This window comes from Argiope bruennichi, chromosome 3 (assembly GCF_947563725.1).
Source record: "Argiope bruennichi chromosome 3, qqArgBrue1.1, whole genome shotgun sequence".
Classification (NCBI taxonomy): domain Eukaryota; kingdom Metazoa; phylum Arthropoda; class Arachnida; order Araneae; family Araneidae; genus Argiope; species Argiope bruennichi.
Genome location: NC_079153.1, coordinates 112,936,478 through 113,008,566, shown reverse-complemented (window position 1 = coordinate 113,008,566; position 72,089 = coordinate 112,936,478). Strand labels below are relative to the sequence as shown.

General features: G+C 29.6%; 2 protein-coding genes across 2 annotated transcripts; one reads left to right on the top strand and one right to left on the bottom strand.

Moving 5' to 3' along the window:
• Positions 1-12,726: 12,726 nt before the first annotated feature.
• On the bottom strand, positions 12,727-20,358 carry LOC129963614 (transmembrane protein 121B-like). Its single transcript, XM_056078087.1, has 3 exons — positions 20,214-20,358; positions 18,649-18,892; positions 12,727-14,110 (listed from the first exon to the last, which is right to left on the bottom strand). The coding sequence occupies exons 2-3, from the start codon at positions 18,877-18,879 to the stop codon at positions 13,286-13,288; spliced, it is 1,056 nt and encodes a 351-aa protein (XP_055934062.1). The 5' UTR covers positions 18,880-18,892; positions 20,214-20,358; the 3' UTR covers positions 12,727-13,285.
• Positions 20,359-20,920: 562 nt separating this feature from the next.
• On the top strand, positions 20,921-21,788 carry LOC129964251 (protein D1-like). The gene has a single exon (XM_056078993.1). It carries the CDS (start codon positions 20,980-20,982, stop codon positions 21,643-21,645), a length of 666 nt encoding a protein of 221 aa, XP_055934968.1. The 5' UTR covers positions 20,921-20,979; the 3' UTR covers positions 21,646-21,788.
• Positions 21,789-72,089: the final 50,301 nt, after the last annotated feature.

The window sequence follows — 72,089 nt, the reverse complement described above, 5'->3', positions numbered from 1 at the left end:
ACTTAAAATTTTTTTAATGCAGTTACTCCCAAAATTAAGTATTGCTGTATGCAAGAGTAAGTAAATCAACCTTAGTTTAAAAACATAAAACCTTTCGTCTAACATGAAAAAAAATTTCGATTTCTAAAAGTGAAAAATTCTAATAAGTTTTGATGTATTTTAAAATTATCTTGAAAATAATATTTATGCATTGAATACTATTACTAAATTGGGATGCAAAAATTATTAAAAATGCTTTTTTGGGGAGATCAAGTTGTCAGATCTTATATATAGTGTTCTTAGATAAAAGGTGCTCATTTAAGAAAAGTCTTTTGGAAATTAGAATTAAAAGTTAAATAGAGAAGCATTCATTTAGCATTTCAGCTAACTTTGGAGCTTAGAATTGCATAAAACAGTTTTTTACATTGCTTTAAAAAATATTTTAAGTACGATTTCATGGTTTTAATTAAGTCAATATTAAATAGATTTTCATATTCATATTTTTGATACAAGTAAAAATGAATTTTTAAGAAATGGACAAGTCAAAAATGTATTTTCATGTTGAAATGTTTCAAATCAGAGCTTCAGTTTTTTTTGAAATTCATGTGTAATAGCCAAATATTAGAAGTTATTCATTTCAATTCATGCAATGCTCATAAGATGATAGAAAAACATTGATTTCATCCAACTTCTTCTTTTTCAAAGTCTTTAAAAATAAAGGGATTTTAGATATTTTGCTCTATACTTTATGAATTTTGCACTTCCACTGAGAAAAGAGTAGTGCTTTAAATTGTTAGAATTGGTTTAAGATTTAAATGTTCGGCATATAATGTCTACTTTTTTATAGTCTTTTTTAGTATAAGAATACTATTTTAAAATTGTACTCCAAAATGGCTGATTTTCTTTGTGAGGAATAATCATCTAAATATTTGATTTCTAGTGAAGGAAATTTTTTAACCCTTACTCTGTATCAAAACTTTATTAGAATGTAACTCTAGGGGAGATGGAAAAACTTTTGAATTAAAAATAAATTTTTGCCTCTGGGTGTGATCTGATTGCTGTCAGAATTATGTTATTTTTGTATTTGCAAGATTTTTAAATACCCGGTTAAAGGTGTAGTTTGCAGAAAAGTTAGAAATATTTTCTTTTGCATGAATATTAAAGGGAGTTGACCAAAAATAAATATTTTGAGAAAGAGAAAAAAATATTAATTTTAGATCTCTACAATTAGAGATGGTTTGTTTCTTCTGCAGTTGTTATAGGAACATCTAAATTATCATGAACATCTGAAGATTTTAATATTGGTTCAGGGTATTCAGTTTAAGGAGTTTCTGCTTAGAATTCCATGGAGCAACAATGGGATTTTTATAACCAAATAGTAATTATAAAATGCAGATAAAATAATTGCTGTTTAAATAGAAAATCTATTACAAACATATTTGATCTGAACTGAAGCAAAATATTTGTATTCCTTGAGTATGTATATATATATATATATATATATATATCCAACAAACTGAAATGAAATAAATTAAGTGGCAAATTATTTAACTATGGTACTAATTTTGTTTTAATCAGCATAATATTACAAAAGGCTACTTCTGTAATGAATCCAACATACATCAGCAAGTGTGAGGCAAACATAAATCGTGGTAAAATAATATGTTAATTTGAATCTTATAATAGCTGAACACTGAAATTTCTTAACACAAAAATAAATTACTAAAATAGGTACACATTTGGATATGTAAGGGTTATTTTATAACAGATCTTGTAATTTAAAATTTTTGTCCTTCAGAATGTTAAAAGAATTCTTTATAATTTTGAAAATGTTATTTTCATCTATCAACACATGCTTTATGTATAAATTTTCGAAAAATAATATAAATCATATTAATTTGACATAAGTTTAGAATTCTGTCATATTAATTTTTATTTATCAGTCTTCATATCACAAAGGAAAAAAAACCTAGGCTTGAATTCTATTCTCAAAAGTTCTAACTAGACCTTAATTTCTTCATACATCATCAATGAAATAAATTAAGTGGCAAATGATTTAATTATGGTACTCATTTTGTTAAGTTTTATTAAAGTTTAAGTAAAGTCAAAAGTTTTATTGTGCTTTCGATAATTTTCATTTATAACGCAAATGATATATTGAGGTTGTAAATGCAAATATCAAAATGAATCACTTTTATGTGTTTGGGTAGATTTTACATTTATCTCCAAATTTTCCACTGATATCTGCAGAAATTACTGAGCAAAGCTTCGTTAATTAGCTGCAAAACACCTCAACTCGACAGGTACGACAATAATACCCATTTGCTACACGGCGCTAATCGCTTTTTTGATATTTTGACTTGCATAAATAGAATGTGTGTAGAGGTTTAAATCGTCTGCCATAAATGCATAGTCATTTAATAATGGCGTTTCAGGATATCATTATTATCTTTCGTAGTTTCTTGATAGGCATTCCAAAGCTGGAACGCCACCTATCGGTGATATAAAAAAACGAAAGATAGCTTAAAGAAATTCCCGATCTCACGCGTTAACTTCCCGCAAAAATAAAATATTATGGTTTGATTATTATACTATTTTCAGAATATTTTAATAAAAATAAAACGACTGAAACATAATAACCAAGATGGAAATTTATCGCGGTTCAATTACATTCTTTTATCGGCGAAAACTTGTTAAAGGTAACAAGTTTTATTTTGCACAAAATAAAATCCTAGATTAATCAATAAATAGCATTTTTTCCACCATAAAAAGATAAAAGCATTCTTGATAATTTACTTAAAACGAAAAATTGGAATATTTAAAAGTAGCAATAAATAGGAACCGGTATAAATGTCCAGTAGCCATGGAGACGATGCGATAGGTATTTTTTTATTACTTGTTACAGTCATATATGACAAGGAGACAAAAAATTATAGTGACTCGCTCATCGTTTACACTTTTTAAGGCACTGATGATGATAGAGGTGCGTGAAAAAAATCATATTATGCCCTGTACGCCTTGCCTTTCGATACTCTGATGATAAAGTATATGATACGGTTTTGACTAGTCATCAATGAGTTTACTGAATGTTGAGTTCATATGTAGATATCACGACCTTTCTGCCAAGCAAGTCGACTCGGGGGAAAGAATAAAATAAAAATATTATTACAGTTTGACTCTTAGGGAAAAAGCTGTGTGCTTGAATAGGGAAAAGTAGATGTTGAAAGCTTTAGTTCAGTTGGAAGTTATTTAATAGGCAAATTATAGTAAAACGGGAGGAAACTTAATACTATTTAATACATTATTTTAAAGTAATTAATAGCAATTAATTCGGCAGTTAATAAAAATAAGCAGTAATTTTAATAAATAAAATGTCACTAGTTTCAATTAAAATTACTATTTGCAAAGAAATTAAAAAAATAATACACGTCAGTCTTATCACATAATGCACATATAGTATCCATTATATAAATATTATCATGCTAAAAATGTTTGATTAACGTAATTTATTATTGAGTTTATTGAGGAAAAAATATTTTAATATTTGTAAATTGGAGACTACTTGAAAAGTTTGCTGCAGAAAGCTCTACAATGCAAATTGTTGAAACTAGAGCAATTTAGCACATACGTAGTTACTTCTTGTTCTTAAATTTTTTAATTGATTAAAAATTAATTTTAATTACCAAAATTTATTGAAATGTTTTCACTTTTCACCAATAATTTAGAAACACATTATCACATAAAGACTATTCTTAAACTATTTTAAAATTACAAAAATTTGTTTTTAAGAGATACAATTTTAGTTTCAAATTGGAGCAGCTTGGGCAATACTGACCCTTGTACCATAAAAAAAAATCAATCAATGTTACCACATAATTCATTAACAAATTTTATAAATTTCAATGGGGAGGGAACCCATTTTAAAGTAAATATTACAAAAACACATTCCACTATTATAGTAACTGCGTTTACACGCGTGCATTGTGATATTAAATATATTTTGTGAGTGAGGCGATATAAAATGCATTATTGGTGCTTTAATTGAAAGTAAATTTTTAAAAATAATATAAAGATACACGAATAAATTCTAAAGCATCATCATACTACGACAAGTCGGACAAAAAAAAAAAAAAAAAAAAAAAAAAAAAAAATCGAACACTCTCGAATTTGCTTACATTTTTCCTTCATTCTCATTGAAACATTAATAAGCATATCAATTTAAAAAAGAATAGATTCTTATATCAAATTACACAAAAAAATAATTAATGCAACAGATAAATCGAATTCAAGCACGCATATAGAAATTTAAAATGTTTTTAAACGTAACTTTATTAATTTTATTTTAATAAAAAAAAAATGAGTTAGAATTCAATCAGCTCAATAATGAGCTTTTGATATGAAGATCTTGTGATTTATTAGGCTAAAATTGTTCTGATGTGAAATACATGTCTAATCCATTTATCGATAAAATAGTTTTAGGCGGAAATTGACAGAATCAAATATAATATATTTAATGATCATTATTAGAGAAAAATTCCTAACTGATGAAATCGGTGCAATAAGTCGTGCTTAAAAATTCTACCGTTTTTTTTTTTTTTTTTTTTTTTTTTTAATTTTCAGAATGTACAATCAAGTAGTGTTTTTGAGATTTCTCTCAAAAATAGAAAAGGAGAAGCAGAGAGCATATCCAAGGGTTATGAGCTCCCATATGGAATAAAAATTTGCTAAATCTTCACAGTGGGCAGTTGGAGGATTGATTTTTGGCTTTCTTCTTTATTTTAAATACATACAGAGTGATTTAAAACTCAAATTAATAATTTTCAGGAATATAAAAAATTACACACATACATTAATTAGCTTGTATATTAATTAATTTTGTTACACTTTGTTCTTAATGCACCAAACAGAAAATTTCAATAAAGCAATTGATATTTTACAGTAACAAAAAAAAAAAAAAAAAAAAAAAAAAAAATGCCACACCACAGTGTCTTAGAAGTATAGGCACTGTGGTAAATTTTTAAAACAGCCATGCAAATTTTAAACTTGTGATGTCGCATGTTCGAAGTATTAAAGTTAAAGATTCGATTACAGCAGTCAGTGAAGATGCCTCAAGCAAAACAAATTCAATTGGAGGAGCTGAGTTACCGAAATTGGGGGTATTTTAAATAAGTCTTGAAGTCTATTTATCGAATTTTATCCAAAAATGGAGAATATAAAGGGAAAAATGACCACAAGAAGTCTACGAGTCACAAACAAATGCAATGACAGGAGGGTTCAAAAATTAGCATCCCTACAGGTAATGAGTTTATGCTAAATTTAAAGTGCTTCTGGTATCAAAATATTAAAAGAAACGATTCGCCGATGTATTCAAAAGACAAATACAATAGTTTATCGTAAAATGAAACGAAAACCAGCGCTGAAAGCACAACATAAAATCCAACGGATGCATTTGTCTTGAAAATATTTCTTGTATTTATCACAGTAATGTGCAGTAACATTCAGGGATGAAAAAATATCAATTTTGGATGGGCCAGATGGCTTGGCCTCCTATTGGCATGACTTGTGCCGAGAACCAAGGACTTTCTGTAGTCAACAGCAAGGTGGGAACTCATTGAGGGTTTGGGCTGTATTTTGCTTCAATAGTTAGGTAGGTTTGGGTTTCCTTGATGGTCACAAACAGTGTAAAAAAACTACATCGAGACATTGGAGAACAATTTACTACCATTTGCAGTTTTTAGGAGGCCAGCAATAGGAATTTCAACAACATAATGCGAGTATACATACCTTTATCTCCACAAATAATGAATTGGTTAGAATTGAAAAACATTAAAGTTATCGAATGGTCATCACTAAGCTCTGGCTTGCATCTGATAGAAAATATTAGGGACATTATGTACCATAATGTATTAAAACGGTAGGCAACACTCCTCTACTGAAGAGTTTAGAACTTCGATTAAAAGTACCTGGTTCGGTATTGTCGCAAAAATTATGCAGAACTTGGTTTCTTTAATGAACACATTTACAAATTAGTTAAGAAAAATGGAAATCCAACAGGATATTAAAATTATGTATTTTGTTTTGTTTTAACTTAACTGTTTGTAACTACAAAATATAAATTGAGTAATTAAAATCTTCTCCTTGATATATTAAGTACAAAGTTCAAGAAAATAAATGTGCACAAGCTTTTTGTAATTTGTCCAATATTTTTTAAAAAAGGTTACAAAAACAACAATGCCTAAACTTTTGTCTCGGGGTGTACCAACTACAAACGCACTGACTGCCAAATCCTTTCAAAATTACTTGAATGCATAAAAATATTCATAAAGAACCACATCAAAATTAACTGGGAAAAATTATGTATTTCACATTAATGCTTTGCTATCCAGATGCAAAAATTTTATTCTCGTATAATTAAATGCAGTTAATATTATTTGGTCAGTTACATGCACTTTAATGTATGAAATGCAACAAAGGAACAAACTGCTTTTACGCTGATTTATTTTTATTTAATTAATCAGTTAAAGGAAAGTAGATCTTTTTGGAATAATTTTCTTTTCTTAATCTTTTCAATTTATACAATCTAAAATGATAATAATGATGTGACAACAATTATAAAATTTCAATGTAACTTGTAAAAGGCGAAAATTATGTGTATCATTTCTCACATTTGATATTGTACAAAATGCAGCAAAAATACATTGACTAGAAAAATAAAACATTACACTAACACACATACATACATCTTGAGTACAATAATAGCAGATAACTAAATGGTACAAAGTGTCCAGAGTTATGAAATGTACTATAAAATAAAATTAAGATTTGTACATAAATTACAATTTTTCTCCAGAAACAAAAATAATATATTCAAATAAATGACATTTATAAATTTTTCTCCATAATATTTTAAAGAAATATAGAAATTATGAGAACACAATGATAAATAATTTAGAAATGCCTCCGACAAAAAATATCCCATTCTATAAAAATATGACAAAATGCAGAATCAAATAATTGGAATAATGGTTTGATCCAATGAAGAGTTAAAAAAGCATGCTTAATTGTGAAACCTCCTATCAATTCCAGTTTCTTGAAAAATATACTTTAATTTTTCATTACAAATTGTATCGTTACATCTTGTTATATATTTCCTGTTTAATTATGTACAACATTCATATTGTCCAATGATTGTATTCAAATAAAGTTTAATTTCATGATTTAATTAAATTTAAATAATGAAAACTATATTTATACCAAATATAATTTGGTAAAAGAAAAATAATTTGTTCTGAGACAGAAAATCATGATGCAAATAAATAATGCTGGTTCAAATAAAATGAGATGCCAATGGCATAGCAACAGAACAAAAGCAAAGGGTTGAATAGAATCTCAAAGACAGTATTAGGGGATGCCAAGTATATATATTAATACAATCATGTCTCCCTTTTTAAATTGAATGTGACACGAAGCTGAAAAATATACAATTCAATGCCTTTAACGATTCTATTGATCAATAAAGGTGATGGAAAAGAGAGTTCATGTTATGTCTCGGGTATCACTACACTAATGAAAGATGATTCTGAAAATTTTCATCAAAATGCATTCCAACAAACTAGTTCACGAATGATTTCAAATGTATATGAGTCATTGAATCCAATGCAAATATATATATACAATATATATTAAATAAAACAGAATCAAGTGGAAACGGGAATTATGGTTCGAGTGGCATTAATCTTTGAGGTAGAAATTTTGAAATTCTTCCTGTAGATGGGTGTATATATTAGTTAAAATCTGTATTATTTAGCGATGGTGTATTACTAAATAAAACAGAAGCAAAAAAAAAAAAAAAAAAAGCAAGTAACATTATCTTTAATACATGCTCAGGACATAAAAATCCAACCTTTAATACTAAGTATTAGAGAAAACAGCATTTAAAGTCAAATGAAGAATCTGAATGGGATGGTGTGTATATCACATAGTGCAATTTTTTTAATAGTGTGTTCATTTTAATTACAAAAATGATAGTATAATTCACAAGTTAGAGATATCACATTTAATTATCAGTATTAAAATAACTATGGCAAATTCTAGAAATTTAAATTTTGTGATGCTAATTTTATCAATACATTCAATGGCAAATGCTGATTGGTGAATCTCATAAATAAGCATGTTAAAGATTACGCCGATTCCTCTTACTCACTAAATAATCAAAAACACGCAGAATACTATTTTACTCATTAAAATAACATGCAGAATAATGAATGGAACTTTTGATGATGATCAGCAATTAAAATAACACAGTGAGAAGATTTTCACAAATATTTCTCAGAAACTTTCCATTTGATCAAACCAAATACACTCAAAGAACTCTTTACATAAGTAAAAGAACACATTTTAATTAAGATGCTGTTAATGGTACTTTTGAAAAAGTATCACAGTGAAAATGAAAATTAACTAAAAGAGGAAAGAAATACTGAAAATTGCAAACAGACTACAAATACAGACTATTAATCTACTATAAACAGACTTATCAAAATTTAATGAACATGATAAGCAAAATTTCTTCCACAATAATTCTCCAAAAAATAATTACAACCAATATAGGGAAAAAGCACTTTTATATTTTACTAGGAATTTCATAGATAAAGTAACTATTGACAACACTGAAAGTGAATCCCACAAACATACAAAAAAAAATTAGAGAATTTTTTTAAAAATTACAATTTGAATTTAAAAAATAAAACATCATTTTAAAAAATGTAATTCTAAACTCTTTTCAAAAATTATTTGTTTAAAATTGAAAAACAAAAAGCATTTTCTACTTTTTCAATTAATTAGATATTGAATTTTTGAAAATACAGCGATTGCATCAACATCTACAATTAATTAAAAATCATATATCATTTAAATAAATTTTTTATCATCTAAAGCATTAGTGTGATCAATTGAAATTATGAAAGCATGAAGTCAATAACCTGATTTAAATTATACTAAAACATTTCACACATCTTTTCATTTTTCAGCTAATAAAAATATGGAAGGCATCTAGATTTATTTAATAAGATTTGTCTTCTTTTTAAATTGAGCAATATAATCAATATCAAAATAGAAGTGTTCTAAAAACTTCACTTAAGTTTATAGAAACATATTTGATCTTATGTAACAGTTTCAGTTTCACAATTAGCTGCCAAGAATCCAAAAATATTACATGAACATATATACATATATATTATTGAAAGAATACAAGCATACAGATTAAGTACAAACGATTTTTAAATAATAACAAGAAAAATTATCTTTAATTTTAAATGTATATAATTTGAATATTACTTTAATTTTAAGGAATAAAATAAATTTATTGACACTTACATAAGGTACCATATTTATGAAAAATGAGAAGTATTTCATAAACTGCAAAAATAATCATCTTGCATACCTTAACAAAACAATAATAAGCATTCATACAAAATTTTCAACAAAAATGGGAAAAAAGTAATTATAAATTTGACCTTTGAATATCTTTGCAAGTCCAATAATATCCAAATATAATCACTAATTATTAATAAGTATGATTTTACTCAGTCCAATCAATTTTTTTAACTTTCAAAATAAGTATGCATACTAGCAATTAGTAAAAAGATTTTAAATTTTTTTATACATCAATAAACTAAATAATAAATTGATTTAAATTATTAAAAAAATTATAATTAATAATATTTTTCTAATGAGTATTTTCTTCTAATGCTATACAGATATACTTGGATTTCATGTAATGTTCAATTAGATAGAACAATGATTTAAATTAATCTATTCCAAATTTAAAATTAGTCTACTTTGTTTAAAGGCATAATAATGAAATAAAATATATTTCCTTCTGAGTGAATTTCAAGGAATTTCAAATAATAAATATGTTTTAAATGTTTAAGTTTTGCATTTTAAACAAAAATTCAATTGTAAAAGTATCATGAGAACCTACAACATTCCATCAATAGAAAACTAAATAAGATTCAGTATAAATAAAGCATTCTAGATGAATAAAAGAAGCAAGGTGAGAATTAGTTTTTTTTTTCTTTTTTAAATCTTTAATATATTTTAAGGAAATTGCAATGCATTTGGCACATATTACAGCCTATTCCTAAATTATCTATTCTACAGAATTTTCTGTATACATATAATATGCATAACTATCATGTTTTCTGTATATCAACTAGAAAATGTTTTCTACATGAGATTCACATACTTAAAAATACTAAATTGAAAACATAAAGAAAATACATACAGAAACTTCCGTTTAAAACTATTAGCTTAATCTTCGAGACTATAAAAAGCCATTTATATACCAAAAGCAATAACAATTTGAAAAATGAATTTACAGAAACATATAATCATTCTAATTATTTAGTGATTTCAATGAAAAACTATAGTAATTACTTTACTATCTAAATTAAAATAAATGAGAAGAGGAACAACATAAATATACAAAAAAAGTACTGAAACAAAACATAAAATAATACTATAATTATTATTACAATAAAATAATATTATAATAATGTATAAAAGAAAAAAAATGACTGATTGTAAAGAAATAGGGAAGAAGACATAAAAACCTCATAATAAAATAATGTTTCCCCAAAGCATTCTAAATTGAAAATTTGGCTTCATTCTTTTATAAACTCTAGTACTGTTATATTTTTAAATAAATATTTATTAATATTATTGTTTTATACAGCATTTGCCATATGCTTAAATCTGTTAATATTTATAGAAGACTCCTATTTAGTCTATTGACCTGCTTCTTAATGGGTGAATCTTGATTCCCAATGGAGTCCCACAGAAAAATACTGTAATTGTAAAAACACCCACAAGGAAAATTTAATCTATCTTTTGAATTCTTGAAAATATGTAAACAAAATGTACTATGAAAAGAATTTTTATTTACAATGTTTCATTAAAATTCATTAGATAATTATTTTGACTGAACTTTTTTTTAATTATTAGTAAATGCTTCCTTTACTAGCTTTGAGATCATGAAAATTTTTCCACCTTTGATATAGCCACAAATGGAAAAAGAATAGAAACTCTGGTCTAATGAAAGAAACTCTGATGATATCCATTATCAGAGTTAATGATGTATTTATCAGCTTTCTTTATCCTGGATGCAACTGCTTGATAAATGTTTAATGCTTATTATATCATGATTATAGTGAGTGGTATAAATAAGCATTAATTTATACCATAATTGGACACAGTTATGCAATTAGGACCCAATACCAAATAACAATTTCATATACAGATTTTTTGTGAAACACTCTGAACCAATTCTAATGAAAGAGTGTCAAACTAAAATAGCCAAAATTAACAAAGTATCATTTTATGTGGGCTGCAAAAACCTTCAATTTTTACAGAATCATACCTTTATGCTAAAACATAGTATGAATAAGAATAAGGACAACAGGAAAGTTAAGGTTTTGTTCATGACAACATTCCTTCTCTTTCACTTCAATCCAAACATATAAAATAGTAGTTGATTCCTGATAATATAATTACATTTAATTATTAATGAATCCTAGTTTCTGTTTGACCATATTTATTCTTATTAATATACTATCATTTTTCACAACATTCCCATAGTCTAATTAATTTGCATAATAGCAAATTAGTTAGAAACTCAACTTCAAAAATTACTTTTATAATACAAAATTTTTATTAGTTTTATAAAATATCATTCTGTAAGCTCTTATTTTAGGAAATGTTTTTAGAAAATTATTTTGTTTTTGTCATGAAATGTCAATGGCATATTTGCATAACTGTCAGATACATTTGCTGGTATATATTCATAACAGGTGAATATTATTATTCATATAAAATGAAACAATCATTTAATTACAAACATCCATGTACAATATTTAATACAAAAAAGGAGCATTTTATTATTATAAAATATAATAAATTGAAAAATATAAAATTTTAGAAGTTGACATAATTCTAAAATATTCTGTAATTGCAAAAGAATTTATTTTTAAAACATAAATCTTATCTATAAAGTTTTTCTTTTTTTTTTTGAGCAGATAAGTGATCTCTAAAATCGGTTTTTAATAATCTTTTCTCATATCAAATGCAATCTTTAAAATGACTAACAAGGGGTATTTTCAATCATTAATAAATATTATAATGATAATAATAGTACAAAAGATATAAAATAAAATTAAAATGATTAAACAAACATATTTTAGTTCACATTTATATCTTTACATTTTTGAAGAAAATACTACTTAAAGACATTAATTTTCGACTCTTCCTCTTCATTAAATAATGTTTTTAATTGAAAAGAGGCCAAAAAAAGATTTTCTTCCTTTCAGTATGCATCAAACGATTAAAAAATAGATCCAATATGAGACAGTAATACTAAGTTCTTAAATTTTTCTTGAAAAATTGACATAAACGATTATTAAAAAGAAAAAAGTGCAAACTAAAATGTTCTGTCTATAGATGGACAAAAATCTAACAAACAGACTTTCTTTCCAGTTTCTAAAGGAAATACTCCTACATTAAATTACGTCGTTAATGTATTCCATTGACTCCACTTTAACTAAAGGTGCTCTCATACAAAAAAGAAAATAATGCAATTTCTTCTTTCAAGTCCAAATAAATATGAAGAAAAAATATAATACAGAAAGGCATTTGAAAGAAAAATGCTTAAAATATCAATACAATATTTATAATCGCTATAAAAAACATGAAGTTGTTATTATTGCTAAGAATTAATAAAATAAACAGCAACTAAATCTTTCAGATCTAATTACATGAATCTACCTTTTCTCCAACTCAAGAATAAAATCAGTTACAATATTTGCCAGATCATTAAAATATCACAAATAAAGAAAATAAGAACTACCATTTCCATTATTTATAATCTTGTTTGACTTTTTCTCCTTACATCATTTGTTGTCAAACAAAAATACAAGTCAATTTTTTTGTGTGTGTTTTTTTTTAAATATAGAATAATATAGAAAAGCTTTCCTTTTCTCAACTGACATACATGAAGTACGCCAAGAATTTTTTAAAGATAAAATTTAAACAACGAATTTAAAACATAATTTCCATCACAGAATAAAATACAAAATTTAAAAGATAAAAATTATAACACTATAATAGAATAAATATAAAATAGAACCATAAAAAATGAATTATAGAATGCCTTTTAAAAAATCCATCAATTAAATAAATGTTTCCTGTTTTTTTAAAAATATAGTCAAGCCTCTAGCAACAGATAAATAAGTTCATAGACAATAAGTACAATTTCCTATAGTTCAGTGCTATGAAGTACCTTTTTTTCATCTCCTCGCAAATTCCCCTCATCCCCATGGTTATCTGTTATCTCATAAACTGCACCAAGCTCCATCACATTGCTGAAAAATTTGCGTCGTTTACCTCGAGATTCTTGCATTGAATGCCACAACAATTTTATTTCTGGGACAGCGGTTCGAGCTGTGACAATAACTGCTAATATATTTTTTAAAAGGAAAAGAGTTACATCATGATCATAAAGCGACCACAAATAGACTCTAATAACAAAGTAGGGGATATTAACTAAACACAGATGTAACCACTTATATAACAATTGCAGACCAAGTGAGCGGGGTTTTTTACCAAATTCTGATAAACTCAATTTATAAAGAGTCATGGTTGGAAGAATAAAATTAATGCAAGAAAGCAAAAGAACAGAATTTTCTAATGGATAAGTTAAGACAATGCGAGACTGAGTAGGAAAGAGTATACCTAAGAAGGTAACACTGTCAAATATTTCAAAAACAGTTGATGTGATCAAATAATAAATGTAAGCTTGGTGATCAGAGTGAAGCTCAGCATGGTTATGAGTTTCTACAAGGAGAAGGAACACTACAGCAGATGATGCTATAATGACTTTAAGCAGCTGCGGACCAAATGCTGAGTCTGCATCTAAAGACTGAGCAACATCAAGTTTAAATAACAAGACAACTTTTGCTGTTAACAAGGAAGAATAAAAGAACCACACAGTATAAACAAGAGGTAAAGAGCCAAGTCTGAGAAACGATTTGACATCGGAAGAACTTTCTTTGGCACTAGATTCAGTTTTTCGTTCTCTGCCCTAGATAAAAAGAAGATACTTATTTCAGCAAAGAATATTACACATAACAAAAAAGTACAAGATAAGTCTAAAAAAATACAAAGAAATTAAAGATGGTTAAAAAAAAAGCAGATTCTGTAATGAAAAGTGTGTTTAGAAAATGCCCAATGAAGTGATAAATAGAAGTTGTTTAGATTATATCTGAAGATCATCTACTTCTATTAATCAACATTTTCCGCACAGATTTTGAGCATTACTACATGAATTCAGAGTGTTTGCCAATATAGTACTTGGAAAGATGTTCCATTAATATTTCGTTTGACATCATGCACATCTACTTAGTAGAACCACATATACGGCCGACATAGCCTGGTTAGTAGAGCGTTGTATTTACAATCCTTGGATTGTAAGTTCGAACTACGCCGGCCAAAGACTCCCCATGTGTGTGGTGGCTAGTGCACGTATATATCTGTCGTGGTCACAAAGTTCTCCAAGTCGAGACAATACTACTAGGGGTACTGGATCAGCGGTGATCGTTCTCTACTTCAGGTCTAAATTACGATCTGTGGTTGAGTGAATGAAATATATGAATGATATTCGCCCGTAAAAAGGACTACGCCGCATGAGTAGCTAAGTTGTACTCTTGGCCCTAGATGGCGCTACTGAAACAAGAGAAGCTATATGGGCTTAAAATCGCTGATTTTGTCAGCGAGCTAGTTTATGATAAATACCATAAGAAACAACAACAACAGGACCACATATTAAATTTAGTTACTAGATGAGTCATGTGTAAACACCTTTTTACAAAATATCTTGTTGGAATTCTTTTTTGATATTTCACCAACTGTCTCCTTACAGTTACGTCTATAACATTATGGAGTTCTGGCTAATTTCAATAAGATTACTAAAAATTTCCTGGAAATGGATGAACTAATTTCTAGATAGATTTGATGTGCAAGAATATCTATCTTCTCCTGAAAGAAAATTATAAGCATTATCTCTAAAATTTTAATTGAATTTGACAAAGATCTATTTGTCACATTGTCAATTGCTATAAGAAATGCAAGTGACATGTTTAATATTCTTACTAATGTATAATAACCCATCTGATGCAACAGAAAATCTTGTAATATTGTTAGTGACTGATCTTTCAGAAAATTTAATCATTTGAATGTTTGCTTTTTTGAGCTTAACCTGTTTTCCTCCCTTATATGGTGCTTATATCTTTTTAATGAGCCCTTTCTGCATGCACTTTCCATTCCATAATCTGCTTATTTTAGACTTTTACATTTGGCAATTTTATATTTTATCTATATTTAATAATATATATTATTAATTGGCATTTTTTATAACTATCAATTTGAGAAACATCCTGTATATGAACACTGATCCAAAATGAATGCCCTGATTTCAAAATTTTACTCTTCTAAAGATAATGGCAACATTTATTTAAAAGATACATATTTCAAGAAAATTATATATATATAATGATATTTTAAACCCTGATTTTCAATTCTAATTAATTTCCTAACTTTCAATTTAATTTAGCCCATATCAAAGTCATTCTAAAATATTCTCTTATTTCCTGATTCCATTCACCTTTTTCTACTTAATTAATTCAAGAGAAGCTTTGTAAAAATGCTTACATTTGCACTCCACGTGAAGAGATAGAAAAATGCCCAGCAAGCACATTTCTTTAAAAGATCCCTGTGTTTTCCTTATCAGAATCGACATGTGTGAGAAATCCTTATCAGAATCTTAATAGTACATAAGCACTATGAAAAAATATTTTCATTGTCAATATCTCATGTTATATAAGACCAGGGATAATTTATTTCTCTCTTCTATGCTAATCTGCTCTTGTGTAGCGCTGTGAGCGGACATGCCTTGCTTGTGCTGCTTGTACATAAACCTGCCTCCTGAGATGCAATAAATGCGAATTTTAAAATCGAAAATCTCTTCACTGTCTTTGAAACTTCCTTCTGCTTTTTCAAAAATTATGCTTACATTATATATATTCAAACCTTGAACACAAGTACCACAGATATTTAAAATGTTTTTCTTTACAAATAAATTTGTAATTTTGCATAGTATGTCTCTGTTGATGTTGTTGGTAGCATCGACAAAGAATACAGACTTCCAAATATGTAATGATTGTTGAAATGGATCTGCATGTATCTTCACATACCAAAAAATAATTTTGGACTGTAGTGATCAAAGTAATTGTTGTTTAACTAAAGGTGAGCAGTCAATATACCAATAAGATAATGTATTATCAAGAAAATTCTGCATATCTCTCAGAAAATACAGTATTATAACATACAGCTGCAGAAGAAAGTCAGGTGATTCAACTTGCTGCTGTGACACAACCTTATCAGGAATGCCTCAAATAATTACATTCAGTTACAGTCATTCCACACATACACAGTTAATTTTCATTGAAATTATTGCATGCATTGCATTAAAGTGCATTTTGAGTTACCCTGTGTATATAAAAATATGAGTAACTCCAATGTAACAATATGTTGCTGTAATAATTTCTTAAAATATGTAGCTATTTTATGAACTTCCAGACAAAAATTTATAATTTAAGAATTCCGCAAGGTAAATAGTTATTCAATGAAATAACAAAATTTCTAATAATTAACTAATTAATAGACAAAAAAATGTAAAATTAAAATACAATAATTTGCAAGTGTAAATTTCGTGAGTAAATAATGAATTGTTTTCTTCCACATCACACTTACTTAATAAAGATTCAAATCTTTCTTTTTAATTTTTTATACACACATTACAAAGAGAACTTTTTATTTAAAATGATATTTTAAATATTATGTGTAAGTTTAACTATGTAAGAAACAGTTAAGACATTATTAACATAAGAAACCTAGTCATAATGTAATAAGAAACTGGCACAGGTTGTTGATTGTAACTGTAGATTATGAAATAAATGTAAAAAGCTATGAATGTTTCAAATCCATGGAACAAAATTGTTATTTCATGTCATATTACAATTAAGGTACAAAGCTATATTACATGTTAGAGATATTATTTTACAAAATGCCTAAAAATTTTATTAAATAATGAATTTTATACTTTAATGACAATGCACGCATAGTTCTGATAAACACCTTCAGGAAAATTATAGCTTAAATTGTGCTTCTGTTATATGATTTTTGTTTACTCAAATAATTGATATGCTGTCTGTAAAACTGTACATCAGGTTTCTATGTTTCAACTTCAAATACTTCTCATACCACCATTGCTTTTGCAGAATATCAAATTAACTGTACCATTTCATGCAAACATAATTAGACTGTACAGGTGCTAATCTGTCTTAATTAAGCAGACGGATAAAACAATTATAGTTGTCATGATAATAACACTGGTATTGAGGATGGTCTTAATAACCATCACTGACAGCAGCTTAACTCCTGTAACAGGTCATCCTTTCATCAAAATGGAAGTAATTTGATTAAACTATGAAACCAGGGAAAGCAAAAATTGACTACCTATCTAGAAACTTCTCATAATTGTAGTAGCAGTGTAGTTCCCTTACAGGAAGAGGGGATCTTTCTGCAGATTTTGTATATTTTGCTTATAACTTTCTCGGGATTAAAAATTTTGATTCTGTTCATTTCAATTAAAAATGCAGTAAAGATGCAAATGTACTTTATATGGGCTTGTTCCTCACAGTTGGTATAATATTTTATGTACTTGGTGGGTTTGTAAATTTTCAGATATCAAAGAAAAAATAACATTACAGTAAATAAAAAATGTTTTTTTAAATAATTTTTTAAAATAATTATTGAACATGTGTGCAATATACAGTAAAAAAATTCTTGTATAAAAATTAATTATGGACAGGTCATTGTATCTAAACACACACACACACACACAATTGGCATCATCAATTTCTTAAACTAATAAAATCTATACAGTTCATTTGTAAAATTCAGTACAGACAACTGATATCCTTTCTAAAATCATAGAAATGAAAAGAGAGAAAAACAATCAATGTGAATTAACTGTCGCTCACTACTTAATTTTGACTAGATGAAATACATGTCATTTCAGTCATCTATCAGAAACCTGCTTTCCAAATTACTGAGATTGATATGATTTGAGAGATTAAAAACAATAATATAGCATCTAAAAATATAAGAAAAATAGTTAAAATTTCCAGAAATTTTGTTGAAAGATATCATTTAGATCTTATTCTAAATCATTTATTCCATCTTTACAATTAGAAAAATAAATATTTTATAGGATTCTTAAAATGCTTGAAAATATATATTTCATGTTCGAATAAACTTGTAATCATGTCCTGTTTCTAATCTAATTCATCATGATGGATATCATAAGAGAGAATAAACTTTATTATTGAAACCATCTCATCTTTATTAAAGAAAAAGTATAAAATTATTTTGGGGGGGGACTATGGTTAATGAGGATAATCTCATTTAATTACAAGGAATTTTTAAAAAAATTCTTCCATAATTATAATTAATTGAGAAAAATACATTTTAAGATTTATAGTTAAGAATAAAATTTTTTACCTTCTTTTGGTAATATCTATAAGAAATAACTGCAGCAGCCATAAATGCAATAAGAATCAGGAAATCAGCAAGAAACCAAAAGTACCAAGCAGCATTGCCACCGTTATGAAGAATGAGATAGTAGTCTAATATACTTCCTTGCAAAACAATAATAAGCAATAATCCTAAGCAATCTAAAACATGCAGAACAAGTCTAATGGTACAACTGCAGGGAGATTCAGTTTGAGTCATGGTGATTATAAAGCTGTAAAATAAAATAATAATTTAACATCCGAAATAAAAGCTGATTAATTACATTAGAAAATGAAATTTTTCTAAATACTTTCATTCAGATACAGTTACAAGCTTCTTATCATTTTAAAAATTAGAAGGCAACAAATACAACTCAAAAAATTACATTTTAAAGCAATTTTTGATATCAAATTTCCATAATTCTTTCAGACAAAACATAAAAAAAAAAAAAAAAATTCTATTATTATATTGTAAAAGATTTTACCCAAATTTAAAATATTTCTATGCATTTTTGAAAAATTTTCTAGGTAGAAAAAGAAAGAGTGTAACCATTTATAAACGAAATATAATCTTGGCATGTATTTCTAAAAGATAAATTTCTTACATAATTTTATTAATTTTGGGGCAAACTTCTCAATAACTTTTAAATTTGATGTAAATTTCTATTATCCTCTCCCCCCACTCACCCACAAGTATCTAGATTGATAATTTCCATTTTTCATGTCTGCCTGAAAAGCACATTTTCTTTAAATTCCTTGAATGAAATATTATTAAGATTTCATATTATGTAAATAATAAAACATGTTTTATTTATTTTAAAAGCTTCTTTCTTAGAGCTTAAAGTAATCTAATCATAATAAATGACTAGTTTGTGAGTTAATATTGAATTAATGCTGTTATTTAAATGGAATCTATTAAGATAAAAATATTTTATTCCGAAAAAAGTAAAAAACTTAATTCACTAGTTTCAGAATTAATTTTTATCTTATAATTTGAACTATTATGGGGAAAAAGACTTAAAATGTGCATTGTATTTATTAAACTTCTCTCATATGAATGTTAGTAACTTGTTGGAGGAAAAATAATACATAATCAAATTATGCCAACTTCTGAAACTTAATAAAACTTCCTTACTAACATATTATTTACTTTACATAGATGCTCTTACATATTTATACAGAATATGACAGATTGCAAACTAGTAATCTTGAACGAAATTCAAATTTTCCATGTAATAAAATACAATATGCATAAACTTTCCAAATGATTAGACTAATGTTTAATGTTTAGATTTTATTTATCATATGTTATAAAATATGATAAATAAAGTTTTAGAGAAATTTAAAAAAAAAATAAGAAAGTTATACATATCGGATATAAAGAAAAAATAACCAAGAATTAATCATGCGCAAATAGCATGTGATTGCTACATGATTTAGAAAAATGTAAAATTTGTCTTCTGTCAAATTCTTAATGAATTTCAAGAGCATTATAAATGAGTTAAACAAAAAAAACAAACATATTTTATATAATTCATTTTAAAAGTTGATTACCCAGTCACTTGCTAACATATACTACATAAAAGTGAGATAGCGTTTGGCTCACGAATAATAAGAGAATAGATGAGCACGTGAAAATGTTAATGTACCCAAAACCCTCCAATAAAGTTCGCGATTTCGGTATTTATCGTATTTTCTTCTCAAGATAGCAAAAAATAAACAAATCTGTTTTGACACATTTGAACAGTTACAGTTTGTAGACATTTTGTAAATGTCAAAAAAAATAAAATGTTAAGCAAAAGTTACACGCTATTTAGGTTTGAAATTAAATTAATTTAGTTTCAATCATTTTACTTTTTATATTTGCTTAGATATAATTTTTAATATTTAACTATGTCAGAATAATTATTTATGAAAAATATTATAGAATGTCATAGAGACTACGTCATCAATCGATAGTTTCTCTAATAATAATATTCCTAGTTCCTCTAATAATAATAAGTTAATGTTCCTAGTTAGAAATTAAGGAATACAGTTTTCTCAAAAAATGAAAATTGCTTCTGATTATCTGAAGATATTTAATTCATTAAAAAGCACATCATTCTTCTTCTCAATAATAACTATAATTTAAGAAATTATTCAAATTTTAGAATTAAAATTTTCAATTTGAAAAGTGAATATCCGAATTGTATTTTATTTTAAATCGGTGTTGAGTTTTTACGTCACGGAAATTTTGTTTGTTTTATTTGAGTCTTTTGTACATGTACCTTTCGTTTTGACTCGTGTGAGCTGTTTGAGATTCCAGAACGAACTAGAACTAATGATTCTCCCAACGGTTCTTGTTCTTGCGGGAGTGTCAACAAGAGTGCTTGGTAAAGTGGCACCGGCTTTGGCTAAGAATTGTTCTGCTTTAAGATATTATTCAAAACCCATGGAGTCACTTAAAATGTTTCAGAAACACGGTGTGGTGCCTGATGTTATCAGTACTGCACCGAAAGCTGTCGCTGAAATTAAATATAATGAGCATGTTGTTGATTTAGGAAATGAATTGACACCAACTCAGGTAAAAGATCCCCCTACTCATATTCAATGGCCAACGAAAAAAGGAGCCTTGTATACCTTGTGTATGACGGATCCTGATGCACCTAGCCGTAAAGATCCAAAGTATCGTGAATGGCACCATTGGTTAGTTGTGAACATTCCTGAAACCAATATCTCGGAGGGTACTGTTATGTCTGAGTATGTTGGCTCAGGACCTCCTGAAGGTACAGGTTTGCATCGCTATGTATTTTTGATGTACGAGCAGCCAGAGAAATTGAATTGTGACGAAAAGAAGTTAACTAATAGATCCGGGGATCACCGTGGTAATTTCAAGATCGCTAACTTCGCTAAGAAATACAATCTGGGAGATCCTGTTGCTGGAAATTTTTACCAGGCTCAGTGGGATGACTATGTTCCTAAACTGTATGAGCAATTGTCAGGCTAGACAATGTCTACACTTAAAATTAATTTTGATTCTTTATGAAGAATTGATAATAATTTCTGTGAAAAATATACGTACAAGTTATATGATGACTGATTAATGTAACTGATTATTAAATACCTTTCCAATAAAGTAATTTTTTTGAATTATTGTTGTTTCAAACTTCAGATAATTATTTTTTTAGTAAAATATTCATATCTCGTGGCTTATGAGATAAAATTGAAATTAGCAAAATTATAAGTTTGCTACTTCAAGAATAGGTAAATTTTATTTCTGTTGCTGTGAATTATATTCAATTTAATTAAGCTAGTTCAGGCTAATATTTCTTTGTTTGGAATTATTTTTTTAAAATCCACATTATATTATGATTATATGTCACTGTTAAGAAGTTGGTGTTTAATTTTGTTGTGGGAGAGCAGTAAAGAATTTTTTATAGAAATATTTTTTTTTCATTTTGAAGCTGAGTTTGCTAATCTTAACCTTTATAACTTCATGATATAAATGTACTGAATAAATCTAAGAAATTTTTGGGGTGGATGGGGGAATATGATAGGAACAATTTATTCTTACATTTTGATGTTATAGACATTTGCTTTAACTTAAGTTATTATAATATTTGAAACAGTTGAGTATTGCATGTTTCATTAAAATGAATTTATGGCAATTCTTATAACTGTGATAAAAAGTAACAATTTTTTTCTTAGAAATTATTCAAATTTGAAACTCTTAATTTAAATAGAATTATTAGTAAGAATAATAAAGTCTAATACTTGTGTTATGTATATGCATCTTCACTGCTACAAAACTTGCAACATTATATATTATATGATATTGTCCTGTTAGCAGTAAAAAAATTAAACTATATGAAATATTTGGGAAAAGCTAGGAATCGTTCACTCTTTCAAAATTTCCAGTCTTGCATGCAGAGCTCTGAAATTATAATCTGATATTGCAATTTTTGTCATAAAAAGTGCCAAAAAAAAACCTTGCTCAATAAGTGAGCAATTCTCTATACATTAATTAAAATTTCTCAATTAAAAAAAATACTAAAAGAACATGGAAAAAAATCCACACATTATTTTACATTGCATTTCCATGGAATGTTAAAGACCTTTTTGAGAAATTAAATAAAAAATAATACCGAAATCTTAATAGGAAAATTTTGGTTGTAACTGTGTCATTTATTATGTTTTTATAAAATATATTAAAGGTTTAAAGTCTGAAAAAAAATCTTAAAAGCTTGAATGTTATATATTGTAAGGCTTCTGGATTTTAAAGATGAGCAGATTCAGGATGTGATCCATATGTTGTTATTTTGTGGAGCCTTTTCTTTTTCTTTAAATGTATTAAATTAATTAACATTTGGTTTACATTCATTCGTATTGGTAGTCTGATTGATTGAATGGGATATTGGTAGTCTTCTCACAAATTAATTAAACTGTGTAAATACAGTAATCTATTTTATAGCATTTGTTTTTGATTTCATTCACTGATATGCTGTTTAAAACTTTATTATTTTTCTAAAATTATGAACAAATAGTAATGAAATAAATTTATTTTTAAGTTGACATATTAAGTATTTATAAATTTTATAACGAGCTAAAACTGCCATACATAAATATATACTGAGATCTATTCATTATATCGGGTCTAATCATTTTCAAAAAGTTTAGTAGTTAGTAAAATATTAAAATAAATAATAATTTTTGGTTTGTGTTACATCCATAACAAAGCTTTTGTAAGTGATCTTAATTTACCATTAAATGTGATGTTAATCTGATGAATGAATTTTGATTGTGATTGTAGGGTTTTAAAGAGGTGTCACGAGCAGTTTATGTGTGGTGTTTTTGGTGCACATTAAATATGCTATTGATTGTTGAAATTATGTTGTGTTAGTATCATTTAAACTTAATTATGAAATTTTTTCAAAAGAGTTCTTATGAACTTAAAAATGTAACGTTAATCAATAAACTTTCCAATTTCAGTTTTAAACATTGTATAAAAAATTCAAAATGTGTTCTAATTTAAATGTTTTTTCTTTAATTTTATCAAAATTTATTGAAAATTGAATAGTTGCATTGAAATAGAATTATATGTACCATTCATGAAGTTTGTACAAAAATTTGAATCTTTTCTTCTTTCTTTAATATAGGAAATGAAACATATATTAATTTTTTTTTAAATTTTTGGTGTGTAACATATTGAATTAATAAACCAATAAACATTTCTGAAGACTATTTTTGATAAACTAGGTTAAATATCTAATTTTAAATAAAATATTCACTTTTGCTCTGCAACTCGAGATGATCAGATAAAAGTTTTAAATTAAATCAAATGGATTTACCATTAAATTAATCTTTTTATTTAACTGGTGTCAATTAAACTATATTTTAAAGGTTTTTTTCCCTTACTGACATTTACCATTATGCTTATTTTCTGAAGAAATGCTCAAGAGTCGGATTACAAAATCTTAAATATGAGACCTGATTCTAACCAAGCTTCATTATATATACTCATAACTGGTGTACATTATTAAAATATTGGGGGTTCAAAATTTTGCTGCTTAAAGTTTCTCCACTGCCCACTTAAACCAATAATAGATAACCATGACTCAAGGGGGCAGTTCAGGGATAGCCTACCAGGACAGTTTGTGCTGGTAGGTTGAGGGAATTATTGAATCAATTTTTTTTCCATCATTTTGTCAAGGGTCAAAATTAGGTTCTTCATATAATTGCCTTGCTGTAGTTTTAAAATGGAACACAAATCTAGCTAAATTGTAGAAGATATAAATAAGATAAAAGAATTAAAAAAAATATATATTCTTGATGCAACTGAATAGCACTTTTGAATAATTTTAACTTTAAGCTATTATATCTATTTTTAATTAAATTCCAAAATATTATGTATTAACTCCATTTTTTGAACAAAATTGGCAATTATATATGCAAAGTTGGCAATTGTGTATGTATAATCCTAATAAACTTTTGGCTTGTAATTTTATATGTTTATGTTAGCATTGTAGTTAGAAAAAGCAAGCAAGAATGGAATTAGGGATGACTAGAAATTTTTACATCTGAAGCAAAATTCTGTTTTGAAACTACCTTCTGTTATATTAGTTATAATTATCCTCCCACTAATAAAAAGGAAAAATCTATAAATTAAAAAGAAATTAGAGTGAAAGTTTTTATGATAATTTATTTAAATAATAAAAACATTTTTTAACATTAAGTACTTGTAATATTCAATTAATTGTAACTTTTTTTAAATCTCTATTTGTATTAGAAATATTTTTGAAGAAATGTAACAAAAAAATTCTAATTAAAAAACTATCTATGCAAAAACCAATTACACAGAACTAATTTGTAAGATAAAAAATTTCAAAAGGAACTATAATTATTGGTACAAAAAGTAGCTGACATCATTAATGGTATTACTAATGGTATGGTACATACTAATGGTATTTGTGAAAAAAATGTCAGGATTTTCATTATGGAAACAATTTTATAAAAATATGTGCCGTCAGAGAATATTATTTGAATACGAAATATGTTAAGATATTGGAATTGAACATCAAATTAAATCCTTTCCTAAAATTTTTAACAGACATTGACTTAACACTTTACCATGCACGTACCAGAGTTTGAGAGATTGTAATTTCCACCACTTCTGTTTAGTTATGAGCGTCCTGGCATAGGGGTAGCGGGTCTTCTCCGTGATCTGGGCGTCCTGGATTCGAATCCCGGCTCGGGCATGGATGTTCTTCCTCTGTTCTATCTGTGAGTTGTGTGAATGTGCCCTCCTGTAAAAAGGGGTTGTGCAAGCGAATGAGTGATGCGTGAGTGGCAAAGACGTACTCTTGGCCCTAGTTGCCGCTACTGGCACAAGAGACGCACCCCCTGTCGGCTTAAATCGCTGTCTTCGGAACAGCAGGCTTGCCATGGGAAACAACAGTTATGTGTGTACTGTGTTATCGTCGCAATTTTTATTTTAAAGAAGTCCTTGAGTTGAGTTTAAAACTGCGGTTAATCCTATAAATCCACAATTTATCCTTTATTGAATTGTTTTTAAAAGATTTTCCTCATTTTGAACGCATTCAAAGGAATCGTATGCAGCTGAGTGCCGTTCTAGTATGCTGTAAACAATTTTGGCAATCACATTTCTAGTATATTCCTCGTTCTTTGGATTCGATTGAATGCTTTCAAAATGAGGAAAATCTTTTAAAAACAATTCAATTGGTAGCGAATTGGAATGCGCAAGGATAGAACCTGGGACCTTGTGGTTCGCAGTCCAGTAACATGACCATGATACAAAAGCATATGCTTTGGTGGAGTAGTTGTTAACTGGCTTATATGCTATTCACCACATAGCTGATGATGCATTCTTCAGATACTCAGGAATAATAAATGTGACGATATTCATTCATATTTTGGACTTTAAACATTTCTAGTATCACTTGCAACAATTTCATGTTAGTGCTGAAAGTATTTGAACTTACAAATTTTTGTGCGGTTCTTTCTTTCAGTCTTCACCATATTTTTTTTTTTTTTTTCTTTTTTCTTTTTTTGACTTTGCATGTTTCAATGCAGATGCCGTCAAACATTTAGCAAAATTTGATACAAATCTGCAATAAAAATGCAACTTTGAGACGCAGAAGTGCTGGGTATCTATGATTTTGGAAACTGTAACTACGATCGGTGAAAGTATAGGTGGTTAGTAGGCTAAATATCTGCAAAGCTTCTTCAATAAGTATGTTCATTTTACAGTTCTTATACTTTTTCATCATGCTTTTCAAGATAAATCAAAAGTTATGGACACATAGAACAAAGATTTATAAGAAAAAATTAGATACATAAAAATGATTTTTTTAAAAGGATACTTGAAACTTTGAAAATTTTTGAAATGCTAATAACTTCATATTCTATTTAAATTGAATCAATCATTCTGAAAAGAAATCATCACCATTTTAGCAAATTTATATTAAGGAGAAAAAAAAATTCTTTCTATAATATTTCCCGAAAATTTGTCAGTTATTTTTTAAAAATCTTTAAAGGGGATTACATATAATGTAAAAATGGCAGTATAATTATTTATAATCTTACAAAATTATAAGAAATATAATATATTCCCTGGGAGACTACCAGTTTTCAAAATGTTATTGGGTTTGTGACTTACAAAGACATATATTTTTATGAAAGCGATGATAAAAAGAAATCATCCCTGCTAAACTTTAGTGAAACATAAAACAGATAAGGGAGAGACAAAACTACAATTGATAAGATGCCTCGTTCGCTGTAAATGTATCCACTCATTTATTATTTCACTAGTTTATGTTTGGTGTCTTGCAGGTTCACCGAAGATAATCGCTTAGATATAGCTTCATATTCATGATTTCGTCAAATTGTGAGACACTTAAGCTATATTAATTTTCTTTCGTATGTCTGTTCGTTACGTATATGAACTTTTCTATTTGAGACCAGTTCCATCGACATCTCATTGTGTTGTTGAAAACCTAAATGTGCGGTTAATTTATCCTCTAACTTTTGCAAATTGTGACTTAATTTTTAATTTTTTTAAAAAAATTACACATATATTTAACAGAACCCTTTTAGCAATGGAAGAAATTCACATGATTAAATATTTCATGAGACAAGGAAAATTGTTTGAATTGCAGAGCAACAATGTAATAATTATTTTTTGCAAATTAAAAAAAATATTTAAAAAAAACTGCCAAAATTTTGTAAAAATCTTAACGACTATCGCACACACACACACACTTTCATTTATTATAATTGGATTGTTCTTGATTAACCTGTATTAGTTATGTTCTGAAGGACGTTTTCATTGGTAGGCATAATTTTTTTCTGCTTTTGGAATTATCGGTTGAGTGACTTCTTGTTTCTTCAATAACGTGTTGCGGATTGATACGAGCGAGGATAGAACCTGGGACCTTGTGGTTCGCAGCTCAGTAACATGACCACGATACAAAAGCAATTGCTCGGGTAGCGTAGCTGTTGACTGGCTTATAAGTTTTCACTACAAACGGAAACTTTCTCCAACATGGTATATAGAGCTTAGATAGTACAGCACTATATCCTTCCGTAGCGAAATGGAATTCACAATAGTCTTTCACTGCAAAATAACATTTCTGCTCTTGAGAAATAATCCAATTATTTCATAATTTCGAATGGCAAGATCTTTCTTTTAAAATATGCTTTTGGCTGTTTTAAAACCAGATACATTTCGAATGATGACATTTTGTAATTTATAACTATCATTATTTCACGGCCACAGTCATTGAAAGAAGGATTTTATGTGATAAAATTTGAAAAAGATTTTCAGTTATTACCGTCCTTTAAAAAAACTCTAAAAACAGCTTTCTCTCTACAGACTTGTGAATAAATCATTAAATGTAACCAGTGTGATGGGTTTCTCCCAAACTCTCTCACATACTTTGAACTATTGATGTTGCCTCCCTCAACCCATACGAAATTGTGGATCTTTGATAAAGCCAGGAATGTCTTGCATCGCATTGACGAATTATAATTATGTAATATTACTCTTTAAAATGAATTTAGCATTTTTCTTAAATTTTCCATGAGACTTTTGAAGAACTTCTTTGGCAATTAATCTCTGGCATGCGGTTTATACACAACTACCCTTAAATTGAATATACATTTTGGATACCTTTTTCCCAATCAATTAAAGCCAAAGTCTAATCTGGAACAATAATTGTTGTCACTATATCAAATTTCATTTATTGAAGTGATTGTGTTTTACAGTTATTACGTTTACATGCGTGAGAATACCGACAGAAGATCAACCGTTTGACAGATTTGGTTCAAAATTTGATAAAATCTGCATTTTAGATAATAAACGTGTGTGCACAATTTTATTTACCTAGCTCTCTTCATTTTATAATTATAGTGCTAACTTATAAGCCAGAATGGATTCTGCTCAAAATTTGATAGAAATCTACAAATTTGATGCAAGGATCTATTACAAACTTCATCCATCTAGATAAAAGCATTTTTGAGTTATTTTTATAACAGATAGACTAACAAAAAGACATAATGCAAAAAAAAAAGGTATTTTTTTAACTAAGGGAAGATTAAAACTTAAATTGTCAAAATCTCGAGTTTGATTTTTTTTAAAAATCATTTCAATACTTTCTCTATACTTCATATACAAGAAAGAAGAAGAAGAAGAAGAAAAAAAAAAAAAAAAAAAAAAAGACATGTTTGGATTTTTTTTTTTTTTTTTTTCATTTTTATGCCTTGATGGATTTTTTCAATAGGGACGTCAGTCAACAAGTCGTTTTGGAGTAAAAAAGGTATGCCTCGACTCGATATTAAGAAAAAACTGGGATTAAAAATCCAAAAGTATTTTTTCAGAACTTTTGCATCTAATTATATATAGAAATCCCTTCCTTACGGAATGAATTATAAGAGGAATGGAAGGTTGTACATATTGTACTTATATATAAATTTGATTAACCAGAACACATCAAAATTTATTAAATATAAACTTGAAAGTTAGAGTATTATCATCAACATCAGATCGGCGGCCCAATCTGTGCAAGAAGATCTGTAAGAGTCTACAAAAACAGAGAGAGATTATTTAATAGAAAAGAAAATTTTAGTTTAGTTTAGTTATATTAACGTTCCGTTTGAAGCAACACTAGGGCTATTTTGGGACGGACCTCGTAAGTTTGAACCACGGTCAGATGACGAGGACGACACCTGGGCTGGCACCCCCCCCCCTCCACACCACACCACACCAGCGGGAGGACGTTTGGTCATGACGGATTTAACGTGCAACAGACCCCCTTACACGACGGTTCTTCTGTGGAATCGGGTCTCAAACCTGAAACCCTCCGGTTCCGAAGTCGAGACCTTACCACCAGGTCACCGCGGCCCCTTATAGAAAAGAAAAACACCACTGCCAAATGCCATCCATTTTTTCCGCACAAATATTTATCATATGTAATAAAATCATTACATCTCAAGGATCTTTTTGTTATGAAACCCATCTGTGCCTTCGATAAAATCCAAAACAAAGCTTATTCACCTATAAATTTCTCAATAAATGAAGGGGGGGGGAGGACGATTTCATTGAAAGAAAAAAATGCATTCCATTGGAGTATAATGAATATTTAAGATTAAATTTTTCATGTACAGAGCAATAATTTATTTGAAAGGCGCCTGGAAGAGAAATTGTTGTGATTACAATCTATAAAGTCTTGATAAAAGTTGTTTTATTGCTAATATTTGCTGCTTATTTTCGTATTTTCCTGCAATTTTTCATTGACAAATTGAGTGGTGTGGTTGTAAAAATGGCCGTGTTCGTGCATGGCCATTCTTAAGAAAGTAACATATAAAATGCTGCTTCACGGTGTTATTAGAAATATTCCAAATATACTTTTATCTTTTTCAATAAATCCGTATTATTAGAGAAGGAATTCATTTTTTTTCCTATTTCCTGAAAAATGAGACACGATCGCTTTTTACGTTAAGAGATTCAAATATATATTTTAAAAATATACTACTCACTGACAGATATTTATTCCATAAATGTCAATTAAGATTGTAAAGAAAAAAATGATTATGATTTTGAAGGGATTATAAGAATTATCTGTTAGAAATAATTCTATGATGTGTCTACCTTTACCTTTATGCAAAGTATTACAAAATGGGAAATTATCTAAATATTTTGTTTATAATAAGAAGATGAATTCCTCGTGGAATTACTTTTAATAAAAAAAAAATTAGTTAAGCCACAAGCATTGTCTAAAATAAAAGGTAGTTTCTTAGGATAAGAAAGCTATACATCTACCAGGTTAAATACAGTGAGCGTGAAAGCAGTCACTTAAAGGTACTCATTATGTGATAGATTTATTATCTTGAAAAGCAAGCAAAACTCCATCTGGTCATAAATTTTTATCACACTACTCTGGAACTCTATTTTGGAATTGTTATAGAAGATTAAAAATGGAAAAGACCTACAAATGTCTTCCTAACAGATAAGAATACCGATTCCTCCAAGTAAACTTAGTAAATTGGTAGGAATGCTAACTTTTGAATGTATTTTATTTAGTTGTTAGCAGAATTCTACTACAGATAGACTTTTAACCGTACTTCTGAAAAATGCATGTAAAAAATTAAAACATTAATGACAAATTTTTTATTAAACATTATTATTATACTCCATTTGTTTTATATTTTTTAAAGATAGAATACTGTAGTCGATTTTTGCATTCATTTCCTAATGTGCTAGAGTTCCAAATTTTACATATTTATATATTCTTGATGATAATATACTTTTAAAAATATTTTTAGAAATTAAATATTAATGAATCGATACATTTAACTGAATATTTATTCAATAATCGAAGAAATATTTATTCAATTCACTCAATGCTTGATGGATAATAGTAAATTCATTGAAATGCATAAGGAAAACACATTAAATTATCCGACATCGGTAATTTTGGGTTAATAAAGAATATATTACATAAAATTTGTAATAACTTAGAGAATTTTCATTTATTGATTCGATGGATAATTCAATGCATTACAGTAAAAGAGCAATACTTCAAGCTAATACATCAGACCGCGGTGGCCTGGTGGTAAGATCTCGGCTTGTGAGCCGTTGGGTTTCAGGTTCATGACCCGATGTTTCCTACCTCTTCTCCAAGTTTATACCTGGAATTTAGAAATACCCCGTAGATATATTCTAATTACATTACAGGAAAAATCCAAGTAGTGTTTAGAAAATTACGAATTATAATACATTTTCATCATTGCTTATTTTTTAAACTTTATTTATATTAATAATTGATAATTAATTTTTAGCAATTGAAACTTCATACAATTACTGTAAAACGAAAAAACACCTGCAAAAAATACGTTAAAATCATGTTAAAAAAATTGCCAAAATATGATAAACTTTTATATATTAGTTTTTAAAAATGGGTGAATACTTCAGATAAAGATTGCATCAGCAATAGAAACGAATTGAAATTCGATACAATAATAATAGTAAAAAATATTTTGCATAATATTTGTAAAATATTTTCAGAAATTTAATTATTTTGAAAACATTGCACTACAATTAAATCGTTGTCATAGAAAAGATAATTTTAAAACTTTTCAGATGATACAAAAATCATCCTCATGCTGCAATATTTTCAAAAGCCATCGCAGATGAAATGTCAGAATTTTTTTAATTTTTTTTAATTAATTCAAATTTTAGTTAATTTTTTTAAATGTCACTCTAAGGTGCACATTCTCACCTTCCGAAATAGGTTTGTGCCAAATTTAATAGCCAACAAATTTCTTTACAGGACTCCAAAGCAAATACAGATATAGGCACATATTCGTTTTCGTTATTAGTCAAAACATACGCATCTTTGACTGCTGTATCCTAATCATGGCTTTGGAAAATGATGGGAAATCTCTTCCTAGATGTAGAAGAGGATCCAACAGGTATCAAACATTTATCATTTAGTATCAGTAAAATATTTAAAATTCATAATCTAGAATCAAAGAATTTCGAACTAATAAAAGCTTAAATGTATTTTTTTTTTTTTCCTTTATTGGAATTCTTGAATGTTTCGCGGCACAGCTAGTTTGTATGGTCTGATTTTATGCGAAGTATTTTATCATTAAAAAAAGAAAACTGCAAGGAAACAGTTTTTCATGCAATCCTTGCCTTAAATGTCTGTGCCAGGAACATCTGTGATTGGCATGTGATATGTTTTCATTTTTTGTCAGTCGCATCTCTTGTGGTCGAATTCTTTGAAAACACAGATGGTCGTTTATTTCAAGAAAATGTTAGAAAAACGCAAAAAGTTCTTTGAATAGCTTAATATTGCAATTTAAAAATCGTTCTTATTTTTAAGCTTGTTACATGTAATCTTTTCTAGATAGAAACAGAAGATTTAAATTAGATGATAATGAAGCTTATTAATTCGAATTTTTTCAAACAGCTTTGAACACAAGTTTTTTAAATATATTTTTTCTGTTATTATTCAATGCAAAAAAAAAAATACTTCAATGGTTTGTATTAAAATATATATAATTTCAACTAAAGTTTGAAAAATTGAAGCTCAAATGAAAACAGGCGTTAAGTTTTCATTTTGAAAGCAAAGAATAAAGCTAAATCTTGAATAGATATAAAAAACTCGTAATTTACGATTAATTATAATATTTTATAGAATGTTTTAAAATTAAACAGAGAATTAATACGCTTATTTTTGTTTTTTTTAATCACAAAGCATTTAAGAAAGAAATATACTATGAAAGTACTTTATCAACGTAACTTATATTTATATATATATATATATATATATATATATTACTTCTCTCTTAAAACTATATAATTTTATAATAATTTTTCATGATAGAGACTCAGATCAGTCAGGATTTTGCGACAAGTTTTGAAAAGGAAATATAATCACATTATATTATGTAGCTGCAAAAATGGTCACAATATCTACAATATAATATAAAATATAAATATATACTACTAATATAATCAATACTATATAATATCAATATAAAATGCGGATTCGAAACCGGCCATTTCCACATCCATTAGATAGCATCGTGAACCTCGCCAAACGCAGGTTTACAGTTAGTAAGGAAACGATCGTAAATTCGAGTTTTGCTTTTCTGAATTGTTTTATTTTAAAGATGGCGGAGAAAATTGCTGAAGAACATTTTCCTCATCAGATACAAAAGCGTTTAACAGATTTGACAAGATATAAGCAAGAGGTTGCAAAACAACAATGGTAAGTTTTATTTGTAAATAATTTACTTATTTATGCATAAATATGATATGAATAACGAATATAAGATGGGATGGAGAAAAGATCTATAAAGATGTCTATCTGTAACACGTTCGCTGACGCGTGACACTGCAGTAATTCATACCTACGTCCTAATTATAATGACCTCTTTTCTACTAAAATCGGTAAACAACAAAAAAAGGAATCATTTAATTAGATGATTTAATTTAATTGCGTAAACCATGACATCAAACTTATTAAAAAATGCAGTAGAATTCGAGCAATGCCGTGTAAACGGTGAATTGTGCAAGTTTGATTTTGATATGATTTCTTCTTTAACTTTTAACAGCAATAACTAAAATTTATAATTTTTAAAAATATAAATAATGCGTTCAATTGCGTAAAAAATAAGTTCTTATATTACGCAAAAAAAAAAATAATAATAAATCTTTATGCATAAAAGAAAATTATTACATACAGTAATCATTTTTCTTCTACACAATATTTATATATATTATAAAAAAAATGAAATAATTGAAAACTCATCAACGTCAATGAATTATGGAAATATACATGCTATATAAAATGAATGAAAAAGAATTATATTAAAAAGAGCATAATAAGTGGTGAAGCCGTGTTATTTTAATTTTTAACTTGAGTTACTTTTATTGGTATACTAGCCGCGTTTGGCGACCTGCTGGTTCGGCGGGAGTAATACTGTCTAAAATTTTCAATTAAACATTTATGTACCTTGCTGTTTTAATAATTTCCTCAGCAAAATATATTCAAATTTCGATTCCCAACTATTATTATTATAGAAGGCATTACGATAATTTTTTCATTGTACTATAGATCTCTAACTTGCAATCGATTGCCGTGGAATCGTGTGGAAATATTTCACATTTCATATTTATTCCATAACATTACACTTCCACTTAAACACATACTGAACATCATACTTTCCTCGGTTTAGTTTGCAATAAGAGTTAATTTAATCGTTCAGTTTGAGTTTTTGTCAACGTGACGGTCATGCGCTGATAGACTCTTACCGTACTCTCGCAGGTTAAATTTTATTTTCATTTTGTGTAAAATAAATTACTAGAAAATATGATTATAGTATTTTTTTTAAAAATTCATTCAAAATATAAACTTTATTTACAGGTTAAAATATTGGTATCAATGAAAAAGATGATTTTTTAACTTTAAGATGATTTAAAAAACAGTTTTGTGCTGTAATATTTTTGGAAGTTATCGCTGAAAAGGGCCAAAATTCAGCTAAATTTATAATGAATTAAAATTTCAAAAAATACTTTCTAAGGTAAACTTTTTCTTCCTCTAAAGAACATATGTGCCAAACGTGGTAGCTCTAGATCATATAGTTTTATGTGTAGAGTACTAACACATACACACGCACAGACACACACGCGCACACATACACACGCACAGACACACACGCAAACACACATTTATCTAATTATCAGCCTTGCAGAAATTCCGAGCACTGACTGGCCAAGAGTTGATATTTTCTTTAAGATGGTTGATGTAAGAAAGGTCTAAAAGTGTACGGGTTTAAAGAATAGTAATATTCATATTTTCATAAATCAGTCAATTTTAATGATCAATTTAGTTGATTGGTGTAACTTTTATTTAAAATATTAGTGTCTCAAGAATATTTTGTTAAATGTGACTTACAGAGCAGAGTATGAAAAAATTTTAATCTCTTATTTCATCAACTCATTTATTGACTCAAATTACATAAAATGTAATTATTTATTTCATTTAGAATATTTTAACAATACTAAATAGTATGTATGCCTATTACTAAGGAATTATAAATTAGCCATTGGGCCCGAATTTGAATGATTATCGAGCATATATTAAACCATATTTACCTTAAATAAAATTTATTTATTGAATTAATAATATTGCAAACGATCATAGAAAACTTTGTCTTATATTTATTTTTTTAGAAAATATAACATTTCTTTTTTTTTATTTTATACAGTCACGAGCTGAATATTACATCTTTCTAGATTTAATTTCCAGTAATATACTAAATTATTTTTTAATCAGAGTTTTTGTAAATGTGATTAATTAATTATTTATTTTTTATTTTGTGCAAAAAAATTGTTGAAAAATATGGTTAAATTATGTTTTAAAAATTCATTAAAAATTGAAATTTAATTTCCAAGTTAAAATATCAGTATCATTGAAAAGATTATTTTTTTTGAACTTTAACTTGATGTAAAAATTATTTTTGTGCGATAATATTTTCGGAAGCTACAGGGGAAAAACGCCGAAATTTCACTTATTTTTGAATTAATTAAAATTCTAATTAATAAAAATATCTCCGAGGTGCACATTCCCTGTCTTCAAAGTATATACGTGCGAAATGTGGTAGTTGTAGGTAGAACATCCTACACATACACACACACACACTGAGCTTTATTATAAGTATAGAAGATATAGATTAATTTTTCTAATTGTGATAGTCTAGATAAAGCCTTGTTAATGGAATGGCACCGCACACATGCACACATACACCTTTATTATTAGGAAAGATAAATTTATGAACTATTAGCCGCCTTTGGCAACCAACCGGTTCCCCAATAACATTGATAGCTAAAATTTTCAATTAAATATTTTATGTAACTTGGTCTCTTAATAGTTTTCTTTGCGAAATATTTTTAAGCTTCAAATTTTGATAGTTATATAATTTACATATATTATTATATAGGCCTTAAACAGTTCTGTTCATTGTACTACTTTTCTTTCTCTTTAATTTCTGTCAGAGACCATAAAATTTCAATTTTAAAGTAGAATGGAAATCTTAAACTGCAATTAATATAAAAACAATTTTTACTGAAACAAATCATGTCCTTTTTTAATATGGATATTGAAAGCAGAGTCGTTAGGCATTGAAGTTGTAAGTGCACTGCAGAATAATTTTCGTAATTTATATAAAATATTAAAGAATTATTCAACAAAAATTTCTCTGATTCATTGTAAATTTCAGTTTTTAATTTTACTTTCAAACTATTTAAATGATGTAAATAAAAATATTTTATGTTATTTCAGTCAATATACTTATGAAAAAATTGTTACATTTTACACAGTCCTTCTATCCTAAGGAATCATGTTCTGAGAAATACTCTTGACACTTCAACTTTTAAATAAATAAATAAGCGTTTCTATCTTCTGCGATAAAATCTGTCCAATTTATGAAGTTTTTATATATCAATTTTAGAACAATTACCATTTTAATGATCATAGGCAAGTTTAAAAGGTCTTCCAGTTTTTTTGTTACTATTTATCTATTTATAATCAAGTCTATATAATAAATTGTCTTTTTAAATATATTCTTTCCTTTATACTCTAGTAGGATATCCTATGGAAGCTGAGATACCTCCATATATCGTTGTAGTGCGGTAGTCTGACAATTAGGTGTTGCGGTTTCAGGGATCTGGCTCGTCATCTGACCACAATTTAAATTATGGTCAACTGTGGTCGGTGTGTGTGGTATGTTAAACTTAATTTGTTAATTAAAGTTTTTCTCAAATCAGGTTTTAGGTAGCCCGAAACATAAATTAACAAATTAAATTTAAAAAATGAAAAAGATCGAATGATTTAATCCGAAATATGGGGCGTGAAAGGTTTAAGTAAGAACTGGTACATAAAAAATAATGTATTTTCTAATAACACTAATATTATAAAATATTTTGGGAAATGTTGAACTATGGTGTGAATACCTAGAAATACCGAAAGTTATTTAAAACAATTTATAGCAATATTCAAAAAGGGTTCAGATTTTAAAATATGTCGCTTACGTAAAATTTTAGCACACAAATATTATTTTTAATCTAATAATTGATTTTATTTGAATGAATTTTTCATCAAAATGCTCATTTCTATGAAACTAACTGCCTTTAGAGGTCACCTGGCTCTCCTAGGATATAGGATATTCTTTTCCCCTATAAATCTACTCAATCATGTCCAAAATTCCATCAACAAACTATTTTTAAGCATCAAATTGTCAGACAATAAATCTGTGTTATTTTAATAGTATTATAGCTGTTATGCTCATTATGTGTATGAACATTTCTTAATGGATTAGCGTTATCATAGCTCTATTAAAAACATAAATGTGTTTTTCATCTGCCTTCTATATTTCGCGGTACTTTACTTTCTCATTCATCTTTTAAACTGTGCAGATATTCAATAAAATCTAATTTAGCTTTCAATAAAGGGAAAAAAATAACGCAGTAAAATATTTGATGAAATAATGAAAACGATTAGAATTTCTATGGCTATATATTCTATGGCTGAAAATGAATTAAAAAAATATTTTTAAAAATTTGCCAAAATCAGTAAAAGTTTCATATAACTATTAAATCTATATCAATATAATTTTTTTTTAAATTTTGAAATAATAATTTATTGTAAAATTTATTTTTGTTTAGTAACATTTTTGAGATTGTTGCGGGGAATTGCGAAATCACATTTAATTTTTGATTAATTAAATTTCCGAAATATCTGAATTGCACATTCCCATCATTCAAAGTATATCTATTCTAAATCTGGTAACTCTAGGTTTTATGATCTGTCCTATAAAGCGACAACTCAAACACAAATACACACATGCAGAAACTCATACAGTAGAGATAGCTATATTGTGTAACAGTATGTGAGCAATAAGACAAATTCTACATTAAATAACGTTGAGAATGTTACGGAAACTGTGTTGTAAATTGTAACAATATTGATCAAAAATATGATGTCAATATTGTAAATTTTGCGTTTAACATGATACATTTTGTTATTCTTTTTTATGCATTTCACCCGAATTGAATGCGGCTTACATACCCAACTTGTCAACAAATCTCGATTTTGAAAAGCATCATTTTTATAATAAAATGTATTATTTTATTTTTATTTGGTTATTTATTCATATAAAGTAAAATAAATTCATGTTCATTAAAAATTAACAAGGTGTTGTTATACAAAATTTAACTCTAAAAAAATTCCCCCCAAAATATACCAAATGTGCTAAAATTAGACTATTCAAGCAAAATGTCCAGAGCTAGAACGCTTAATTTAAAAGCGAAATTTTAAATGCTGTTTTTTTTTTTTTTTTTTTTAACTATCAACGATCAGAGGAAGGAAGGAAGTTAGAATCGAAGTTATTTTAAATTTGTCTGATAGTAAGCTAGACTTGGAAAAAAAAAATTACATCAACAACCGGTTCTCGTCTGATCGTCGTAGTTAAGCAACATTAGCCACGGTCGGTGACAAAGTGGATGATTATCTGCAAATATTGCATGTTGTTGCCATCTTATTTTTTCTTTCTTTATTTTTTTTAATCCTTTAACTCATGATTTGTTAGTTATGTTGGATAAAAATAGATATATGACATATAAGTAAAATATAATTATCAGTTATTATACATTTAAATCGATTTAGCTATTAAATTTCCTTCTATAGGACCAATTGAAAGATCCTTAAGACAAATATTTATAGTAAATTTGAATTTGAAAGAATTAGTTAATTTTCCTATTCTGATAGGAAGTTTAAATTTTATAATATTGGATATTAAGTTATTCAATACTGGAATTCAATATTTTGTGTTTAACAATATGACACATTTTTTTCTATGATAATTAAAAAAATCTCATATTTTATGTAATTTCTGTACTTTAAAACAGTTCTACCTTTTTAAATTAAAATATTATAGAGCAAAGTGCGCTATTTGGATTAGTGTTATAAACGCAGTAAAAAAATAACAATAAACAGTATTATTCTAAAATATATGTAAAATATTGTTGAGGATTTATCAAAAATAATATAAATATAAAATTTATATTGCCAAAAATTTTATTTTTGAAATTTAAAGTGGTGTAAAAATACGTTTCGTGAAATAATACACTTTGAACTTATTGAGGAAAAATGTTAAAATTTAGATTAATTTTTAATTAAAATTTATTACTAATATTAGATGCTTTTGATGACCAGCTTTGTAGACCGGCTAATTATTTGCATTCAAATTCGATTAAGAATCTCTAACGAATTACTTGGTAAACATGATTCCCTCAACTAAGTATTTGCAGCATAAAGTTCTGATAGAGAACTAAGCAGTGTTATTTTAGAATAGATATACCTGCTTTATAATGTGCAAATCATATGAAGTCAGAGTCACATAAAATTATCTGCATTATTCTTACCCGGTGGCTTCAGTTTCGCATTTCTAACTAGTCGCCTTTGGAGACCAGCTGATTCACCGGGGATATATGTTACATTTAATTTCAATTAAATCGTTAAGATATAACTTCGTGACCATAATTTACATACATTAAAGCCGAGTTATTTTAATTATTTTAAATATGCTCTGCTCATTATGTACACGAATCGTTCTAATGGAAACCAATCTTATGACGTCATGTCAATAATAAAAATGTAAATATCGGTTCATTTATCTTTTAAATTTCGCGATATTGTTTTTTTCATCTTGTAAACTATACAGACAGATATTGAACCGAATCTTGTTTCTTTAGCTTACAACAATATAAGAAAATCACGCGATTAAATATTTGATGGAACAACGAAAGCAGTTGAATTTTCGATCAGAAATGCAATCTGTTGTTGAAATTAAGCTTTTTTTTTAAAATTTTGTCATAATTAAAAAAAAATTGTACTATTATTAAACTGTTATTCTTAAAAATATAATTTTAAAAATTTTGAAACGGTTAGGATTTAGTCTTGTGCAGTCAGAAGTTATTGCGGAAAAACAGCGAGCTTCTACTTAATTCTTAGCTAATTAAAATTTAAAAGATCGCTCCCAGGTACACATTACCACTCTCTAAGATCTATATTTATTGAATCCTGTGCCAAATTTGGTACTTGTAGGAAAAATACTTTGATCTGTAGAGCGAAAATATATTTACACCATAAATCTTATTATTAATAGATATATAAAATATATGGTTGATTTGAATCTTGAAATGATATGGTATACATGACTTGATTATTAAATTGCATCTGACAGAATGTCAAATGGGTTGATACATGCTAATTAGAAAAATCAAATAATAGCTAGTGTGATTTTTCAGCATACCTAATAAAATAATGTAATAATAATATTCCTTATAATAATAATATTCTTTGAGAATTTTTCGACTCTTCTTTTAGACGGAATTCTCTTTAGACGATAGAAGAGAACAATTTTGGGGAAAAGAATACAGACCAAATTTGGTCCATTGGGATTGTTGCGTTTTTGAATGATTGTGTTCATAGAAAGACATTATACAGAAAAATGGTTTAGCCTTACTCAAGAGGTCTTAAATGCAGATAGATTCTAAAATGTTCAGATAGAATCTTTTTGTGACTGCAGTGCTTATGAGATGTAAAAGAAATGCTCCCCCCCCCAAACTAATTTTATCATAAAACTTCAGTTCACTTCTTTAGATATACAAGATCATATCAATCATATACAGTCATATTAATGTAGTGACGAACGCCTGATGACGAGCGCCATCTGCTGGCCAACAGGCGTTGATGCTTGTTAGACGAAGTACAGATCAGACGGGTCTGAACGAAAGTAAAGACGTATGAGATCAGACGGGTCTCTGAACGTAGCTCTGGATGAGAGCTGTGAGACGATGAATGCAACTGACGAAACGACAAATATTGTCATGCAATGACTGCGATATTAACATGTGAATTAATCCTGTCACGTATTTGACGAAATCTGTTTAATGTTCATTTCTTTTATATTAATGTAATTGTCCGTCCTAAATGTAATTAAATGTGCGTGATTCTAAAATAGTAGTGATTCCTGAGTCCTACATTAGTTTTATTTCGAAAATAAACCTTTATTTCACGTGCAACTTTTATAAAACGTTTTTATAATAAAAAAATAATATAGTATTATTTTAAATTTTTATTATAATTTTTTTAATGCAGTTAATTATATTATCTTTCTGATAAAATATTTTTGAAATTTACTCAAGAGCCAATTATATAGCAACTTTATTGTATGAAAATTAGTTAAATGAATTCTTGTTGTTGTCGTGCCCATGGAAATGCAAAAAGTGAGGAAAGAAAGTCTCAAATATTGTCGAAGGTCCGGAGGACCACTGCCGCCAGCTTTGGTGCTTCAGGACTGTAAAGGATCTCCCGAAATGGATCCATCAGCGACAACCAGCCAAGCTTTAAGATATATGCGGTAATAGATGGAAACTCGAAGATGTGTCTCGGTGTGAGCTGCGTTTCCGGGCAATTCTTCTGGTATATATTCTGGTATATATCTTCTTATATTCTTCCTGGTTACAGGAGGTTATAAAAATAATGGAATATGAATAAAATAAATGAATAAAAGTGACATTTTTGAATGCGCCTCCTAAATCAAGTGTAATAATAGCTACCTGTTTTTTTATAAATAGCATTGTATATATTCTTTTTGTATGTGTTAATTTTTTTAAACTTCTGTAATTCTTGGAATTTTTCCAAAAGTGAAAAATGTCGGACCTCTCAGGTTTTCAAAGAGGCCAAATTGTAGGAGCCTTTTAACTGGAGTAAGCGTGACCGGAACATTCCTTTAGGCATTTCTAGAGGTACAGTGTCTAAAGTCATTAGAGCATACAAGCTCAGCTAAGAAAATTGTGGCGGAAAGAGAATCGCAGAGAAAAAGATCAACGTGTATTGAAGCGGATTGTAATGTCTAAAAACCGAACAACTGTGAGTAACCGCAGAACTCAATACCCATCTGGATTCTCCAGTGTCAGTGACTGCAGTTAGAATGCACATTCATAAACAGAACATTAATGTTAGAGCAGCAATTCCCCAAGTCACTTGTCACAGATGTAAATGGTAAACGTCTTCTGCAGTGGTGTCATATTCATAAAACCTGGTCGATTGATAAGTAGAATAAAGTTATATGGTCTGACCAATCGTGTTACAGACTTTTCCTAACAACAGAAGGGTGCAAGTTTGGAGGACTCCTGCTCAAGCGTATGATCGTAATTGTTTCCTTAACTGCCAAGCATGAAGGTGGATCTGTCATGATATGGGCAACCATGTCGTGTTTTTCTGCTGGACCAATCGTAACTCTGAAAGGAAGGATCACTGGGGAGAAGTATAGAGAAATTTTAGCTGACCAGGTTCATCCTATGATACAAACTTTGTTCCCTACAAGAGATGAAATTTTCCAAGATGATAATGCACCTATCCATACAGCGAGACTTGTCCAATCACGGTTTGATGAACATGAGGATGAAGTTTAACCTCTGCCTTGGCCCGCACAGTCACCCTATCTCAATATAATTGAACAGTTATGGTCTATTTTTGAGCGTTCAATACCGAGTCGATATCCTGCACCGGCATCTCTCCCAGAACTTTCACAATATCTTCAGGAAGAATGGTAAAATATTACTCTAAACACTATTCACTATTTTTCTGCCCGGCGACCTTTAAGGTCTTACACCCTTTCGGGTAGGCGGGTCGTACTGGAGTAGACCAAGACCAAACACTATTCGACACTTGTATGAATCGATTCCTAGGCAAATCCAAGCTGCATTACATGCCAAATGTGGTCTTACGCCATACTAATAAATGATTCTTTATAAATCTTAGGTGTTTTCATTATTTTGATAAGCACCTGTACAGGCTAATAATATAAACTAGAGAATATTTACTCTTACCATAGGTAAAAATATCAGATTCGTTAAAATGTAAATATATCAAAATACTATAGTAAATCTATCTAAAAATTAGTCTATTTAAACTATTTTTTATAATGAAGGAAAGAAAACAAATCAATAAACAAAAAATAGCAATTCTATACCAAATTTATAATTTTCTATCATCTGCCCTGTTTGTAATTCTTTTAGTATAAAAGTGATTTTGAAAAATACTTACGACTTACTTACTTACTTAGTACTTAGTACTTAGAAAAATTCTTAGAAAATTTTCAAATTTATTGAAATTGAGAAATAAAAGTTCACAACATTCAAAACAGTACCATTTATTTTTACATCTTGTTGACATACAAACATTAAAATTTAAATGCATAACGCATAATAATAATAATAAAAATATGACGATGTTGTTTTAGAAGATTAATAAAAAAAAACAGTTTTAAAGTAGACGATGACCTTCGCTGATCGTTGCTGCTTCGATGATCAGCTTGTTGATGGCTTTGCGTAACAGTACTACTGTGGACATTTCTAATTCAACGATTCCAGTGAGATCATTTTTGCCGGGATTACTCTCTGGATTCAAAATGTGTTATTCCATTTTTTTCCTCTCTGTTGTGGCAGCTAGATGTGGAAGATAAAGAACCAACAGCAGTATTTTGTTCAAGAAAATATATAATGGAGTCCCAAAGGAAAAATTAGTTCCCAAATTCCCAAAGAAAAAGGAGTAAAGTGCCTAAGGTTATTTAGAACAGCAAATAGGGGCATAGTTATTTAGAGTTGAAATGAATTAATTTGGATTACAAATATTTCAGATATTCAAAATTGTTGATTTTGCTACACTCTTTTATTGATTTTGCTTTTAATTCCCTCAACCTACCATTGTAGGATAGAACTGAGGGTGGTCGTATGAAATTCTATTAAATGCTTGCATGTATTTGCTCTTGAATTCTTAATAAATATTGATTTATACATTTTGATTTAATAATTTAAAACTCTACTGGTTCCTTGTGAGGTTACTCCAAATTGTTGAAGGTCTTAAGCAGTTTCGCTATAATCGTCTTAAACAGACTAAACAATTCAGTATTCAGATTCGAAAATATTTTTAAGATAAGTGGTATAGGGGAAAACAAGTTAATATTGGTATGTAAGATTTTAAAGTTACTTTTTAGCCCTTCCTATTGTTTTAAATCATGACTGGCTCAGGCAAGTTTATGTCAGTATAATTAATTAATCTAGATAAAAATATTCTATCTCTGGAAAAATGGTACGACAATTGAATGCGAAGAAGAGAGATTTTACATTTTTAATAGAATTCTGTTTTTATAATTTTCAACGCATTTGTGTAAAACTATTTAAAAAAGTAATTAATGACTGAAGTGAATAATGGAGATTTTATAGTTCTATGAATTTATTAATACTTTTTTGAAAATTCCTTACATAATATCGAATAGATGTGTTTAGAGGGACGGGATTTTAAACTGTAAAATAATTGTGCAAAACTGGTTGAAGAATTCTTCTCAGAATAGTGAAAGTGGCGAAATGAAGAAGAGGGATTTTACATATATTTGCAAAATGATGCAAAATTCCGTTGCAAATTCCTAAGAGATTTGTCGAAAAAATGTACAGAAAGGTAAGATTTATAATTTTAATAGAATTGTATAAACTCGGTTTAAATATTCCTTATAAACTGTTGTTTAGTCGCTAGAGAAAGGGAATTCATATTTTAACAAAATTCTGCAAAGTTGCATTGAAAAATTTTCATTTACTTCTTATGACGGTTCATTACAACATAAGAAAATTTATAACTTCAATCAAACACTCTCCATCAATTTTAATTCTCATCAAAACGGATGCTAAAATTTTCTCGACAAAAATCCTCTTACATCTCTATAAATACGCAAAAATAAAGAATACTTCAAAAATTAACATCTTAATATTTATGAATATACAATTTAATGAAATATTTCGTATCATCCAAAGTATGGCGTCCATTTGAAAAAATTCTCTCTAAACCCCTTTGTAAGATTAACTTAGCCAAACGAATAGTTAGTTTTATCAGTAATCTAATTACTAACATTATTTGACACTTCTGTAAATGGATACATCCCAAATTCAACTAATCCCTACTTTCAAAACACCAGTCACACGCTTTCTGCATTCTTTCAGAATGATGCTTACCCTGTCCAAATCCACTGACGTTAGATAAACGTAAGAAACGGAATACGTTTTACCTCATCAGGCGACATGTCTCAATAAACAGTTTGTCTCCTATCTCTTCCTGGTTAAAATGATTCATTCAAACTTTCAATCGAACTAACAAATGCTAACTTCGCTTAGAATATACCGGCCCAAATAAATGTATTAAATTATTTTTTATGATTCCTATACACCAGGTTACGCCATTTCCTTACTTTTGAATAAACCTATCTAATTTTGCTGAATTTTGGTTTAAAAAAAAGTTCTCCTGTTTAAATCAAAATATAATTCCTAAAATCTACACTAGCGAAGCAGATTATGCGAAATGAAAATACTGCTAAATTCCTTTCACGTATACACTGCCTGTAGTCTCATCATGCTCTCTAAAATAACAAGGAATCTCCTATAGAAATCAAGAAAAATTAGGTGCACCTTTCAAGAAAATTACTTTTACACTTGTACGGTTATAAATACCATTCCCACAAAAGTAAAGGAACGTGTTATCGTCTACCGTTTAAAGAATAGAAGTGTAATCGTCCCTGGGTACCTCGGGATTGGGACACCCGTACTCATCTAAAAGAGATGAGCCACTGAGGGTGGAGATCCTAGAGAGGGGAATGTACTGAATACTAAACTACTGAATTATAATTCTAAAGGATTTCTTTGAAACATGTTACAAAATCTGGTCAGGAAAAATTGATAGAGACTAAGTGGAAAGGTGCAATTTTAAATCTTTTAACGGAATCCTGCAAATTAAATTGTATTTTTTTTTGAAGAGGGGACACTTTTGATTTAAGGGTTTATTAATTTGAATGTAATATAAAATAACATTTTTGAAAATTCCTGATTAGCTGGCGGAGGGGAAGGGCACTTGGAGGAACAGTAATTTTAATGTCAGAAACAAACCATCGGGATCACAAAGAGAAAAAAGGGGTATTTCCACACTTTAACGGTTCTGATTGCGCATCATCGATGGGATTGATATCGTCGATTTATTTTAAAACCCTAACACCGTCCCACCCCTCCTTGGGCACCGTGTGTCGGAAGAGTCCCCTGACTTTAATCATCACTTTAACTCTTTCTTTCTGTTTGATAAGGATTGACCTTTAGTAAAATCTTGTGAGGATGAACTGAAACAATTGACACTTATGAGGAATAGGATATTCCACTAAACGGTGTCCTAAGGAAGTCTTCCTGGTTAAAATGATTCACCCAAACTTTCAATCGTATTAACAAGTAATTTCGCTTTGCATGTGCCGGCCCAAATAAATGTACTTAATTATTTTTTATGATTCTTATACACCAGGTTAGGCCATTTCTTTACTTTTGAATAAACCTATCTAATTTTACTGAATTTTGGTTAAAAAAAAGTTCTCCTGTTTAAATCAAAATATACTTCCTAAAATCTACACTAGCGAAGCAGATTATGCGAAATGAAAATACTGCTAAATTCCGTTCATGTCTACACTGCCTGTAGTCTCATCATGCTCTCTAAAATAACAAGGAATCTCCTATAGAAATCAAGAAAAATTAGGTGCACCTTTCAAGAAAATTACTTTTACACTTGTACGGTTATAAATACCATTCCCACAAAAGTAAAGTCACCTGTGATCGTCTACCGTTTAAAGAAAGGAAGTGTAAACATCCCTGGGTACCTCGGGATTGGGACACCCGTACTCATCTAAAAGAGATGAGCCCCTGAGGGTGGAGAACCTAGAGAGGGGAATGTACTGAATACTAAACTACTGAATTATAATTCTAAAGGATTTCTTTGAAACATGTTTCAAAATCTGGTCAGGGAAAATTGATAGAGACTAAGTGGAAAGGTGCAATTTTAAATCTTTTAACGGAATCCTGCAAATTAAATTATATATTTTTTTTGAAGAGGAGGCACTTTTGATTTAAGGGTTTATTAATTTGAATGTAATATAAAATAACATTTTTGAAAATTCCTGATTAGCTGGCAGAGGGGAAGGGCGCTTGGAGGAACAGTAATTTTAATGTCAGAAACAAACCATCGGGATCACAAAGAGAAAAAAGGGGTATTTCCACACTTTAACGGTTCTGATTGCGCATCATCGATGGGATTGATATCGTCGATTTATTTTAAAACCCTAACACCGTCCCACCCCTCCTTGGGCACCGTGTGTCGGAAAGAGTCCCCTGACTTTAATCATCACTTTAACTCTTTCTTTCTGTTTGATAAGGATTGACCTTTAGTAAAATCTTGTGAGGATGAATTGAAACAATTGACACTTATAAGGAATAGGATATTCCACTAAACGGTGTCCTAAGGAAGTCTTCCTGGTTAAAATGATTCACCCAAATTTTCAATCGTATTAACAAGTAATTTCGCTTAGCATGTGCCGGCCGAAATAAATGTACTTAATTATTTTTTATGATTCTTATACACCAGGTTACGCCATTTCTTTACTCTTGAATAAACCAATCTAATTTTACTGAATTTTGGTTAAAAAAAGGTTCTCCTGTTTAAATCAAAATATACTTCCTAAAATCTACACTAGCGAAGCAGATTATGCGAAATGAAAATAATGCTAAATTCCGTTCATGTCTACACTGCCTGTAGTCTCATCATGCTCTCTAAAATAACAAGGAATCTCCTATAGAAATCAAGAAAAATTAGGTGCACCTTTCAAGAAAATTACTTTTACACTTGTACGGTTATAAATACCATTCCCACAAAAGTAAAGTCACCTGTGATCGTGTACCGCCTAAAGAAAGGAAGTGTAAACATCCCTGGGTACCTCGGGATTGGGACACCCGTACTCATCTAAAAGAGATGAGCCCCTGAGGGTGGAGAACCTAGAGAGGGGAATGTACTGAATACTAAACTACTGAATTATAATTCTAAAGGATTTCTTTGAAACATGTTTCAAAATCTGGTCAGGGAAAATTGATTGAGACTAAGTGGAAAGGTGCAATTTTAAATCTTTTAACGGAATCCTGCAAATTAAATTGTATTTTTTTTGAAGAGGAGACACTTTTGATTTAAGGGTTTATTAATTTGAATGTAATATAAAATAACATTTTTGAAAATTCCTGATTAGCTGGCGGAGGGGAAGGGCGCTTGGAGGAACAGTAATTTTAATGTCAGAAACAAACCATCGGGATCACAAAGAGAAAAAAGGGGTATTTCCACACTTTAACGGTTCTGATTGCGCATCATCGATGGGATTGATATCGTCGAGTTATTTTAAAACCCTAACACCGTCCTACCCCTCCTTGGGCACCGTGTGTCGGAAAGAGTCCCCTGACTTTAATCATCACTTTAACTCTTTCTTTCTGTTTGATAATTTTTGACCTTTAGTAAAATCTTGTGAGGAGGAATTGAAACAATTGACACTTATAAGGAATAGGATATTCCACTAAACGGTGTCCTAAGGAAGTCTTCCTGGTTAAAATGATTCACCCAAACTTTCAATCGTATTAACAAGTAATTTCGCTTAGCATGTGCCGTCCGAAATAAATGTACTTAATTATTTTTTATGATTCTTATGCACCAGGTTACGCCATTTCTTTACTTTTGAATAAACCTATCTAATTTTACTGAATTTTGGTTAAAAAAAAGTTCTCCTGTTTAAATTAAAATATACTTCCTAAAATCTACACTAGCGAAGCAGATTATGCGAAATGAAAATACTGCTAAATTCCGTTCATGTCTACACTGCCTGTAGTCTCATCATGCTCTCTAAAATAACAAGGAATCTCCTATAGAAATCAAGAAAAATTAGGTGCACCTTTCAAGAAAATTACTTTTACACTTTTACGGTTATAAATACCATTCCCACAAAAGTAAAGTCACCTGTGATCGTGTACCGCCTAAAGAAAGGAAGTGTAAACATCCCTGGGTACCTCGGGATTGGGACACCCGTACTCATCTAAAAGAGATGAGCCCCTGAGGGTGGAGAACCTAGAGAGGGGAATGTACTGAATACTAAACTACTGAATTATAATTCTAAAGGATTTCTTTGAAACATGTTTCAAAATCTGGTCAGGGAAAATTGATAGAGACTAAGTGGAAAGGTGCAATTTTAAATCTTTTAACGGAATCCTGCAAATTAAATTGTATTTTTTTTGAAGAGGAGACACTTTTGATTTAAGGGTTTATTAATTTGAATGTAATATAAAATAACATTTTTGAAAATTCCTGATTAGCTGGCGGAGGGGAAGGGCGCTTGGAGGAACAGTAATTTTAATGTCAGAAACAAACCATCGGGATCACAAAGAGAAAAAAGGGGTATTTCCACACTTTAACGGTTCTGATTGCGCATCATCGATGGGATTGATATCGTCGATTTATTTTAAAGCCCTAACACCGTCCCACCCCTCCTTGGGCACCATGTGTCGGAAAGAGTCCCCTGACCTTAATCATTACTTTAACTCTTTCTTTCTGTTTGATAAGGATTGACCTTTAGTAAAATCTTGTGAGGATGAACTGAAACAATTGACACTTATGAGGAATAGAATATTCCACTAAACGGTGACCTAAGGAAGTCTTCCTGGTTAAAATGATTCACCCAAACTTTCAATCGTATTAACAAGTAATTTCGCTTAGCATGTGCCGGCCCAAATAAATGTACTTAATTATTTTTTATGATTCTTATACACCAGGTTACGCCATTTCTTTACTTTTGAATAAACCTATCTAATTTTACTGAATTTTGGTTAAAAAAAACTTCTCCTGTTTAAATCAAAATATACTTCCTAAAATCTACACTAGCGAAGCAGATTATGCGAAATGAAAATACTGCTAAGTTCCGTTCATGTTTACACTGCCTGTAGTCTCATCATGCTCTCTAAAAAAACAAGGAATCTCCTATAGAAATCAAGAAAAATTAGGTGCACCTTTCAAGAAAATTACTTTTACACTTGTACGGTTATAAATACCATTCCCACAAAAGTAAAGTCACGTGTTATCGTCTACCGTTTAAAGAAAGGAAGTGTAAACATCCCTGGGTACCTCGGGATTGGGACACCCGTACTCATCTAAAAGAGATGAGCCCCTGAGGGTGAAGAACCTAGAGAGGGGAATGTACAGAATACTAAACTACTGAATTATAATTCTAAAGGATTTCTTTGAAACATGTTTCAAAATCTGGTCAGGGAAAATTGATAGAGACTAAGTGGAAAGGTGCAATTTTAAATCTTTTAACGGAATCCTGCAAATTTAATTGCATTTTTTTTTGAAGAGGAGACACTTTTGATTTAAGGGTTTATTAATTTGAATGTAATATAAAATAACATTTTTGAAAATTCCTGATTAGCTGGCGGAGGGGAAGGGCGCTTGGAGGAACAGTAATTTTAATGTCAGAAACAAACCATCGGGATCACAAAGAGAAAAAAGGGGTATTTCCACACTTTAACGGTTCTGATTGCGCATCATCGATGGGATTGATATCGTCGATTTATTTTAAAGCCCTAACACCGTCCCACCCCTCCTTGGGCACCGTGTGTCGGAAAGAGTCCCCTGACTTTAATCATCACTTTAACTCTTTCTTTCTGTTTGATAAGGATTGACCTTTAGTAAAATCTTGTGAGGATGAATTGAAACAATTGACACTTATGAGGAATAGGATATTCCACTAAACGGTGACCTAAGGAAGTCTTCCTGGTTAAAATGATTCACCCAAACTTTCAATCGTATTAACAAGTAATTTCGCTTAGCATGTGCCGGCCCAAATAAATGTACTTAATTATTTTTTATGATTCTTATACACCAGGTTACGCCATTTCTTTACTTTTGAATAAATCTCTCTAATTTTACTGAATTTTGGTTAAAAAAAACTTCTCCTGTTTAAATCAAAATATACTTCCTAAAATCTACACTAGCGAAGCAGATTATGCGAAATGAAAATACTGCTAAATTCCGTTCATGTTTACACTGCCTGTAGTCTCATCATGCTCTCTAAAATAACAAGGAATCTCCTATAGAAATCAAGAAAAATTAGGTGCACCTTTCAAGAAAATTACTTTTACACTTGTACGGTTATATATACCATTCCCAGAAAAGTAAAGTCACGTGTGATCGTCTACCGTTTAAAGAAAGGAAGTGTAAACATCCCTGGGTACCTCGGGATTGGGACACCCGTACTCATCTAAAAGAGATGAGCCCCTGAGGGTGAAGAACCTAGAGAGGGGAATGTACAGAATACTAAACTACTGAATTATAATTCTAAAGGATTTCTTTGAAACATGTTTCAAAATCTGGTCAGGGAAAATTGATAGAGACTAAGTGGAAAGGTGCAATTTTAAATCTTTTAACGGAATCCTGCAAATTAAATTGTATTTTTTTTGAAGAGGAGACACTTTTGATTTAAGGGTTTATTAATTTGAATGTAATATAAAATAACATTTTTGAAAATTCCTGATTAGCTGGCGGAGGGGAAGGGCGCTTGGAGGAACAGTAATTTTAATGTCAGAAACAAACCATCGATATCACAAAGAGAAAAAAGGGGTATTTCCAAACTTTAACGGTTCTGATTGCGCATCATCGATGGGATTGATATCGTCGATTTATTTTAAAGCCCTAACACCGTCCCACCCCTCCTTGGGCACCGTGTGTCGGAAAGAGTCCCCTGACTTTAATCATCACTTTAACTCTTTCTTTCTGTTTGATAAGGATTGACCTTTAGTAAAATCTTGTGAGGATGAATTGAAACAATTGACACTTATGAGGAATAGGATATTCCACTAAACGGTGACCTAAGGAAGTCTTCCTGGTTAAAATGATTCACCCAAACTTTCAATCGTATTAACAAGTAATTTCGCTTAGCATGTGCCGGCCCAAATAAATGTACTTAATTATTTTTTATGATTCTTATACACCAGGTTACGCCATTTCTTTACTTTTGAATAAATCTATCTAATTTTACTGAATTTTGGTTAAAAAAAACTTCTCCTGTTTAAATCAAAATATACTTCCTAAAATCTACACTAGCGAAGCAGATTATGCGAAATGAAAATACTGCTAAATTCCGTTCATGTTTACACTGCCTGTAGTCTCATCATGCTCTCTAAAATAACAAGGAATCTCCTATAGAAATCAAGAAAAATTAGGTGCACCTTTCAAGAAAATTACTTTTACACTTGTACGGTTATATATACCATTCCCAGAAAAGTAAAGTCACGTGTGATTGTCTACCGTTTAAAGAAAGGAAGTGTAAACATCCCTGGGTACCTCGGGATTGGGACACCCGTACTCATCTAAAAGAGATGAGCCCCTGAGGGTGAAGAACCTAGAGAGGGGAATGTACAGAATACTAAACTACTGAATTATAATTCTAAAGGATTTCTTTGAAACATGTTTCAAAATCTGGTCAGGGAAAATTGATAGAGACTAAGTGGAAAGGTGCAATTTTAAATCTTTTAACGGAATCCTGCAAATTTAATTGCATTTTTTTTTTGAAGAGGAGACACTTTTGATTTAAGGTTTATTAATTTGAATGTAATATAAAATAACATTTTTGAAAATTCCTGATTAGCTGGCGGAGGGGAAGGGCGCTTGGAGGAACAGTAATTTTAATGTCAGAAACAAACCATCGGGATCACAAAGAGAAAAAAGGGGTATTTCCACACTTTAACGGTTCTGATTGCGCATAATCGATGGGATTGATATCGTCGATTTATTTTAAAGCCCTAACACCGTCCCACCCCTCCTTGGGCACCATGTGTCGGAAAGAGTCCCCTGACCTTAATCATTACTTTAACTCTTTCTTTCTGTGTGATAAGGATTGACCTTTAGTAAAATCTTGTGAGGATGAACTGAAACAATTGACACTTATGAGGAATAGGATATTCCACTAAACGGTGACCTAAGGAAGTCTTCCTGGTTAAAATGATTCACCGAAACTTTCAATCGTATTAACAAGTAATTTCGCTTAGCATGTGCCGGCCCAAATAAATGTACTTAATTATTTTTTATGATTCTTATACACCAGGTTACGCCATTTCTTTACTTTTGAATAAACCTATCTAATTTTACTGAATTTTGGTTAAAAAAAACTTCTCCTGTTTAAATCAAAATATACTTCCTAAAATCTACACTAGCGAAGCAGATTATGCGAAATGAAAATACTGCTAAGTTCCGTTCATGTTTACACTGCCTGTAGTCTCATCATGCTCTCTAAAAAAACAAGGAATCTCCTATAGAAATCAAGAAAAATTAGGTGCACCTTTCAAGAAAATTACTTTTACACTTGTACGGTTATAAATACCATTCCCACAAAAGTAAAGTCACGTGTTATCGTCTACCGTTTAAAGAAAGGAAGTGTAAACATCCCTGGGTACCTCGGGATTGGGACACCCGTACTCATCTAAAAGAGATGAGCCCCTGAGGGTGAAGAACCTAGAGAGGGGAATGTACAGAATACTAAACTACTGAATTATAATTCTAAAGGATTTCTTTGAAACATGTTTCAAAATCTGGTCAGGGAAAATTGATAGAGACTAAGTGGAAAGGTGCAATTTTAAATCTTTTAACGGAATCCTGCAAATTTAATTGCATTTTTTTTTTGAAGAGGAGACACTTTTGATTTAAGGGTTTATTAATTTGAATGTAATATAAAATAACATTTTTGAAAATTCCTGATTAGCTGGCGGAGGGGAAGGGCGCTTGGAGGAACAGTAATTTTAATGTCAGAAACAAACCATCGGGATCACAAAGAGAAAAAAGGGGTATTTCCAAACTTTAACGGTTCTGATTGCGCATCATCGATGGGATTGATATCGTCGATTTATTTTAAAGCCCTAACACCGTCCCACCCCTCCTTGGGCACCGTGTGTCGGAAAGAGTCCCCTGACTTTAATCATCACTTTAACTCTTTCTTTCTGTTTGATAAGGATTGACCTTTAGTAAAATCTTGTGAGGATGAATTGAAACAATTGACACTTATGAGGAATAGGATATTCCACTAAACGGTGACCTAAGGAAGTCTTCCTGGTTAAAATGATTCACCCAAACTTTCAATCGTATTAACAAGTAATTTCGCTTAGCATGTGCCGGCCCAAATAAATGTACTTAATTATTTTTTATGATTCTTATACACCAGGTTACGCCATTTCTTTACTTTTGAATAAATCTCTCTAATTTTACTGAATTTTGGTTAAAAAAAACTTCTCCTGTTTAAATCAAAATATACTTCCTAAAATCTACACTAGCGAAGCAGATTATGCGAAATGAAAATACTGCTAAGTTCCGTTCATGTTTACACTGCCTGTAGTCTCATCATGCTCTCTAAAAAAACAAGGAATCTCCTATAGAAATCAAGAAAAATTAGGTGCACCTTTCAAGAAAATTACTTTTACACTTGTACGGTTATAAATACCATTCCCACAAAAGTAAAGTCACGTGTTATCGTCTACCGTTTAAAGAAAGGAAGTGTAAACATCCCTGGGTACCTCGGGATTGGGACACCCGTACTCATCTAAAAGAGATGAGCCCCTGAGGGTGAAGAACCTAGAGAGGGGAATGTACAGAATACTAAACTACTGAATTATAATTCTAAAGGATTTCTTTGAAACATGTTTCAAAATCTGGTCAGGGAAAATTGATAGAGACTAAGTGGAAAGGTGCAATTTTAAATCTTTTAACGGAATCCTGCAAATTTAATTGCATTTTTTTTTGAAGAGGAGACACTTTTGATTTAAGGGTTTATTAATTTGAATGTAATATAAAATAACATTTTTGAAAATTCCTGATTAGCTGGCGGAGGGGAAGGGCGCTTGGAGGAACAGTAATTTTAATGTCAGAAACAAACCATCGGGATCACAAAGAGAAAAAAGGGGTATTTCCAAACTTTAACGGTTCTGATTGCGCATCATCGATGGGATTGATATCGTCGATTTATTTTAAAGCCCTAACACCGTCCCACCCCTCCTTGGGCACCGTGTGTCGGAAAGAGTCCCCTGACTTTAATCATCACTTTAACTCTTTCTTTCTGTTTGATAAGGATTGACCTTTAGTAAAATCTTGTGAGGATGAATTGAAACAATTGACACTTATGAGGAATAGGATATTCCACTAAACGGTGACCTAAGGAAGTCTTCCTGGTTAAAATGATTCACCCAAACTTTCAATCGTATTAACAAGTAATTTCGCTTAGCATGTGCCGGCCCAAATAAATGTACTTAATTATTTTTTATGATTCTTATACACCAGGTTACGCCATTTCTTTACTTTTGAATAAATCTATCTAATTTTACTGAATTTTGGTTAAAAAAAACTTCTCCTGTTTAAATCAAAATATACTTCCTAAAATCTACACTAGCGAAGCAGATTATGCGAAATGAAAATACTGCTAAATTCCGTTCATGTTTACACTGCCTGTAGTCTCATCATGCTCTCTAAAATAACAAGGAATCTCCTATAGAAATCAAGAAAAATTAGGTGCACCTTTCAAGAAAATTACTTTTACACTTGTACGGTTATATATACCATTCCCAGAAAAGTAAAGTCACGTGTGATCGTCTACCGTTTAAAGAAAGGAAGTGTAAACATCCCTGGGTACCTCGGGATTGGGACACCCGTACTCATCTAAAAGAGATGAGCCCCTGAGGGTGAAGAACCTAGAGAGGGGAATGTACAGAATACTAAACTACTGAATTATAATTCTAAAGGATTTCTTTGAAACATGTTTCAAAATCTGGTCAGGGAAAATTGATAGAGACTAAGTGGAAAGGTGCAATTTTAAATCTTTTAACGGAATCCTGCAAATTTAATTGCATTTTTTTTTTTGAAGAGGAGACACTTTTGATTTAAGGTTTATTAATTTGAATGTAATATAAAATAACATTTTTGAAAATTCCTGATTAGCTGGCGGAGGGGAAGGGCGCTTGGAGGAACAGTAATTTTAATGTCAGAAACAAACCATCGGGATCACAAAGAGAAAAAAGGGGTATTTCCACACTTTAACGGTTCTGATTTGCGCATCTTCGATGGAATTGTTATCGTCGATTTATTTTAAAGCCCTAATACTCCTCCCCTACATGGGCACCGTTTGTCGAAATGAGTCTTCTGACCTAACTTTTATTATTCTAACTTTTTTTTTCTGTGTGATAAGAATTAGTCTTTTTTAAAAACATGGTAGGATGAATTCACCCAAATCAGATATGTGAGGATTCGGATATCCGAATAAAAAACTCTCATTTATCTCTTTAAACTCATATTCTCGCCTTATTGATCATTCAGTGTCTATGACAGAAATGATATTTCCACTCATTAAATCACTAAAATGAAATCTTTCTTCATGAATTGAGTAATATTCGTGACTTCCATTTAACTAAATATTTCTTCTCTTCCAAAGTCTAGCGCCCGTTTGTTCAATTTCTCTCAGAAACCAGTTGTAACTGCTTTAGCCAAGCGAATCTTGTCTAGTTTTATCGGTAACCTAATCTAATCAACATCAGTAATCTAATAACCTTACCTGACAGATATTTGTAAAAGTACATTCCGAATTCCATTAATCCTTAGTTTCAATACACCAGTGAAACGCTTTCTGGTTTCTTTCGGATTCTCCAAACCCTGTGTCGTTAGATAAATGTAAGAAACCGAATACGTTTTCCTCATCTTCCGTTCCCGGTTAGAAGTAGAACATTTTACCTTTGAAATTGCAGTATTGCTTCTCTATCTTAATGGTTAAAACTATTCTCTCAAACCTTCAATCGTATGAAGAAGTGTCTCCTTCAGTTAGTAATACTTAATGACATCAAAAGAAAAAATAATTAATTATCTTTAAAAAAATTTGAAATAAATTTTTTTTCATTTTGATTGAGAAATCTCGATCGAATTAAACAATCTCAAATATGTTTAAATATTTCAAAGATTTAACACACTTTTAGAAGTTAAAATGCAAATAATTTCAATAGATTTTTTGCTGAAATTGCTTTAAATATCACTCACCTTTTGTGCTTGAAGAATACAAACTTTTAAAGAAATGGTTTTCTGCAAATTCTTCGGGATTTAAAGATGCCCATCAAATATTTTCCGATTTTGGCGAAAAGACGTTTCTGTTAAAGAACTTTCGATATAATAAGATTGAATCAATCGTAGATTAGATTGTTTAAAAAATTTAACTTAATGAGTGGTAATTGTTTAACAAATACCACTCATTTTAGAACAATACATATTCTGTTCTTTATTGTTGAAACTGATATTTATAATATTTTATATTGTTTAATATTTATTATTTTCACTAATAACCAGCAGTAGTGCTCTACCCACAACTTTCTGACATACTCTCTAATAAATGTGTCATTCCAGAGAACATGTTGCAAGGTATTGGTATATGATATTTACGAATTTTTAACCTTTGGCAGGAATTTATCACTTCTACTGAGTCTATCACGTCAATCTTGGCGATATTTTTAGGAATCATTCCCTGGCATGCAATGAATAGTATCCAAAAATCGAATTTGTGTTTTAAATTCGAGATTTAGATTAGAATTAGATTTTAGATTAGAATTTGACACAAAACTACATTTGTAGTCACGAAATTACATACTGAATTTGATATGTATGATTCATTGCATCTTTGAATTATGTCGTTTACATGTTTCAGGAAGTAGAGACCGATGCTATACATGTGCACTGTAGATGTTAAATCTGTGTAGCAAATTTTATCCATATAGCTTCCTTCGATTTTCAGTTATCGTGTTAACTTTTATATGAACAGACTGCCACTGTACGGGTTTTGTTCAAAATTTGAAAGAAATCTACAAATTAGTTATAATTATCATATTGTCACGTAGATACTTTGGTGTGGAACTGAATGACACACACAAGAAGTAGAGCTAAACCAATTTATTAACTCAACTCTGAACTGAGAAAGAACACAGTGACTGACAAATCTTCTACTTTTATACTAGCAGGGAAAGTTCCAGAATACTTTTCTGGAGACAGTAAGAAAAGTCCAGAACACTTATCTGGTAAACTAAAGAAAGGACCAGTATCTGCTGGAACATGAAATAAAGGCAAAAATAAAATTAAGGAATTAAATATTTACATAAACTGTGAATCGCATTGTCTCTTACGGTCTCTACGGTAGAAATATGGTCTCTTGATTATGAGACGAGTGTCATGACCATTCGGCCATGGAGATTCGACTGTCTTTCTTCAACGTGGAAATATACCAAATTTTATCGATTTAATCCAAAGTGTTTCTTATTTATCTTTGTCACAGACAGGCAGACAGACTGACATTTTCCAAAAACTGTGTGTTTCGAATTCTGGGAAGTCTAAAATGCGGATCGTCTAAAACTCGAGTTCGAATTTGTTGACGATTATAATACTTTCTCTCTACCACGTATTCGAGAAAGTAATAAAAGAGAACATGGATTATTTGTGCAACTGTGCAAGACTATATTTGAACATCCATCGGTGTGTGTTGAGAAGGAGAACATGCAAATGAGAAGTTCTAAATTTTAACAAAAATAGGCGAAAGGAATTTGGAAGCTACTTTGAGAATGGAGAGTGGGAGAAATTGATCAAATGTGACTGTATATTTTTAATAGAATTTGGAAAAACTTGTTTGAAATGTCCTCAGAATTTAAGGAAGGTTTTGGATATGCAAGATTATATATTTTTAACGAAATTGTGCAAAGTTGATTTAAAAATTCCCGAAACAGATTGGTGAGATGGAAAGCATGTGAAGTTAATTTTATAATTTTAAGAAAATTTGTAAAACTTTTTGGAAATTCCGAAGAAATTTATGAGAGGGAAGTTCAGATGAGCGAAATTTTATGCTTTTAAAGGAACGCAGAGGTGTAATTTTATTTTTGTACGCAATTGCGTATAATAAGTTTCAAAATTCCTCACAAACTGGACATAGAAATGTTTTATATTTTTTATACTTAATAAAAATATAAAATAACATTATTATATGTATTCTATTTTTAAAGAAGTGCATTAAATTTATTCCAAGTTTCTTCAGAGATTGGTGTGGAAGATATCGTGGCTGGATGAGATTTTATATTTTTTAAGAAATACATAAAATTGTACTTATGTTAGTTATATATATTTCGTATATGCTTATAGTTTTAAGTGCAACGTTTTTTAGGTTATTTTTAATTTTTTAATTTGTTAATATTTGATAGTTTTTCGAAATGCCCAGAAAACGCAAATCTAATCTTTCGAAGAGGAGTAATAAAGCTTGGGCTATGAAAGTAGCTAGAAGACCTGTTTGCAATTTTAGTGAACACTTGCGGACTATCAAACCCCCTCCAGCTGTGGGATAAATACGAGGACGTTTTATCAGTAGATATCGTGAATAGGCTGGAATGCACTCACAATAACCTAATCATTAACGAAGCTTAGGTATTGATTGAGGTTAAAACGATTTCCATATCTGGAAAATGTCTCGCTGATTTCGCCTTACATCCCACCGCAGCGAAGAGGGGAATTATCAGGCGACGTTGTGAAGGAGCAAAATACGATACCGCGGTTTTAGAAGCGCAGGTCAATGAAATGACACTACGATTACTTCCCAAGCAGCGTCAAATCTAAGAAAAGATTCTGAACCGAGTAAATAGTGGAGATGAAGGATTTTTCTTTCTTGACGCACTAGGGGGTAAGAGTAAGACGTTTGTGCTGAATCTCCTGCTAGCCCAACTCCGCAAGGACCACAATATACCTCTGGCTGTATCTTCCTCGAGTATTGCTGCAACTTTGCTTAAAGGTAACCGAACTGCACATTCCGTTTTCAAATTGACGCTTAATCTTGTAAGCGAAGATACCCCAACAGGCAACGTCACTAAAAACAGCGGCCGGGGAGTCCTTTTGCAGCAGTGCAAGTTAATAGTATGAGACGAGTGTCTCTAATGCATAAGCATGCGTTTGAGACGTTCAACCGCAGTCTGCATGACATCAGTGGCAACCAGGCGGTGATGGGTGGCGTTGTCGTTTTGCTCGCAAGCGATTTTAGACAGACACTGCCGACTGCTGCTCAAACCGTCAGTTCTCATACAATACACATCAAAATTTCCACGTGAACGAAGTAGCGGATAATAGTAACTAGTAAAGCTATAATTCATTTCTCTGAATATTTTATGGAAAAATAATCAATTTTCCAGATATGAAGAAAATTACATCTCACATGTAACTTGATATCATTGAAATTTTATATGAAATGTAAACAGAAATTAAAAAAATAACCATCTTATAAAAATCTTCTGTGGAATGTTAAATTTTAATTAAAAGTAAAATTATTGGCGTTCTGATCAAATGAAGAGAATGATACAGTTAAGGATTTCAAAGTTTTAACAACTATTGTAAGTTAAAATACCTGATTTTTCTAATAGATTTTGAGAAATTGCTTAAAAAATATCACTGACCTGTTGTGAAGAGGAACGTTTAAAGTACTGATTTTCATGATTTAAAAATATCCATCAAAACACTTTGAAGATGGTGGTGAAAAGTAGTTTCAGTAACTGAATCAGCGATTTTCAGAAGATATCTTGAAAATTTCTGGCCAAAGATTTCAGTTCCACAGGCTTTGAAAACTTCAATAAATGCATCAACAAGTACCAACTGAATTTTTCTCTGAGGAATAAATCACAGGAAGCTATTTTTATATAAAAATTCCAAATATATATTTTTATAATATTTCCAAAATACAAAATAATATAGAAAGCATCAATATTTTTCATACAAACTAACATACACTGGATTTTAAACAGATAGTTCATTTAATTGTTTAGAAAAAATACTGTTTCAAATACCCCTAAACGTTTATAATAATTGATATTCCAACGCTGTTGAAATAGATTTTTGATTTCAACTTTGATTCACATTGTTTAACTTTCTTTATTTCTATTAATAATAGAAACTAGTGTGAGTGGTCGCCCCAAAACTTTCTCGCTTTCCCTCTAACAAAGGTGTTATACCAGAAAATGCTTTCTATGGCGTTGGCGTACAATAGTTACGAAATCTTAACCTTTGGCGTGAATTTAGCATTGTTACTGATTCTGTTGTGTGATTCTTGGCGAGAATTTTGGCGATTTACCCCTGACATTTGATTAATACTAATCGAAAAATTAAATTTGTGTTTTAGACGCGTTTTTTCCAACCTATTAAAACAAAAGGCATGATACAAAACTACATGTAATCCACAAAATCACATGCCAAATTTGATAGATTTAAATCTTTGCGTTTTTGAGCTATCGCATTTTTATGTTTCTGAAAATACAGACCAAGAGAGATCAAACTTTTGTTCGATTTGGTTCAAAATGTAACAAGTATCTACACTTTAAATGTTACATTTGTGTACCAAATCCCTATTCGTTTTGCCATTATTACGTTAATTTATATTCGAGCAGTCGGGTTGACAAATTTTCTTTAAACGAATTTTGTTCAAAATTTGACATCTTTGAATTTGAATATCTACATATTTGGAGTATACTGCATACCAAATTTTAACCGTGTAGCTAGAAACATTTGTGTCACAGACAGACAGGCATTTTCCAAAAATATGTTTTTCGAATTCAGGGAGTTTACAACATAGAGATTGGTCAAAATCTCGAGTTCAAAATTTTTGTATATTACAATACTTTCTTTATACTTCAAATACGAGAAAGTAAAAAGGATGTGAACATGCTCACGCATGAATATGTATGTGTTTGTATGAATATGTTGATTGGCCGCTTTTACTGGTCAAGCTTAAACTAAGGTGCTAACTTGGTTTAGATATAAATTGGAGGGTAGAGAAATTTTCTAAGACATTTCCTGTCTTCATTGATTTTCTCTTCCATTTTTGTCCATTAAGCTCACAAAGTGAAAAAGTAGACAATGATTTTGATTTCTAAGGAAAAAGTAGGCAACGAGCATCGAACTTTCAGGAGGCGAAAGTAAATCATTTAGATAAACAAAGAAAATGCAAATATATATATATATATATATATATATATATATATATATATATATATATATATATAATGATATTTTAAATTTTTAATTTCAATTTAATTAATTTCCAAGATTTTATCTTAATTTAGCCCATAGTAATTTCATTGTAAAAATATTCTCTTATTTCGTGATCCAATTCCACTTTCTCTACTTCATTAATTCAAGAGAAGCTTTATAAAACTGCTGAATCGGCTAAACACCGATACTTTCACACGCTCGGCATGAAGGGGTAAAAAATGTCCAGTAAGCACATTCTTTCTTAAAAGATCCCTGTGTTTCCCTTACATGTGATTGACATGCGTCAGAAATCCCTATCAGAATCTTATTAATATATTAGCACCATGAAGAAATATTTTCCCTATCAAAATCTAAGGTTATATGAGGCGAGGGATAATTTATTTCGCTCTTCTTCCCCACTTCTGCTTTTGTGATGCGCTGTGGCGGACGCGAAATATCCGCGTCTTTGCTTGTAAATAGGGATTGCAATACCGGGATACCGAATACCGGTATTTTGAGCCATTTTACAATTTCGTTATACCGGTATTCACAAGTTTAAATACCGGTTTTTCGGTATTTACTAGAAATTTTTAAAATTTTCTCCACTATATGTTCAGGGATCTCCAACATAGCAAAATAGTATACGTTTTTGTTTTTATGTCTCCCTAACTGGCGAAATTAATTAGCTTATTAATAGCTTAATTAATTGCTTAAATCTAAATTAGCGAAACATGGATTATCCTTGAAAGAAGATATTGTATCCATAACGACTAATGGTGCAACAGTTATGAAAAAATTTGGAAAGTTGATTGGTGCAAATCACAATTGTGCTATGCTCATGGAATTCAATTAGGAGTAATAGATGTATTATACCAAAAAAATAAAGAACAGAAGAATCCAAATAGTTGATATAGAAACTTCGGATTCCAACATTGAAGAAAGTAAGAGTGATATTGACAATAAAGATAATGACAATGTAATTGTGGAAGTTGATATTACTAATGAGGATGAAATATTAATATATCAAGAATTGCTTCCTATAATTTATAAAGTTCGAAAAATTGTTAAGATATTTAAACTTTACCCTACAAAAAATGCCATATTACAAAAATATATACTAACTGAAAATAAAACAGAATATATGTTAATAATAGATTCTAAGACACGTTGGAACAGTTTACTCCTAATGATGGAACGGTTTTTGAAATTTAGAAATCCAATCCAAAAAGTAATAATCGACTTAAACCTGCAAATTAATTTTTCAGACAGTGAATTCGACTTAATATCCAGAACTATATCAGCTCTACTTCCAATAAAACTGACTATAGAGGCATTATGTCGGAGATATTTTAATTTATTAACAGCTAATGCAACAATAAATTTCATGTTGCAATCGTGAAAGAACAGTGCACATCACTATCTGAAGAATTATATTTTACATTGAAAAATCGCACAGAAGAAAGGCATACCGAAATAGAAAATGTCTTATGGTATTTACATAATTATAATGATTTTAAAAATAAAAATGAAAAAGAAAAAAAGAAAATAATCAATTCAAATCTGATTAAGTTTATAGTAAATTTTCTTACATTTTTTTACCCACAAACCTATCCACATTTAGAAGAATTCGGTTCAGTTATCGAAGATTATGATGGCACTAATGTCGATAGTGAAAAGGAATTGTCTCTTGAACAAAAAGAATTAGCGATAAATAAAAAAAAATTCAACGAACCAAAGTACAATACAGAAATCAGTTATATCCAAAACCATCCGACGAGAAACTTATTTATTTGAAGATGAGGGATTTAGAGGTAAATACTTGGAAAAAGTATATAGCGCATTGCTAACAGTATCACCAACTAGCGTAGATGCCGAAAGAGCGTTTTCGGCAGCTGCTAATTTTTACACAAAATTACTTTTCAGCTTTAATGACAATACAATTGATGCATCATGTTTTTTTAAGATCACATTTCAAAAATTTGTAATAATACCACAGACTGAATAGTGATATTTACACTTTTTTTGTGATTTAAATAAATAAGTTGTTCCTTTTCTTTTTTGTGATTCTTTATATACTGTTATAATTTATATGTTCCATATTATTTTTTGTGATATTTACACTCTTTTATAAAACTGGCAAATAAAACAAAGAAACACCTTGTTTTCTTTCTTTTTCTAAAATTTCTAATACCGGTATTAAAACCGGGATCCCGGTATTAAGATCTAAAAAATACCGAATACCGGTATTGAAGTTTTGGTCCAGTATTGCAATCCCTACTTGTAAATAATTATGCTTTCCCGATGGATTAAAAAGAATTTAAAAATGTAAAAAGTATCTTCTCTGTCTTCAAACTCCAATCATGCTTCACAACAAATAATGTTACATATGTATATATTCTAAAGGGTTACTTGTGCTTTGCAGACCAAATAAATCAGCCGCCATTGATCTGAAAGTGAAAATCCCAAAATTAAATTTCAACAAGGCATTTTAGTTTTCAAAAATTGGATAGATCAACAGAATCTCACAGTCTTTTTCAAAAATCATGACATTTGTTCATCGGAAAATTTATAAAATAAAGAAAGAACAGATAATAAAGAAAAATTTCTTTCACATATTTAAACATCATCCTCTTCAGTAGACTGAAAATTTTGGATTGAACATCATCAGAACTTCAAAATAAAAATAACTTTCATACAAAAAAAATGCAAATCATATTGCATTGTCCATATGAGTATTTAGGTAAGACTTCATGCAGGTATAAATTGTAAGGTATTGAAATTAAAAGAATTATCCTACATAATATAATTATCTAGAAAAGAGCAGCTCTTTAATATAATGTAAAGGAAATTTCGCTGAATATCCGGAATTATTACTGTACAATTCTTACAGCATCTTTTAAAGTTAATGAAAGACATTTTTTTTATCTTATTATCTTAAGTTTTAAAAAAGGCCATCTTAGTCAGAAGAAATTCCCAAAAATGTCTGGCCGCCAAATTGAGTTCTACTGGCTTTCAACAATTCAATAAATTCATCAACAAATGCCAACTGGATTTGACTAAAAGGATAGAATCACAATAATCCAGTTTTATTTACATCTTTAAAAATGCTTCCAAAATACATGGTAATCGAGAAATAACTGGAAGTGTTCTGTGCCCTGCAGTGTATTATGTACTAGACGAAATATAACAAAATTTGGTCACCAGACACATTAAGGTATGCGGTTTCCATTTATCAAGAAACAAAAATTAGTACCGAAAAACGCTGATAGTGAAAATTGTGGCTCTGCGACCTAAAACTTTATTATGTAATTTGAATGTGCGGAAACTTTGTGACACGATATCGAGGATAAAAGGAAGAGTTGCCGGAATTTAAGTCATTATGCAAGAATTCGCTCTTAGATGACGTTGTCAATATGTGAACGTGCCTTATTAGTCAAGCTGTTTTATCAGCGAAATGAAAATGCCAATGTTGCTCTTCATGAATATCGGTAGTTAAAACTATTACGTAGAGGACCGATGGCCATAACTAACTTACGAAGAATGGTAGAAAGATTTGAAACAACACGAATTCTTGGTGTGCAACCAGGTCGAAGACTATTTCTGGTTGTGGGGCTATTTGAAAGCTTGAAAGGTGTTGCGTATCAAGGACATGTTCCTGACATTCCTACTTTAAAAGAACAAATAATGTCGTTACATGTCAGACGAATAAATGCCGATATGTTGCGAGCCACCATCGAAAACCTCGTGTACCACATACAATTAATTACTGGAACATCAGACTCGTGATCACCTTCAGTCAAATTTGTAAGCTGCTATAATAAACGTTTTTCATTCGTATTTGGTGTGTTGTTATTTATTGTTTCCATTGGCAGTTATGTATTCTTTTTTCTCACATTATGCGCTTGCAGCGCCAGAATTTCCCCTATCGGCATTTTTGGCACTCTTTTTTTTCTCTAGCTAAATCGAAACCACATGCTTTAATGTGCATGGTGGCCAAATTTTGTTATATTTCGTCCAGTACATAACACGCTACAGTACTCCGAATACCTCTTGTTATTTCTTGATCACCCTGTATAAAAGGACGTAGAAAAGCATCCATTCAACTTTTCATAGAAACTAACATATACGGGATGACACAATCCTTCAATAAGAACTCTTCACTTCAGATCGAATAACTTGCGTTATGTCATGTGTTGAATAGGAAAAACACCTGCCAAATTTAATTAACATATGGAGCGACAGTCAGGCAAGTTCATACTTCCTGACTCATTTGAATTCTCAAACCAAACAGCACAATGAAACAAAATTTCTCTAAAAAAGTTCATTTAAAATGGTTGAGGATGCATGGTTCATGGTTCATAAATATATTCATTTAAAATGGTTGAGGATGCATATAAGTCATTAAGAAAATGTATCATCAAACTGTTTAGATATGTAGACTACCAGTGAAATCCGCAACCTCTAGTTTATTAAAGTCCTCTTTGTGTCCATGAAAAACTATGAAGCTCAAAAACATATCACAGTTAATCAACTTGTAATTTTGTCTACATTGGTGGAAAATATCAAAACGGAATACCGGTTGGCAAATTAAGCTCTTTTATCAGAAGATTTTAAATAGCAATAAAACAGTTTTCTAAGTCAAAAAACAAATTGAAAACAGTGCAACTCAAAATCATTGCAATATCATGAGACATTAATTAAAATTTTTGAAAAAATGTAACATTTTTTTAAAAAACAATTTCTTTTGAAAAATAAATTTCTTACAATTTTATTGAGAAATAAATTTGATAGCATTCCGTCAAAGGAAAAGTATTTCGGATAAAATCAAAAAATTCTAACACCTACCACAAGAACAGGAACAAAGAAAGAGTGAAAATGTGAGTGAAATCTGATAAATTTTCTGAAAACTCATTTGTCAATAAGAGTAACCTATAGTGAAGCAATGCTGCGAACAATTTAATCAATGATTTTCTGGAACTTCTTTATAATTTAAAGATATCAGTAAAACGTTTTCTAGATGGTAGCAAAAAGATATAAAAGGAAAGGATTCGTCATTATGAAGATTTTTAATATTGCTTAGATTGTTTAATGATAGTTAATAGTAAAAGTTACTTACACAAGTAAATATTAGAGAAATAAATCTGATAGCGTTTCGAGTAAATGAAGGAACCGGAAATTCAGTTAGAGATTTCGAAATGCTTACACATTTTCAGAAATTAAAATACGAATAATTACTGGTAAATTTTGAGACAGGAACGTCATAAACAACACTAACCTGTAGTGAGTGAAGATTGCGAATTCTCTAAACAATGGTTTTCTGCAAATAATTTATGCTTGAAAGGCATCCATTAAATATTTTAAAGATGGCGACTGAATGACGCTCCAGAAATAAAATTTAACAATTTCGAATAGATTGTTGATTAGATTGTTAAAAAAACATTATTTAATACAATAAAAAATATTAGATTTTGTTAAAATGGACCTTAATATTATTTTGCATTGTTTAACTTTCATTATTAAACTGACAATAAAACAAAATATGTATTTTGTGTTGTATGATAGGTACCAAAACCTTTGACTCAGAGCTTTAAAATTTCACTACTACTTACTTATTTTTATATATACTTTTGAAGATTGGAATGAACAGGGAGAAATTTTTTTGTTTGAATGAATTAAGAATTTTATCTTCTTAATGTTACCATATTTTTTTTATAATCTTATACTCTTTTTTGCTTATAATAAAACTCGGAAAGCTTTGTTTGTTTCCTCAACTATTTCATCAGATGATCTTCTTCCATTGTTAGAAACTAAGGATGAAAAATTACGCTTATTATTTTTTGACACGACCGCAAAATATAATGTGTAATTTCATACAAGCTACCTAGGCATTGAATTTTTCAAAAACCCATAAAGTCACGAGGCTCGACCCTTTTATAATAACACATGTACACAATGGAAGTAAAGGAATATAAATCTGTAAATACGTCATTGTCTATTACAATTTGATACACTGATTCAATGCATTTTATTAAAAGTACTTTATTGAAAAAAAAACTCTTTATCATCAGATTTTGAATAAGAGAGTTAATTAGAATTAAACTCATCCAATATTCCTTTCGAAGCAATTAATTACCAAAGGCGGCTAGCATGTAAATGTAATATTCAAAGCGTTCAAATAATTGAAGTTATTGTAATGACGTTATGTATATCACACTAAATAACATTTTAGGCCTATTTAGAAAAAAAATTTGATATTAAACTTTGATTATACGATTGTAATCTTAACTGGTTTCACAAAATATTTTACTGGATCAAAATATAAAATCCTATCTCACACTTCTTTCCTTTCACTTATCATTAAGAAATTTTCACACTAAATTTGCACAATTATGTTAAAATTACAAAATTCTGTATTTTCATATTCTTCTTCATACTTATCATTACTGATCATTTCAACTACACTTACTTCCCAATGGAAATTCTCGTGCTATTCACTAACCACATTTGTTTGCTGAACCAATGTGTTCAGATTTTCTAATTATTCATTTAAATGTGCACATTTAATTGAACATACAGCCTTCATTCCCATCGTTATTTTTAACATTATTATTATTATTATTATTTTTTTTTTGCTTATTTATAAAGAAATTGGTTTAATTTGCATTTCAGTCTAAGCTGAAGGGAAATGCCTTAAAGAGTTATCAGTTGAAAAAGGATTTGATATTGATTTTTTTTAGGATTTTGTATAAAAACAATTAGTTTTACTCGCCTAAAATTTCATTTTTCGTGTAAATCGGTATCATTGCAATTCCATATAACGTTGAGCAAAAGAAACAAAAAGCATAATCTTTTTAAAAAAGGTTTCTTGTGAGAAATAAATATCCTATAAATTTTTGTGAGAGCAAAAATTGTCATCGTCTTGAACAAATGAAATAACATAAAGTGCAGTGAAAGATTCCAATAATAAAACAAACAATTGCATGTTAAAATATCAATATTCTTTGGCAAATATTGCGAAATTATATATACTACTCTATATAACATCACTAACCTGTTGTACGTCAAGATGGCGAACGTTTAAAGAAATGATTTTCTGCAAATATTTCAGGATTCACAGATATTTATAAAATATTTTCAAGATGGCAACAGAAAGACGTTTTAGTAAAAGATGTAAAAAAGATCTACGATGTAATCGTTTTAAAATGATTGTTGATTAGATTGTAGAGAAAAGCATTGTTTTAGTGCATTTGGAAAATTTCAGAACATTAGATATGCCATCGTTTATTGTTGAAAATGAATTTAACATTTCTCTGTATGCTTCAACTTTCTTTTTAAGACTATTAATAAAATAGAATGAGTGTCTGTATATTGTTTGTCTTTGTTGGCCTTCTACAGTGCAATTCATTTGAGCTAGAATTTTCAAATTTAGCAGAGACATACTTTGGAAAATAGGAATAATAGGAGAATTTTATAATATTCTACATTTACTCTTATTTTTCAATTAAATTCAAAACGCTTTATGGCTTCCTCATATAATTTCTTCACGTAACGTTCTACAAAAATGATTTTTTTTAAAAAAATTATAAGAATCCATTAATTATTTTTTGATTTTCCCCTTTACCTGAGGAATCAGATAGAGAAATTACGAAGTGCACTTTCAAATAAACTTTTAGTTTGTTCGAAAGGAACTTCAATTTTTAAGAAACTATGATGACACTCGATTGATTGAAAAAGGCTCATATACACAAAATATAAAATGGAGGTAAGAATGCATGAAAATAATCGGAATTAAATTGTATAAAAGGAGATTTAAAGTTTCCAGACATCTGAAAACAACTAATCTAACATAACTAATCATATATCTAACACTTGATAATTTTATAATCTTATTTTAAAATATGATTTCCCTCATTTCCTTGATATAAAATTTTGATTACATGATGACACTCATTCTAGGCAGAGGAATCTTGATAGCAAAAATTAAGGTATTTTCAGAACAGGTTTTACCACGCATTAGAAAAAAGCTTATTTTCCTTTCCTTGAAAACCAAAATGTAAACAACGACAAAAATAACATTTGATGAATAAAGAGCAAAACTATGACTGAAGGTCATCTTAAATTGTTATTACTCAACAATAATGTAGAAACAGAAGATTAGTACAGAATGTTAATGAAAAGAAAAAAAAAACTCTTAATAGTCATTTGACATGAGTAATTTCATTAATTTTAATTTCTAATAAGTTGCTTCAGGCAAAAGTTCCCGATATACGCGTAAAGTACATATACCATTACGAGTATATTGACGCGTATTTTGGTGGAACAGTTTTTGTGTGAAGAAATTAATATATTATAAAGTGGCGCTCTTTTTAACGTTTTGTTTAGTAATTACTAAAACAAAACTTAATGTTCTTATTATTATCGAACAATTAAGTTGATATCGATGTAATTTTTTTACTTTTTGTCATCCATAAACCAGTAGTGGCTATTCGGTTCAGAATTTAACAGTGCGGGAAAACATATCGTAAGTAAGAAATTACTTTACTCATAAATACAATAAGTTTTTTTTTTAAATTTAAAACTCGGATATTAGTTTTATTGGATTCCAAGCATATTAAATATCTAATATATGATATAAATGTCTTGTAGTTTTTGTCAATAGAAAATTTTAAGAATGTTGAAATAATTCAAGTATCAAAGCTTTCACCCCCTGCCATATACTCTCATCTTCGCCGAATCATCTCGATTGTGTTCGTCAAAATATAGATATCAAATAAGATGTGAAATAAAGGATAAAAAAAGACCATGGATTTTTATAAGTAATAATTAATACTAATTAATCTTGAGGTGGAATGAAGATCATTATGATCCGTGCAGTGGAAGCAAGTGGACCCATGTTTTCGGCAACATTTATTTTTATGATCACATTTCACACAAAACAAGAAGACAAGACATTCACTCGCGCATCTCCTTAACAGAACAGTATCACAATCCATTATTTACAATCACAATGCACTATGGGATGCGTACTTAATCAGCCATCGCCATCTATTATCCGAAAGAGAAGATAGAGTTATTAATGCAACTGCTACAATATATGATAAAAATTTCTTGTAGTTTTTGTTAATAGAAAATTTTAAGTATGTTGAAATAATAATTTAGTGAATGAGAGTATCAAAGATTTCTCCCTTTGCCATATACTCTCATCTTAGCCAAATCATCTCGATTGTGCTCGTCAAAATATAGATATCAAATAAGATTTGCAATAAAGGATAAAAAATGATCATGGATTTTTTTTAAGTATTAATTTATAGTAATTGATTTCTCTTTAAACTTTAACTTTCGAAAATCGAAATCGCCACAAGAAGAATCGAGCCAAAGCTCAAACAAAAACAAAAATATGAGAAAACGAAATTAAACTTTGAATGCGAACAAAAAAAGGGGGGTTAATTGGCTGCGATCCAAAGAAAATCTAATCGCATTTGTCTCTACTGCCTCGAAGTGGTAAAAGAATTACTTTGGCCTGCATTATAACAATTCAGATTGCAATCATTTCGTACAAGATTTGCAATAAAGGATAAAAAATGAGCATGGATTTTATGAGTGTTAATTCATAGCAATTGATCGCTGTTTAAACGAAAATCAAAACCACCGCATCAAGAATGGAGCCAAAGAAAACTGGCTAAACGATCATTGAAAAAAAAAAAAAAAGATATATGTGAAAACATTAGATTTACCACGAGTTAGCATATACCTATTACTTCCAAAGGAGTAAAAATGACCCCTTTCGGTATTTAACTATAAAAAATATAAATTGGCTTATCTGTCATAAAGTTAAAATAGAAAAAAAAATCTTTTAAATTTT

Bases quoted from the DNA above. Each gene is read 5' to 3' on its own strand.
- LOC129963614 (XM_056078087.1), bottom strand. From the start codon at position 18,879: ATGACTCAAACTGAATCTCCCTGCAGTTGTACCATTAGACTTGTTCTG. The intron at 14,111-18,648 runs GTAAAAAATTTT...CTTTTTATCTAG, and splicing joins ATAGATATTACCAAAAGAAG to GGCAGAGAACGAAAAACTGA.
- LOC129964251 (XM_056078993.1), top strand. From the start codon at position 20,980: ATGATTCTCCCAACGGTTCTTGTTCTTGCGGGAGTGTCAACAAGAGTG.